The sequence below is a fragment of the Sander lucioperca genome, chromosome 4 (genome assembly GCF_008315115.2).
Source record: "Sander lucioperca isolate FBNREF2018 chromosome 4, SLUC_FBN_1.2, whole genome shotgun sequence".
NCBI classification, from domain to species: domain Eukaryota; kingdom Metazoa; phylum Chordata; class Actinopteri; order Perciformes; family Percidae; genus Sander; species Sander lucioperca.
This window is the reverse complement of record NC_050176.1, coordinates 38,467,942-38,540,030: the sequence shown is the minus strand read 5'-3', so window position 1 is coordinate 38,540,030 and position 72,089 is coordinate 38,467,942. Positions and strand designations below refer to the sequence as shown.

General features: G+C 40.8%; 1 long non-coding RNA gene across 1 annotated transcript; it reads right to left on the bottom strand.

The window, feature by feature from the left end:
- Positions 1–33,306: 33,306 nt before the first annotated feature.
- LOC118494921 lies at positions 33,307–44,776 on the bottom strand. Its single transcript, XR_004897129.1, has 3 exons — positions 44,723–44,776; positions 43,864–43,867; positions 33,307–33,317 (listed from the first exon to the last, which is right to left on the bottom strand). It is a non-coding gene; the product is annotated as an uncharacterized LOC118494921 (long non-coding RNA).
- Between the last annotated feature and the right edge of the window lie 27,313 nt (positions 44,777–72,089).

Here is a 72,089-nt window from a genome sequence, read left to right as displayed (position 1 = left end):
TTTCATGCTATTTACAGTATTTGTCAAAAATATTTTTTCATAGCCTTTACTTATAGACCTTGTGCACAGTTGTTGCTTTTACGGTGTGTGTGTGTGTGTGTGTGTGTGTGTGTGAGAGACACACTATGTGAGTGTGTGAACCAGTGTGTGTGTGTGTTTTCATGTCCAAGCATCCAGCAGTGTATACCATTGTTGTTTAGTAAGAGACAATGTCATGACTACTACCCTCTGAGATATGTTGATGTGTGTGTGTGTGTGTGTGTGTGTGTGTGTGTGTGTCATCCACAGAGGGCTGAGAGTACAGTTTGTGTGTGTGAGATGTGCGGTTCATTGGTTAGTAACAGATATGTAATCTGATTACAGTATCTGTATTATTGATCTGTGACTAAAACAATCTATCACAGTGGTTGTATATGCACATCAATCTGATTACAGTAACAGGAAGCCATTGTATTAACGTGAAAGATGTAAGTCATGGAATCTATTTCTTACAGAATGTGTCTGGCTGTGTTTACAGTCTCGTAAAAGGGACTCAATTGAAGCTGAATAAAGTTCAAGTATGAGTTTCGGTATAGAGATTAACAAAATCCTTTTTAGGTGCAGAAAACAAGTTGTATCAGGGACACCACACAACAAAACAGACAAATATCAAATAAGGAAGTCCCTCAGATGTGCAGTACACATCAGATGAGGAAAAAAAAGAAAAGACAATAAGACGTATAAATAAGTATAGTAGAGCGAGTAGAGTTGGGTCGATTTGCGGTTTTGTCGGTAGACAAGCTTAAACCGGTTTGATTTTATGCTAACCAGCTGAACTGGCATTTGTCATTATGATACATTCTGGCAACGTAAAAAGTAGCCCACATCAGCAACCTGTGCCGACGGCCCTTGGCACTTTGCCAGGGGGTCCGTGAAAAGATTTCAGATTCATTAATACAAATTATCGTGATATAAACATTTGCATTCTCAGAATCTGCAAATATTTCATTTTTTATTTTTGGGGTGACGAGACGATCAACACATTCTCACTCCCCTCGCATTAAAAGGCAACGCTTGGTCAGGTGCCTTTGGCACTTTTTGATACTCTCTGGACTCACGTCTAGCCCTTTGGCGTCACATTTAGACGAGCTTGGTTGGGTCACTTTTTGACACTGTGACATGAACTCCGATCTCCTGGGTGAAAGTCCTGTGTTGTTTGACCCATCCACCCCCCCAACTAACCTCCTTACGCAGATTTTCTTTACATCATCTTACAGCGCCGCGGAGGAGCTGCTGCTCTGCCCGGTGCGTTCCATACAGACGCTAAAGGGAGATTTTTGCGTCAGAATCTGACGCTGAGAGACACTGACCAAGGGTCAGTATTCTACGGTTTGAGACGATATGGTATATGGCTGATAAAGAAAATCCATGCTCATTCAGTTATTATGTTCCACTTAGTAGCGGCTGAGTGGACACCTAGTGGTAAAACTCAGTATACTGGTCCGGTCCAGAGTTTTGGCTTGATATCAAACCGGTTTGAAACCTTTTAAGCATAGATCAGACAGGTAGCAGATGGAACCATTTCAAATCTAGTTTGAACCACATCAATCAGAGACTGACCAGCGTCATGTCCATCCAAACATAACCTATTTATGTCTATTTATTTCTATTTCTCACCATCAATCACCGGCGTCTGTACAGCATCAACAGGGGTCGCCATTGTTGTTTATGTGTGTGACGTCAAAAAGTACAACGATCTGGTACGAGTTCACGGGTAGTAAGTTAGGGGTTTGACTGCCGTTCCAGGGCACTTTCACGGTTAGAAGGTTGTGAAAACACGAGTTCTGAAGGGGGGGTTGTATTTGTTTGGCAGTTGAGTAGTAGGTAAGCCTTATAAAACTAACTTTCTGTCATATATTGGGTTTCTAACTGCGTGCCAATCACTGCTCAGGCACACGCATTCATTCTCCCTTGTGGGAGGAGAGTTACTGCACACTATATAGACTGATTGGAATCTGATTTTTGGACTGTTTTGTTGTGTGTATAAGCAAAGTGCTTCTTCTAGTATTTACATCTCACTTCATTGCTGTGATATCAGGTTAGGAATTTTACTTGTTTTAGTTAGGTACTTGGAGCCAGCCATTGTGCAATAATGACCGATTCAGCTGTTTTAAACTGAACTAGTTAACTGAACTGAACATAGTTAATGGAGATATGGATTATTTTGTTATGCACTTTATTGAAATGTGCTGTATATCTTGCACATGCACTTGTGCATATTTCTCAATATGGCAAGTTAGTTTAAACTGAACTCAAAGATAATGAAGCTATGGAGTATTTTGTTTTACATATGCACTTTATAATGTGTGCACATCTTGTGCAAGCATTTTGCTGTATAATTTATTTTTACATTTTTAAAAAGCAAGCTTAAGGCAAGCTATATTTCTGAAGACATTGATTGTGTTACCTCAGCACATCTTTTGATTTGAAATAATCAAACAAATCTAATAAAGTTCATAAAGTAACTTTCTTTGCATTCATTTGATTCCCAATCAAGATACACTGGTAAGAATTGGTTTACATTGACAATACAGACTTAAAAACTAAGGCTGTCAAAGGATTAATTTTTTTTAATTGTGATTAATCACATATTTTATCACATGATTAAAATTCTATTATTTTGCATTTCAGAACAGTTTTTAAGTACAATTTTTACCAGTGTATCTTGATTGGGAATCAAATGAATGCAAAGAAAGTTACTTTATTAACTTGATTTTAAGATTTGTAATTATTTATTTACTGTAAACAAAATAAAAATGTGTGAATCTGTCATTATTGCACAATTCCTCCAAGTACCTAACTAAAAAACTAATTATAACTATCCCTATCCTTACTAGTCAATATAGTGTTTAGTAACTCCTAAATAATGTTGATTACTCACTGACGTCCAGTGATTACCGGTTAATGAGACAGCGTTTGCATCACTTTGCAGCTGTTCCAGTGTGGCTGCTTTCTCCGTGTCATACAGGCTGTGTATCCGTGAAAACTACTGTCCCCCTCGACGGCAACGAGACAGGTCAGAACATGGCAACCATAGTATGTCTTTAAGACCTGAGTCTATGATGCTGACAGGTCTACAGTTAGTTGCCACCCATTTCGCAAGAGCTGTAGTAATTTTTTGGGATTTGGTTTCATCCACAGGTCGGCAAGTAGCACTCTCCAAAATACTGCTTTTCCTGAGTGGGTAGCGTGCTAGCGGGTAGCATCATGTTAACTGTGCTACTATGCTTAGCTCCGTAGGTGGTAGCTCAAGCTTGACGTGCTTCGGTGATATTTTAATTCGGCTTTACACAATGTGCATATGGCTTTCGACTTGTCTACTGAGCCGTCTGGGAGTTTTGGAAAATAAAAAGCTCCATTCAGGATTTCATTGCTGCTGTCTTTCTCCATCATGCCTGCAGCCTGCAGCAGCGGGATGTGTTATGAGGAAGTGGCAGCTTGATGATAAGTAATGGTGCTGCAAAGGGCCAAAATAGTAGCCTGTTAGGCACAATGCAAAGCTGAGTGAAGTGTAAAATAAATTAATAAATGCCGGCATGCAGTTAATGTGATTAAAAAAAAATGTATCGCATCGGGTCGGCCCTTAATCGCATCACGATTAACGCGTTAACGCTGACAGCCCTATTAAAAACAGTTATGAAACTGAAAATGTAATAAAACATGAGATTAATCGCGATTAACTACTGAAATTCAGCGATTAATATATAATATATATAATATATATATATAATATATAATAATATAACCTTTTTTTGCCAAGTACATATTTACGCACATACAAGGGATGTATCCTCTGCATTTAACCCATCTGAACTAATCAGGAGCAGTGGGCACATTCCGACGCCCGCGGACCAACTCCAGTTTTAATAGCAGTATTTTCATCAAGTGCGATTGCAGCAGTTACCCAGCATGCATGTCTTTATGGTGGGAGGAAACACATGGGTGGGTGAGAGGAAACCCACACAGAAAGGCCCTGCCCGGACAGGACCGGGGATCCAACCCCCAGTAACCCAGGTCCAACGCAGAGTCTACTCGCTGTGAAGCAGCAGTGCTAACCACTGAGCCACTGGGAACGAAAACTTCTATTCGATTGTTGTTGTTGTTGTTTATGCCTCTGGTCCTATTTGCTTTTTTATCCAACCCATGGGTGCCCACAAAACATAACACTATTGTTGGATTATTCTACAAAATGTGGAAATTGTCAAGGGTGTGTGTGTGTGTGTGTGTGTGTGTGTGTGTGTGTGTGTGTGTGTGTGTAAGGAACAGTGGGGGATGCATATGGGTGGGGGGGAAGCAGTGTGTGTGTGTGTGTGTGTGTGTGTGTGTGTGTGTGTGTGTGTGTGTGCCAGTCACCCCAGGGTGAGGGGATTAAGTGTGAGCCAATGCAGTAAAGGTTAGCGCTTGGTCTCTCACTGAGGCCTCTATCACGCACACAAATCTCTGAAAAGACGGAGAGAGAGAGAGAGAGAGAGAGAGAGAGAGAGATGACATTATTATGGGCCTACAGCTCTGCTACCCGAGGGATGAGTTTTCACAAAGCTCATCAAGTCGCCAAGGAAAACTGATCAAAATCTCCCCAACAAATCCTCAAGACACAAAGTAATTGAACTAAACTGCAGAAACATATTTTAGGGACATTTTCCTCAACATGAGCCAGGCGTTGGATTTTGAACTTTTTTTTTCATTTTTTTCATCTTATTCATGGAGTATGGTTTTGGGTTTTTGCTTTGTTTCGAGTTGAGTTTTGCATGGCGGACATTTTAGGATATTTTTGTACCTCTGCTGAGATCTTACAAAATGGCGGATCGGAGGATTGCAACACAATGAACCACCAAGGAGGTATGAGCGAGAGAGAGAGAGAGAGAGTGTGTGTGTGTGTGTGTGTGTGTGTGTGTGTGTGTGTGTGTGTGTGTGTGTGTGTGTCAGATAATAATCTGAGCGGGGTTGGAAACTGCAGCGGCTGGCTGCAGCATTTTGAGAATAATTAACGTAACATCAGTCATTTGAATTAGAAATGTTATGGATAGCTGTCAGACTGAGGCCTTGTTTCTTGTCCACATATTTTTATTTAATTTATATTTCTTTTATTGATATGCTGTGCAATTCTTTTCTTATTGTCAAATCACTGCCGACTCCCTTTTTCAGATTAATACTGGTCTAAGCTCTTATAGTTGAGTTATATAACCGCTGTTCTGTTCTTCTGACCTCAAGTACCATATATGTCTTTAAGTGCTTCAACACACTTTCATTAAGAGATAAATCATACACCAAGCAGGCCTTCAGATGTGTGGTTTATGTTTTCTCAAACTCAATCTCTTCCCACGCTTTCTTTGTGTATTATTTTGTATCCTTCTAATTTTATGTGTAGTGTTCTAGGGTCTTATTTTAAAATAGAGACAGATTTATCACATCACTATTTCATAATGCTGTGATGTATTGGATGACTGTAACCCTCCCTATCTATGTCTTCAAGCTTTGACTTGCTACAGCATACAGTATGAATTACAATATACAAGCACAATATAGGCATGGTTTCCATTTTTCTGGCAGGTTGGTCACTACTCTGGAGAGGTATGATACTAAGGCATTAGAGCAGGAATCTTCAACCGAGGGGTCCTGGTCACTTAGGGGGTCCTCAGAGTTACTGCGTTAAATTATTGTTTAACTATTTCAAATTTTTTTTTTTTGTTTAAAGTTCAAATATGTCTGAAAATATACATAAAAATAAGGCCAACATATTAATAGCAATAATTAAGGTAGTCATCCACAGATACAGTTAAGGTTAAGGATTTGTGCTACATGTATGTTTACAATCAAAACATGATGCATAAATATATAAATATGTCTATTATTATTTGAATAGCTTTGTATTGTATTCAACATAATATGTATGTGTTATGTTGTAGGTCCAGTTAAATATGCAAGTCAATTTTATACAATGTATATAGCGGGGGGGTCCCTGCTCGTCTCTTTTTCAGCTAAGGGGTCCTTGGCCTAAAAATCGTTGAAGACCCCTGCATTAGAGCACTGGCATACCTATTTCTTTAGTCCGCGCTATACTGTTGTGGCGGCTGTGTCTCTGGTGGTAGACTGATCGTCTACCAATCAGAAGGTTGGCGGTGCGATCCCTGGCCCTGCGGTCCTATAACGAAGTGTCCTTGGGCAAGAAACTGAATCCCGAATTGCTCCCGATGCTGCACCATCGGAGTGTAAATGTGTGTGAATGTGTATCTGATGAGCAGGTAGCACCTTGTACGGCAGCCTCGGCAACCAGTGTATGAATGTGTGTGAATGGTGAATGGTTCCTGTACTATGTTAAAGCGCCTTGAGTAGTTAGTCGTTAAGACTAGAAAAGTGCTATATGAATAAATACAGTCCATCGACATTACTGTTGGAACAAACTGTAAAACCAACATGACCGACCCAAACACGCAGACGTGCAGCTGAAATGCTTATAGACATTCATCGACTCTCTTGCAAATTCTTGCATCATTTTTTACCGTGCTTGTGTTCCTGTTTTTGTTCAATATGTTTGGTCGAGAACTGGCTCCCATGTGACCCTCTGGTGCCTGAACAAAGCCAGGTGCACCTACCTACCATACATCAAGCTGCTACGTTCCTGTTGTGATTAACTTTAAGCTCAGCAGCAGTTATTGCTCAGGGGCTTCACTTGTTGGAATTTGGAACACACATTTAAAGGATTGAAAGATGAAACGTTTGGTATCACACAAAACCAGTCAGACATTCAGAGAATTACATTTTTCAGTGTTTATAATTGACTTGTGAAAAAAAAGCCTTGGTAAGAATTCCTCCAGAAATCTTGAGTTATAGACAACAAGTGACTCGATCTTGCATGCCCGGGTAGCTCACCTGGTAGTGCGTGCCCATATATAGAGGTTTACTCCTCTACACAGCGGCCGCAGGTTCGACTCCGCCCTGAGGCTCTTTGCTGCATGTCATTCCCCTCTCTCTCCCATTTCATGTCTTCTTCTGTCCTATGAAGAAAAAAAAAAATAAAGGCCGAAAATGCCCAAAAAATAATCGGAAAAAAACAAACAAAACAAGTGACTTGAGCTTGATTTTGACCTGCTAGCTCACATTTAATACATGGACCATCATCGCTCACTAATATACAGCAGTGTGTGTGCTATTTATAAGCTTGAAACAAGGCTTCATCTGTGTTTAGCGGGTCACTTGGAGCCTTTTGTTTGACTTAAGCTATAGAAAGCTGTTATTTACACTTTGTAAGTCCAGGTTTTCTTTCATTGTCTAAAAGCCTCTGACACAGCATTTAACCAGTCACTGGATTCTACAAGTCTCCCTGGGAAGTCGTTCACAGTGGGTCAGCAGCTCCAGACAGCAGGGTGAAACGGGTTACACCGCACATTTGACAGACAGGTGATGATGGAAATCCTCCATCACACCACGCGAATGATTCCTCTGCTCAGACAGAGTGACTAGCTGTGGTCAGGAAGGGCCTCCATCCAATCAGAGGTGGAGCGCAGGGAGTGGATCAGGGTGACCCACATGTCAGTATATCTTGCTGTCGGGCAGACACCTGGTAGCTCCATATTTCGTCATTTTAATTTTTTCTCATAATTCAATTCTGTGTGGGCGCCCGGCAAGCTCAGTTGGTAGAGCGTGCGCCCACATGTCCCCCTCTCTCTCCCATTTCATATCTAAGCTGTCCTAGCGATTAAAGGTGAAAATGCCCCAAAAAGGTGGCGGCCTCTTGCTCACCCAGCAAGAGCGTGCACCCCATATATTGTAGGCTGTAGGTCCGGGTTAGAATCTGAGCTGTGGCTCTTTGCTGCATGTCATCCCCCATCTCTCTCCCTCCTCCCAAAAAATAATCTTAAAAAAATAAATAAAAATGCCCCTAAAATGGTTTTTTTTATGAATCAATTCTATTGGTCAACCTTTACTTCTGTCCATCTGTGGGTTTTACAAATATTCAAGCAGTATAGAGGCGACTTCATCTGACTCCTTCGGAGGTAAAAATTCAGATTTCCTGAAAAACGGTTTTGGACGTACAAGGCTTTTTACCTAAAAGGGACGATACACAAATTCTACACTTTGAACTTCAATTCCTAATTCTCTAAAATCTGACTTCAGAGAGAAGAACATGCAGATGTGTAGCCTGCGGTGCCAAGCCTCCTTTGTTTAATCACTGAACCTTTACCTTGAGGACATGTGTCGACTAGATTCCTTCAGTAAGACCTGCAATTGGTCAATCCAATATGCACTCTTAATAAGTTGCTCTGGTTACAGAATTGCAGGCTGACTGTTTAGTGAGTAGAGCTTAGAGCGGGCCCAAAAAATCAAGCCCGACCCTACCCGAGCCCGTGCACGTTGCGTCCGAGCCCAGCCCGGCCCGACACATTAACTGTAATTATGAGCCCGAGCCCGATTTAAACCAGACAATTTTTTAATACGCGGGCCGTTATAACTGACGTTCTCAACTACAATTCCGAGTTGTTTGAACTACAGAAATCTGTTTAGAATTATCTTAATGAATACTGGTAATGCAACAAGGACGAAGCATGTAAACTGCGCTGTTTGTTTTTTCAGAATGGAATGGATCGCAAATGGATCCGAATGAGAAACGTAAAAAAAACCTCGACCCTAGCTGCTCCCTCAGCCGAATAGTGTGGGTAACAAAGCCCTTGAACCATATAGGAGACTTTCTTGTCTCAATCACCTAATTAATACTGTCCTTCGCCACGGTCTGCATGCTGACGCACTGGCTGACAACAGTGCTGCAGTTGGGGGAGACACGATGCAGCACAGTTTACCTCACACTCAAGTCAGTGCAGGACATCCACCCAGAGCTATGGGAGAAGCTGGAGAGGCATAGCTTTCTCCCCACCGAATAAGGCTAATAAAGTAATGATTAAAAAAACACAAATGCTTGATCAAGGGCCTGGCCCGACCCGGCCCGAGGATAGCGGCGGAAAATATCGGCCCGGCCCGGCCCAAGGGTCAGGTCGGGTCTGGTTCGGGCTCGGGCTTGGGCAGAGAATCTAAACTCTATTAGTGAGTGTGATTATTAGTGAAATAATAGCCTTCAAATCATTTCACTCTTTAGCCCTCCCTACCCCAAATCCCACCAGCATGCAGGTTTGAAAAAGCATGTTCTGGTTAAAAGATTGCCAAAGAAAAACCATTTACCCCGAAAAAGAAGCTGAAAAAATGTGTTGTTCGTCTGCGAATGCGTCTCGGTAGAACCCAGCGACATGTTTTTTTTCAGCATTTTTAGGCCTTTATTTTCACAGGTTGGAGAGAAGGGGAATGACATGCAGCAAAGGGCCCCAGGTCGGAGTCGAACCCTCGACCGCTGCGTCGAGGTGTAAACCCTGTATATGTGCAGCTGCGCTACCAACTGAGCTAAACCGGCCACACCCACTGACATTTTTGATAAAAAGCTCCAAAGTTAAGCCAAAAAAACCACACGCTCAGAAATGGCTTGGTTATCACAGGGTTAAATTATCTAAATATGATCCACTCATAACTTCAACTGTGATGTTTATTTATTCATTTATGTTTTCAAAATTCACAATGTACTAGTGCAGTTTCCGTTCAAAAAAACGTGCTTGTTGGGAACAGGCCGATAGCTTGGCCTGTGGTTTTACTGCTAGCAGCTTTCTGGAGAACCGCTCATTCAAACAACTTTCACACTGCGCTCCCTTGGATACTGAGTAGTCTGTATCGACGACGTTTCATTTCCGGGATAGCTCCGGTGCCGCCGGAAATTCCACCGGATGTCCGTCACCTTCCTCTTTCTTTGTGTTGTAATTTTAAACTCCGGTGGATTTCTGAGGACTATGGTTAACTGCTCCTCAGATCTCTGCAGGGTAAATCCAGACAGCTAGCTAGACTATCTGTCCAAGTTTTCTGTTGCACGACTAAAACTACTTTTGAACGTACACATGTTCCACCAAAACAAGTTCCTTCCCGGGACTATTTAGCAGAGACACCGTTGCTCCGTCTGGCACAAGATGATTGTGATTGGTTTAAAGAAATGCCAATAAACCAGAGCACGTTTTTCTCCCATCCCAGAATGCTGTGTGGACTAGCCAGACCCTCCTCTGCAGTGCTGTGGAGGAAGGTCTGGCAATACGAGACTAGATCCTGAGCAATACACACCTGCCATGACTCACTCGCGTCCCTAGCAGTGCTAGAGTATATGCACTGTTTGCTTACAGATAGCTATTTGGGACCAGGCTATTTCCAGGAAGAAAAGTGCTAATTCTGAAAATAACATCGCTGAAGTTGAAATGAGTTTTCAAAGTCAAATCTTCAGTCTTTCTTTCTTCATCTGTTCTTGAATGTAATGTAGCGAATGACGGAGAGCGAGCCGTACCCAGCATGCCGTTCGGCGGTGTAACAGTTAATTAAGGGGTCCCCTCTCAATACATTCAGGGCCGGCCCTAGGATTTTAATGGCCCTGAATTTATTTTCTACAAATAAATAGCATGAAACAATCAATATAGGAGTGCAAAATGAGTGCACTCCTTCAATGAGTGAAGAAAACAACAGCTTTGGGCTACTGTAGAGCCTATAGCTATCCATCCTTTCACCACCATCCAACATCAGAGAGAAAGTCCTCTAAATCTCGGAATCTTTCTGGAGCGAAATGGTCAATGGCATCATGGGAGAAAAACGTGCTCGGATTTATTGGCATTTCTTTTAACCAATCACAATCATCTTAGGCGGTTTTCTTAACTCAGGCAATTTTTATGAAATCCATTTTATTCTGCATATTTTTAAGATAACAGTTTTTTTGCAAGTAAGTCCTATTTCCTTTCAGCAGTTTGTGTGTGTGTGTGTGTGTGTGTGAATAGGAGGCATATTGTAAAGTGCTTTGTAAGGTAGAAATGTAAGTGTAAGTGCAGTCCATTTATCCTTTTTTATTTAAAAACTCAATTTTTCCAGTAGTTTGCTGAATAGTTTGCTTCTTCCAGGCCAGCTCTCTACAGTATTTAGAGCATATATAAAGTGTCTGTGATTTATGTGCAAGTAGTACATGTTTAAACACCACTGAAGCACTAGTGGTTTAGTTGTTACAAATGCATGCTGTGCAGCAAAACACTGTTCCAACCCACTGAACTTTATTTGAAATTGTAGTCGAGATCCCACATTTTCAAAAGATATCAAACCCTGTACGTCAATTTTAGGGCAATGTCATCCAGAATATTTCAACTTGATGGAATAGCGCAGCCATGTCAAATCTTGGCTTTTAGAGTATTTCACTCAGTACAAACATCATTTAGCGTCAATGAAGAGTTGGACCAAGCAGATACCCAACGCTGTCAAACAATGGAATAATACGATTTGTCCATATATAACTGGCTTGCATCTGGCTCTGAAGAAACATCAATAGTTCAAATTGAGACATGGAGGGCGGACTTAAAAAAGGACATTTCCGAAAATGACTGGGAAAAAAATAAAAATAACTCTAATTTAAAGCTACTCTAATATAATTGGCTAATGCAGACATAAATAGAATAAATACAACAGTGATATACCGGACCGTTGTTTGAAATGCAACGAGAGTAAAGGAACATGTATGCACTGTGTCTGGGAGTGTGACAAAATGAAAACCTTCTGGAGGGGGGTGATCAATAAAACTATGTTCATCTGGTCTGTGAACATTCCACGTGACCCTAAGATGATTTTGCTGCACCTGTATCCAACAAATCTCGACCCTAAACCCCAAGAATATAAAGTTACTACAGGCAAACAGGACTGTAGCTCTCATCTGGAAGAAAATGGAGGCACCAATTGGTGCTTGGATCAAGAATATGGTGCAATGTATGTCCATGGAGAGACTGATAAAATATTGAGAGGCAAATTGGTGGTTGTATGAGAAAATGTGGAGGCCATTTGACCGGTTTGTAATGGAAGAAGACAGGGGAGCTGCTACTGTGATACTGTCATATCATCTGCTTTTTATTTTTTGATTGTTGTAATACGGCAGAGGTTGAGAGAGACATTTTGTTGTCGGTTAACAGCATTGTTAAAAAAAAGAAAGATGTGTCCAACGTCAAAGCTACCTAAGGGGAAATAAAAGATAAAAGGGAAAAGTGATATATATATATATATATATATATATATATATATATTGTATGTAACATGCAAAAAAGCCTCATCAACACGCTTTACATGCTCAGAAAGGATGCTTTCAATAACTTGAACAATATACTGTACTGACTGAATATAATATACTGACGGGATATATATATATATCCCCCGTCCCAACCGACAACAAAATGTCTCTCTCAACCTCTGCCGTATTACAACAATCAAAAAACATACCATATACTGTATACTATATATACAGTATATTGTTCACGTTATTGAGAACATCCCTTCTGAGCATGTACAGCGTGTTGATGAGGCTTTTTTGCGTGTTACATGTTTGCGTTGTGATTCAGTTGAACAAAGCCAGGTGTTCCTGTATGCTGTGTTAATCATTCACACTCGGTCGCTATGACTACATGACACTATTAACACTTCTCACACATGGGTGTCCACCTGCCCATGTATCCTTGACCACTGGGTAAGTGAGCCAGCGGGGGAGGGTCTCGAAACCAAAAGGCCACTTGGCTCCGCACATTCAATTCCCTCTTCATTAGCAGTCACATTACTTTAGATTAGCAGAAAGTGGACATTTACAGGCAACGCTGACGCCTGTAATTAAAATGAATTTCAAAAGAAAGCCACAAAGAGAAGTAATTACTCCAAGTGTTAAAGGTTTTTCTCCCCGGCAACTTCTCTTATCGTTTCATTGCTCCATTCTCACTGAAGGAAATAAAAATCCAAAAGAGAGAGTGGACTTAGTGGGGAGCGAAATTAAGCGCTAGCGGTCGCTCATTAATGACTTCACCTGATTATTGGGAAAGGGAAGTTGCCAGTAAAGGTTGAGTAGTTTACAATGACATTTTTTAATTAGAGTGGATTTGCTCTGATTCTTAAATAGCTTATCACAACCTATGTGACTTGCCAGGCTCCCTCCGCTGGCTGAAAAGTCTTCTGTGACAAACGAGGAGGTGGATAATTGTTACAATTGTTACAATAATGGTTACTGGAAAAACTGATTTTCTTAGAATTTGCCAAAATGGTATCTAGGTTTGGTACAGTGTCTCGGTGGTAGGCCTGGGCCATATGGCACACTCTTTGGTAATTCAGTAAATAAATAGTCCATAATGAAATAACCAAATGGTAAAGCCTTTTTGTATACTCCTGTGTAAATGAAATACTTGAAAAATAAATAGTACTGAGTATTTTCTCATTTTATTAACCCTTTGGTCGTCTTAAGGTTAAATTTGACCTGTTTTCAAAGTTTTCTTTTATCAGAAATATGAGTTTCTTTTAACTAAATTGCCCAAAAGTAACATGGGTGTTTTTCGCAGGTAAAATTAATGATTACTTTCATAGAATTTTGGGTGTTTTATTAAATGTTATAGCATTTGAATTTTTTTTTTAAATGCTTTTAAAACAGCATCCTGGCTAAACTTTGACATATACCAGTCTGTGATTATCCACTCTACATCCTCTATCTTAACTACTAGTCAAAATAATTCATAATTTCAGCTTTTTTGAAATGTGACGTTTAAAACAGCATCTGGGTAGATCTGGGTCAGCCCTATGTTCCCACAGCCCAATGGTCCCACAGCCCAATGGTCCCACAGCCCAATGGTCCCACAGCCCTATGGTCCCTCAGCCCTATGTTCCCATAGCCCTATGTTCCCACAGCTCTATGTTCCCACAGCCCTATGTTCCCACAGCCCTATGGTCCCACATTTCTAATAGTTTTTTTTCGCTGAAAATTAGGCCCTATGTTCCCACAGCGCTATGTTCCCACATTTCTAGGACATTTTCAAAATTAGGTCTTGTGTTTCTACATTTCCCTTCAATTTAAGCCCTATCCTCCTAAGGGCCTAATTTTGGAAAATTCATGTCTTCAGCTGTCCTATATAAATAAAGGCCTAAAATGGCCAAAAAATAATCTTTAAAAAAAAGTCAAAGGCATTCAAAAAAAGGGACAAAAACGTCAGAAAAAAACGCCAATAAAAGTTGCTTTTCAATTTTGACCCGGAAGGACAACAAGTTAATGGTCGACGGGAAGATCTTGCTCCACACACTGCGGAGCTGCCGAGGGTCATCACGGGCAGTCATGGGCGGTGCTAGGCTCCGCACAGAGCCACTGCAAAATAGCCTCTGGAAAGAACTTGTTTTGGTGGAACGTCTATGTTCAAAAGTTGTTTTAGTCGTGCAACAGAAAACTATTTAAACTATTTCATACATTATAAACTTTCAACATAATACCCAGTAACAGATAGTCAGATAGTGCTGTGGGGGGGGACATTAAGTCAGACTCAGTGGGGAGTGAAACCGAAACAGAGGGACAGACAGAGAGCTGTAGCCAAGCCAAAATAGCACACTTTCTAATTCATTAACTTTATCTGTTATCAGGCAAATAAAACGCCGGTACAGATAATCTGCAGACTGCCAAAAAAACGGCCCGATAATCAGCCAGGGCCGGTCTATCCCTAATCAGGACTATCAAGAGAATGAAACAATGCTTTTGCTTTAAACAAATAAATGAAAGCAGAATAAAATTGTTTGTCTACAGCTACGTAGAACCTTGCAGACAAAGCATTGTCCCAGTAGCCACATGCTGTCCATCCCCACACATTGTTCACAGCTCCCTTCTTTTTGGCGGACTTTGCCTTTAAACTGTGGCACCCCGGCAGAAAAAGAATCCGACCTGATAAAGATCTGTTTAGCGTCAGTGCTTTTAAAGACAAGCCACTCAAAACTCACTGTGTGCCACATCTTACCCCCCCCCCCCCCAAAAAAAAGTCCCCCTCTCTGTGTGGTGTAAGTGCCACAACATACACTCTCTGCACCGTTTGTGTGTGAGTGTGTCTGTGAGTGTGTGTAAGATGGCAAAAAAGCCTTGTCAAAACCCTCACACACACACACACACACACACACACACACACAAACACAGCTACTGACTACGCTGTCTGCTCTGTGTAGATAAGCACTGGAGTTGTGTAGTCAGTGAAGTACACCTGCAACCAGAAAGAGAGCGAGAGAGATTGATACATACATATTTTATATATATATATATATATATATATATTTACCGGAGAGAAGAAAGAGAGGGACAAGTGTGTGTGTGTGTGTGTGTGTGTGTGTGTGTGTGTGAAAGAAAGAAAGAGGGAAGGATGCTTATGATGTTATCTCTAAGTGAATATTTACTTCTCAGTGTGTAATACTCACCCGCTGCTTCTCAGTGTGACAGCGTGCACAACGCACATGCACACACCGCTCGCTTACTGCCAGGAGCCACTCACTTCTGTGTATTAACAGTTGATTTTCAGTTGATTTCACAACCTTGTTTTATTAATCAAAGGCATATTTGATCATGGTGGAAGTCCTAATCTAATGTACTGGCCTGATGTGGTGTGAAAACATTAGTAAAAGATTAGTGTTTCATCAGGGAAGTGATCAAACATGGAGCCGCGTCTTTGTAGATGAAGCAGGTGGAGCTACAGGTAGAAATCTGCTTTTGGCAGGAGCAGTTTAAGCAGTGATCACTATTTCACATTAAGGGAGGTACCTGAACAAAGAGACTACTGCCACCCCCACATATCTGCCTTCAAAGAAAACATCTGATTTGCTTCCTGGAAATCACCTTTATGTCGAGCTGACATTCTCTGGCCACTTGCATCAAACCTTTTCTAGTAGAGTAATCTAAGATTCCCTCAGATTTCAAAAATGGGGTTAAAAAAATAAAAATATAAAAAATAAATAAAAAGGAAGTATTTTTTAAAGGAATAAGGTGTTATGTTAAGTGTGTTCCTGGCCTCTAAAGAATTCCTGAAAGTCTGTTTTCTGTTGGGTCCTTAGGGCTGAACGTAAAACCGGCAATTTTTTTCTAACTCCCATGCAAAGACCCAAACCTACATTGAATATATCCACTAACAAGTGCAGCACATTGACTGCTGCTGTATAAGAGCGAAGATCTACATAGAGAGGAGGTCGGGGGGCAGACTGATCTCATGAAATGGCGTATGTATTCAATTCAATTCAATTCAATTTTATTTATAGTATCAAATCATAACAAGAGTTATCTCGAGACACTTTACAGATAGAGTAGGTCTAGACCACACTCTATAAAGCCCCAACAATTCCAATAGTTCCCCCAAGAGCAAGCATTAGCAGTGGCTATTGCGACAGTGGCGAGGAAAAACTCCCTTTTAGGAAGAAACCTCGGCAGACCCAGACTCTTGGTGGGCGGTGTCTGACGGTTGGGGTTATGACGGTATGGGATGTAGCGTGGCACAGCAGAGCATGGGTGGACGCGGTGGACGCAGCAGGACGTAGTCGGGCATTGCAGGGAATCGCAGAGCGTAGCAGGGTGTAGCAGGTCCATAGCCACAGCTGCACCCAAGACCCAGGTCTTGGTGTCACCCTAATCCGAGGCGATGTTCTGGGCGAAGAAGAAACATAAGGACTCCGGGGAGTAAACTCCCCAGAGCTAGGTTAGTAACAAGCACTTCTGAGACAGGATGTGCATAAAAGGAAACAAAAGAAAAGAGCGTGTCATAAGAAGGACATGTATGACATTATTGCTGTGTTATCAAGACGCATACTTGCTTTTTAGCGTGTTTATCAACGCCGTTTGGCCTCCATTGACTTACATTACCTTGCGATTGCATGTGAATTGATGCCATAGGGAGTAGTATGAAAGGGCGAATCGCCGCGCAGGGAGTTTGGTCGGGGGGGGCGGGGGGGATGGATAAAACACAGGACTTTCACCCAGGAGACCGGGGTTTGTGTCCCGCGTGTGACACAAAAGCCAACCCTGTTCTTCTTTTCCTAAACCCAACCTGGTTTTCTTTTCATAATCCCAACCGTTTGTCCTTTTCTTGTTTTCCTAAAACCCGCGTGTGACATAGCCTCGCGATAACACATAGCCTCGCTATAACACGTAGCCTCGCAATAGGCGCTGTGACGGCAAACTGCAACGTCACAGCGCAAACATACACGCCACGTGGCACTTTCTAAAGCCACGTGGCGTGTATGTTTGCGCTGTGACGTTGCAGTTTGCCGTCCGCTGTATACAGCGTAGACATACACGCGGATAGCTCATAATGCGTACAGATAACACGCCAGTTGGCTTAAGAAAGTTGGCGTGTATGTTTACGCGAAGTCATGATGCCATGTTGTCGATGACGTTGCCCTGTACCCGGCTCACAGTAACATTTTCTCGGCTAAATGTTACACACACACACACACACACACACACACACACACACACACACACACACACACGGCTTGTGAGCTTAGGGGTCTGTGCTTGCTGCCTATGTGGTTTTATTTGCGTGTATATGTGCTGTGTTTTTGCTTATGTGTTTGTGCTTATTTATTTGTGTTATGTGCTTTTTTTGTGTTTGTGCATATGTATCAGTGCTTATGTGTTTATGTCTCCCATGCTGTCATCACCCTCTAGCCATACACAGTCCATACACCTGATATCGTTCACTTGATATCGTCCACTCACACTACATCTCTGCATTACTTTCTCTCTCTGTCTTCAGCATCGTCCAGAAGGACCTCAAACTGTCCCACCGACATAGTAGATGCTGGTGCGAATATTGAAATCTTTTATCAAACAAATGTCGCAAATTTGCATCGCTGCCGTTATGAATTTGATGTGAAATATTGGCAGGGAATTATTTCGCATTTGGTGTCGTTTGTTCGTCACCCCCCCGTATGTATAGGCCTTTAAACTGTAAGAGAGACATGTTGGTAAGTTTAATCGTTGTATACATTTTCACTAAAGCAGTCAGAATACATCTACCCTCATCACTTCTACATTTATTACATCATCAGTGCTGCGAGTATCTTTCCTGCCAGTTATTGTCGAAGCAGGGCCCTGTTCCCATAAAGCATCTTAAGGCAAGAATGACTGTAAAGCCCGTCTTACACATCTTCTTACATTTGCTTTGGAAAAGCATCTTAACGAGAAATGATCACAGATTATCAGGTTTTTTGTTGCTCATTTGCAGAGAGCATTTTAAGATTTTTCAACATATCTGATGAACTAACAGGAGCACATTTTATCAGTGGGCAGCAGAAGAAAACAGCATATAGGCTGAATATTATCACCTAATAAAGTTGTTACTGCTAAAGCTAACAATTGCCTACTGGCAGAGACAGAGAAACATTACCATTCATGTTAGCCTGTTTGTGTCCAGCTGATGAATCAAAGTGCAGTATTTACTCTCTTTCGGATCTGTTTTGGACTCCAGAGCTAAAATTTCTGTCTATGTAGATCCACTGTGTTCACCAGCTAGTGGCTAACCTGGTCTGTCTGCCGTTTGGTATTGGGCAGGTAGTGTACACCAGGCTTTTGCTGAAAACAGCTGCTGAGGCTGGAAGCCGGAGATGCCACCCAGAAAAGCTAAAATGCTCCGTAGAGCCGAGGGGAAGTGAAGGCTTCAATATATATCCAATTTCCATTACTTCTTCTATTGATTGAGCTCTAGTTAGGGGTGCAACAGATCACAAAAGTCACGGTTCGGATCGGATCACAGTTTTGAGTCACAGATTGGATACATTTTCGGATCAGCACAAAAAAGGGTGGAATTTAAATGATTTATTAAAATGTTATAACAATAACTGTTAACAATAATAACTTCTTTCACCAGTAAATTGCTGTTAAATGACAAGAAACAGATGAGAAAAGGGTATTTTACAATAACTTCAAATGCAAGATGAGGTTTACCAGTTTAAAGTAAACGCACCATTTAGTCCCTTCTGTGTTGTTTTTCCGACAACAACCGTAATCACCGTCCCGGTGTTGGAACCCTTTCCGGTAAAATACAGTCACACTTTATACCGTTTCTCTGTCAGCATTTTAACCGTATTTAATCCAGCTGCTAGCTAACGGTAGGCTAACGTTACCTGCTGCCAAGTGTAACATTGTAATGTAGTGTTAACTAGCGTGACATGCAACAATGTTTCTGTTGCCTCCAACGTCCGTTACGGAGCATCAGAGAGCAGCACAGGCATTTATGAGGCACCGAAATCTGTGTTGCTATTCCGTCCGGTAGATACCGGTCGTTTAGGCACTGTTGCCATATTACCACCGGATTTTAAAACGTAAAACTGTATCCTGTATCTTTTCACGGCAACCCTCCACAGAGATTTATCAGCCTACTTTAAGTAACAGCGACAATAAAAATGTATCTCACACTATTATTAGGGTTACACTTTACAATTGATCTGCAATTCACATGTATTCCGAACTGTGAGTGTTGATCCGTACGGATCACAGATCAACTATGGTCCCCTACACCACTAGCTCTAGTGTGTATACAGTGTTATTTTTTATTGAATTAATTGTAAACACCTCATTGATCAAAATATTCTACAGTAGATGTCTTCTTTTCACCTAATATTTGGTATCATATAAAATGCAATAAGCTAAAAGTGATAAACGACTGTAGGCTGTCAGTCATGATGTACTCAAAGTGACACTAAGCATTTAAAATAATTTTATTGTGGAATTTGTTTCTATGATGTTGCCTTCAGGCACCGAAGTGCACTGAAATAAACACTGTTTGCCTCTAAGATTGATTATTATTGACAAATGTGACATAAGTCGATTTGAGAATGATGGGTTATTATGAAGAAACTAATCAGGACAGCCGTGAACAGTTGGTTTGAAATACTTGTTTATAAATATGTTGTATCACTGGGGAAAAAACTACATTATTGATGTTTGCCAAGTCAATCTTTTCTTTTCCATTTTAAAGCGTCAAACTTGTATTTCCTCACTGTTCTGTTTATGAAGGTCAGAAAGAAAACAACTTCTGTTGTTGGTTTCATATTGATTTAGTTGGAAAGCTGCACATAAACTATAATAATGTTTCAAACAAAGACAAGAATTTCCAATTTTTGTTTCCTTTCTTAAAGCAAAACACTGTTAAGTAATGTTACAAACACACATCATGTGTACATTCTTCTTAGATTGGACCAATTTAAAAAATAACAGTTCAATTTTGTAAATTCTTACATTCTTTGAATGCGTTCATGCTGCCAGAAATTGTTTGAATGATAAATGACGCCACATGAGTAAGAGTGTACAGATGTTTTCTTTTGGCCTTCATAAATACTCTATAAATACTGTTTGGATGGCAATATCTGACGACGTTCATATAGGTCGGATGTGGAAAAAGAAGAGTTGGAAGGCATATGTCTTGAGAGAAACGTCATAAGATGAAGACAGAATTACACCTGACAGTTGTGGAAGTCAGCTTTAATATTCATGCGCTTGCAGCTTTTTGAAAGCTGTTGGATAAATCAAAGTTTGGTGATTTTTGCAGTTTTCCAGGGACAGCACACATTCTCAAGGTGGGGAAATCACAGACTGCTCACCACTGGAATATGATAAAGTGAATATAGCAATGCTGTCAATTAAACTGGGTTCAGCTTTGAAAGTTTGACATTTCTTGGGAATCTATTGTTTTTGCCTATTACACAGAAAGTAGTTTGATTTGATTATATATTTCAGCAAAATTAGCCTAACATATCCTATGTGCTCCACAAGAGAACTTCGGTGGTAGCAAATAACTTTTCAACTACACGAGGAGAATGACTTCCTTCATGACTTTGATTTGAAAAGAGAGGATATGCCACTGTGGTCGCTGTGTGAAACGTATTCTCATCAACAACACATTGTCATTTAGCCTGGCTCTGCCCTCCTACGTACTTCCGCTCAATTTTCATTTTCCTTCAGTACTCCGTCTGGGTTTGCGGTATATTCTTGGGTTTTCTTCGACCAAATATTTGGTGGTCCAATCAGCGAACAGAGGGAGTGGCTGAGAACGATGACGTTGAAGTTCCGTTCGGAGTTCTGTAAGGGCGGCGGAGAGAGATGCGAGCGAAGCCATTCGGTTTGTTGTGGCAACGCTGATGAATATCCAGAAGTTAAAGCCAGAGCAAGAACAATCTTTGCTGAGTTGTGTTGGTGGCCATGATGTTGTGGCCCTCCTCCCCACGGGGTTCGGGAAAAGTTTGATTTTCCAGCTCGCTCCGTTAGTGGTGAAGGAGTTAGCTAAGGCTAACGCTAGCAATGCTTAGCCAACGTCACGACCAAACGTTAGCGATTGGTTATGGCAGATCCAGAGTGGCTCTGGGCAGATCCAATAGTTTTAAACTTCAACAGAGTACCTGCCTTCAAGGAAGTTAACACTTGTCAATGGAGAGTGGCCAGACTCTCTGTACAAATGAAATGGACCAGAGTCTGGTAGGACCAGGCTAATGTACCAGAGTCTGGTAGGACCAGGCTAATGTACCAGAGTCTGGTAGGACCAGGCTAATGTACCAGAGTCTGGTAGGACCAGGCTAATGGACCAGAGTCTGGTAGGACCAGGCTAATGTACCAGAGTCTGGTAGGACCAGGCTAATGGACCAGAGTCTGGTAGGACCAGGCTAATTCTCACTCCCATCACATCAAAAAGTGACACTTGGTCAGGTGCCTTTAGCATTTGTTATTGATGCAAAAAGTCTCCTTTTCTAACAGGTTATCTAACCAACCATATTAAAATGTGTTGTACCAGAGTGAGCTTCCCATCATTCTAGACAGTGTAACACAAGCAGACATCACCATTACTCCCACCATCACCATTAGCCTATGTGTCAGGTGATACAGTAATGTGTGGCTGCACTGTTTGAGGAAAATTCTTTCTCAAGGTCTGCCGTGTTAAACATGAGGAAGAGGGAAAGTGCTGACACATCAGTGTGACGCACCGGGAACAGGCCAAATATAATGCAAGCCGTTGGCATTTTGTTTACAGATGTTTTGATTAAAATTCATGAAACAATAAGAAAGGCTTTGAACGGCGCCAGCAGCAAAGCCCAGTCTTCCACAACTCCAATATCCTAAGCTCCACCAAAGACAATAGGCCTGGTTCTAAATGCATTTCATGATGTTTTTGTGTCTTGGTTCTTGTGTGTGTGTGTGTGTGTGTGTGTGTGTGTGTGTGTGTGTGTGTGTGTGTGTGTGTGTGCGTGTGTGTGTAAGATAGAAAACGAGAGTGTAAGTGTCTACATCATGATATATGCGCTAAGTAGAAATGAATCATACCTCTGTGACTTTGTAAGCACGGCACACAGTGTACACACTGGTTTACAGAGCTAAACATTTACAGCTTTCCATCCTCACATCACACTCAGTAAAAAGTTTTCATTTATGGACGGTTTGACAACCATGTACTGTTGAAAGGATCTTCAGCTTTATAAAAGACTGGGATATTTTCTATTCATATTTATGACACACTCCTTGCCTGGTGATTAAATCTGATGTGGGTGTGTTTGACGTGTGTCTAAAGACAAGAGTATATAGAGGAACTGGACTAAAATAGCCCTTTATTGTAAGACCACAGTGTCCAGGGGAGAGCCAGGTAATCTTATATTTAATAAAGAAGCTTATTAATGTACCCAAGGTAGTTATAAAATAAAAATAAACGTCTTTAATATTCCTAAACCCAGGGTGTGATTTTCCCCTGTCTGTTCTACATATCCCTACCTCCTACCTCAAAGTGATCAATACTACTTCACTAATCAACTAAGTAAAGCACTGTAACGTGAACAGTCTATTGTGCGATAGAAGGATAAAATCCGAGCAGCAGTTGCTGGTTGTATTTAGCCGCTACAGACCCCCAGACGCAGGCTACCAACAGCAGTTGTTTAGCCGCCAATATGTGACTGTGAGCTGGCTACAGGCACCGCCAGATGACGGTCCTTTCAGGGGCCGTGATAGTGGAGTTTAGCCAGAAAAAGTAAGCGTCATGCGACGCTGATAGCATAGGCACCAAAACGACTACTTAAGTTTAGGAAAAAGATGGTGGTTTGGATAAAGACATTCCCGAGGAATGAACGAGCGTTTCCTGGGTGAAAGTATTTTGTTTGTGCAAAGTCAACTCTGCTCTCTGGCTTGAAAGCGCTGTGTTTCCATTGAATGTTGAAGTGCATATTTAAGTGTTTGGCATGGCTGGACGAGTGGCACTATATCCATGGTAATGCAAGGGGGATTTAATTCTTGCATGTTTTGTTTTGTTGTGCATGATCGAAAAACATCTCCCCCCCCACACACACACACACACACCCACCCCGTCTGCTTTTTTCACATATCGCATCCTGCCTAAACCATCAGCGGAATGAACTGAACTGAATGAACAGCATATTGGAAATCTTGCTCTTCATTATTGTTAACATTGTTGAGTGACAACATAACATAGAACATCCAACCCAATCGTCAATGTTTAAAACATCAGCACATTGTTTATATGAACATTCATCATCAGCATTCATCATGAGCAGTTAAGTGTTTAATGGCATGAGAGAGAAACTCATTCATCACCCTATTAGACCTTGCCAAAACTTGAATAAAAACCAAAATGTGATTAGTGGCCAAAACTTCAATAGTGCAACAAGTTCAATTCCAAATCCACATGTAATGCCAGATTTGTAGCAACCCCCTTGCAAGAAGGGTTCCAATGAAGAGCTAATGCAACAAAACATAGTAATAACTGACCCAGTTACAAAATTACTAGACAAATATGACTTAAGGAGACAAGTGAAAAGACAGGAGTTTGCTTTTGGCTAAAAACTCCGCTTAAAAACCAAAACATAGCAATGTAAATGTAGCCTAACACATTCACATTACGATTAATATAAAAAAATACAGATTATTGCAGCTTTAAAATGTAGCTTAACAGTCACACAAGTGTCATTCAGTCAGTGTACTTTAGACTCTGTACTTTATACCGGGGCGGGGGGGCTGTGCCACCCTATGCCCCCCCCCCCCTTCTAGCCCCACCCCTGCCCCTTTCCTTCCTTCCTTACCAGATTCTAAACAAGAGTCAGTGTCAGCTAAAGTTTTCATTCTCCTGATTCAGCCCTGATACTACACCAAACCTGGTACTCATGTTTAATTGGATATGCAGCCCTCCCATGTGTCTGAGTTTTCAGTGCACCCCTGTCAACATTCTTCTCCATTTTTTAAAGCAGCAGTCTTACTCTATCAACATTGGCTCTATGTTGGCAGGACAGCTGCGGCTTCAACGTGTCGACTTTTTTGCAACACTAATCTAATGCAAATGTAATGCTAATGTGACAGCAGTAGTGAGCCTGGAGGGAGTGAGAAGATTTGATGCTGTCATAGTTAAAAAAAAAACAGTGTCAGTATGGGTGATGTTGCTCATGTTTTCACTTGAATTAAATGAATGTACCTTACATGATCCATTAGAGTTACTTTGCTAAGATAAAAAAAAAAAAACCCCTACTACGTATATTGTATAAAATTGAGTTGCTTAATAAACTGAGCCAACAATAACATGTAGGGTAGCCTAAAGCCTATACACATTCATTTTAATGGTGCCCAACAATACTACGCTACTCTTTACATATTCATTCATCATCATGTTTTAATGTCTAACATACTTGTGGAAGGCACAGTGAATCCATAAGCCTACCTGTATCATACATACAGTAAGTGTATCTTTAATGTTGTAGAGGTTTTTTTGGGGTTTTTTTTTACAAATAGGCTGATTTATCTTTGCTAATAGTATGTTGAATTCGTGTTAATGTATATTTTTTAAGACATATTTTAAGTTTGGGGGGAAAAGTATTAAAACAATAATTCGGCGGCCCCCCCTGCAGTGACTCTGAGGACCCCCTTGGGGTCGCAGACCCCCTGTTGAAGATCTCTGGTTTAGACCACAAACTGAATCTTTAAGTGTCTGTTTCATAAATTTGAAAAGTAGAACATGTTGAGGATCCCTCAATGCAGATTAAAAACACACCTGTGTTTTCTGCATTGCCTTTGATAGTACCAGCCAGTGTATGCTATGATGTTTTAAGGGAGAGGGAAATTTGGCAAACACATTTGCTAATTATTCACATACAAAAATTCGGCATGCACATGTGCTAATTTTAAGTGCTTTTAGCAATAATACTATCAAAGAATTAGCATAACGTCTCCCTGGTGGCTATTTTTAAAATGGCTGCCAAAACTACTGCAAGGTTGGACCGGCCTAGTTTAAAATTAGTGTAATTAAACTTCACAGGAAGTAATCACCATGATGGATTTGAATGGATTTGTATAGTGAAAGAAAATATCCCTATACTTTCAAAATCTATTGTAATTATAAGTTAATGTCAGTTAATACCTGCTGTTTTTATTAAATGCTGTCATGTTACATGAAGTACATGACTCTATATACTGTGTGTTCACCTTTAGGTTGAGAAAAGCAGCACCAGGAATGGGATTACATGTATTTTCTTTATACAGAAAAACTGATTACATGTAATTTTTTACTTCATTTCAGTAAGCAATCAGAGTCTTGACCATTTCCAATTAAGTAATTTGAACATTTTGGGTAATTTAAATACATATTTAAAAGAAACAAGGTAATTAAGGGATTGTAGATTGTGTTTGATTTAAATTGTAACCACTTTGCTCTTTTATCCTGCTATGAAAGCAGGCATGTGTTCCTTATATTTGATGAAATAATCATCAAGGCCAGTGATGAAAAAGCTTTTCTCAGCCTTCAGAAAGAAGAAACAGTGAATGTAGATGTAGGAGGTAAGATCTGAACCCACTGTAAGGTCTGTGCTTTAGAATACGGAGAACAAACTGCTGTTGGACAAGCAATTATAACCTGATCCGTGAAATGTTCAGCTCCTATCTGTATTGTATAAACCAATGAGCATTTACATTTTGTGAAGACATAGTGACATAATGTAAATTTTCCACTGGGTGCATCTGTGTTCCATTCCAGCTGCGTTCCATTTTCTTTCCGTCCCCGACGTCTTGCTGCCCGACTTGCAGATTATATTGCCTCCGCTTTGTACTTTACAGAACAATCACATGTTTATTAAGCTAGTATCTACCTTCCACTCCAAGTACTCCTGCAATTAAACTCCATGCCTTCTCTTTTCTGGAAAGGATCGATGGTGTCTGTTTTGTTTTTCAAACTCCAAGATTAATGTCTCATCTGCCATGGTGTTGTAGAGGAGACATATCCAATATTATGGGGTGTCTTTTGGTAAACTGACTCGATGCTTTCCTGTTTTACTTCCTGTCTGGTTGTCCGAACACAAGTTTGTGCCCAGGCTCGCACTGAGCTGAAAGTCCAAGGGTGACAGAGGCCAGCTATAGAAGAGCTCTTTCAGTGCTAATTCAGACTGGAATGCCTTCCAACTGGCATCAAATCTTGCCACTCCTTCACTGGTGTAGTACTCCTGTATGAGAGTGTCAGTCAAGTACCCGATCACCTTGCGGAGAACTTGGAGCAGACCCTCGCCGTGAACTGTGTCCTCTAATGGCACAAGGATAGGACGCTCAACAATGAGAAGGTGTAGTGACTTGAGGTAAAAGTATGCTGAAGGGTCAATGAACATTGGAATTTCATCTTCAAACCTCACAACCTGCTCAATCCTGCATCCAAGTTGACAGACAAGTCTGTCCTGCAGGTCCCTCATGTGATTCAAGTAACTGACGGCCCAAGGAAGGCAGTTTGATATTGAGGGTGTGACAACCCACATGTAACAATTGCACCACTCACAGGATGCTTGAATGGCATCTGAACATATGCATGTGTGGAGTCCACATACAGCTGGAGAAATGTGACCTTGCCTTCTTTTCCAAAGACACCCATCAAGTCATCACTGACATCCAGCCCAGTGTGGGCTGGAAGTTTGTTTTCTCATGCATCCCCAATGTGGAAAACAATGTGCTTCTGAGACCCACAATGTCTTGCAATGCAAATTGGGAAAAAAGGACATGGGTGTCAGGGTTGCTGGCCACAACCTTGCAGGCAGTGTTGGGTGTAACGCGTTACAGTAACGTTAACTACTTTTTCCGGTAAAAAGTAGTGTAACGTGCTACTACTGAAAATTTGGTAACAATTTCGGCGCAACGTTACTTTTCCCAGGGACAGATTTGACAGCGATGCTGCCTTCTCAGCTGCGCGCTCACAAGCTCCACACGGGACGTGACAGAGGGTGGTAGCAGAGTAATCATGGCAAGCGAGAAGCAGCCAACGCTAACTTTTGAGAGCGTTTTAAGCTTTGTGGCTTTTTGCTGGACGGCGCTCTGAGCCAGGCAGACACAAAGCTGACAACCTCACAGATGGATGCGGTGATTTTCCAGAAAAGAGGCTGCATGTGTCTACGACAATGCACGGACCATCGTGGCTGCGCGACCGGTACAAGTTGATACAGACATTACGTAGTATACACTAACACCGTGTAACGCCGATGACCTGCTGATGTGCATTCAACCCGCGCTGGACTGGTTCATAATGAATCAGCCGTCACTCTGTGAGGAGAGAATCTAGTCTGCAGTGGAGTTCAGACACTTCACTTATACACCAGAGACTGGCTTTATGGTCAAAGATAGTTTTTGTATAATTAACTTCAGTCTCTGCCAGAGATGACTGCTTTTAAAAGTAACGTAAAAGTAACGAGTAAAGTAAAAAGTTACTTTCCATAGGGGGTAACTAAGGAAAGTAACGGATTACTTTTTTAAGAAGTAACGAGTAACGAGAAAAACACTACTTTTTAAAAGTAACTTCCCCAACACTGCTTGTAGATGATGGGTCAACCAGGTCTGAAATGTCCAGTGTGCATGCCAATCTTTTTGGCCAAACTGATTCAGAAAGACCTTCACCTTTATGAAGACCTTTATGAAGCTGTTGACCTTCTCAATTGCCTGGTCACGTAGTCTGGCGGTGCCTGTAGCCAGCTCACAGTAACTTAATGGTGGCTAAACAACTGCTGCTGGTAGCCGGCGTCCCGGAGCTCTGTAGCAGCTAAATACAACCAGCAACTGCTGCTCGGATTTTATCGTTCTATGGCACTATAGACTGTTCACGTTACAGCGTTTTAGTTTAAAATACTTCTATTTAGGTTGGCCTATATAACAGCCTAGTCTCATGGTCTTTAGGTAGGCCTATATAATGGTCTATTGGTGAAGTAGATCATCACTTTGAGGGGGAGATACATGTGTGTAACAAGAAGGGCTGCACAACATGAGGAAAATATGCGATATGCGATAGTATTGAATATCGCGATAACAATATCATTTGCGATAAATAAACGTATGTAAGTTCTCAGTTCTGCATTTCTGCTGCTTTCAGTATAAAATACGTGTTATTGCTTGTTGAATTTAAAACAAATGAAAGGAAATCATTTCCAACATTATTTTATTGACCAAATTGAAAACATTGAATTAAATATAAAAGGCACCACTAAAAAAGAATGACAGATACATTTTAAAGTGCAGTTTCTGCTGATATTTTCTTTTAACTAACACAAAAAATCTCTGAGTGTCTTTTGCGATAACTCCCAGCCTTTCGTGATGTGTTTATTGCGCTAGTTGATATCGCGATTATGATAAAAAAACAATATATCGTACAGCAGCCCTAATACATAATAAAAGTCTTATTGTATAAGTGTGCATGTTCATAGTTGGACATTGTTCTTGATGTACAAACACTGACCCACAGTCTAGACCGTAAGCGTGTCAGACGTGTGCTTTACACACACGTCTCGCGCAACAGATCGCTCTCATTGTAATCATTGCAGATGTCAGGTGGTACATCTCTCGCTCTGAAACTTTTTTACGCTTCAAGACAAAACATGCATTAAAGCCGGTTAATGCCCAATAAAACACTACTACTTTACTAGACATTAGGGGTGGGGGAAGCAATATTTTCCGTGGCAATACTGTATCGATACACAGACGCCAAGTATGGATCTTTTATTATATATGTGTTGGTCAGATTGTCTGTTTGACAATCCTATTTTGCAGCAACAAAATTTAAGTGAGATGAACAAACAGGAAATGTATTTTTTTAGATTAAAAGTTTACTTTTGGGGACATAATTTGAAATTGGGAAAAATATAAAGTTGGAAAAAAGGTAATATAAAATCGCAATAATATCATATTGTGACAGAAGTATCGTGAGACCTCTGGTGATTCCCACCCCTACTACATATGTTAGTGTTTTATCATGATTTTATCATTTCATTAATTAAACTTATCACAATATCTTCATTTTCTTATTATCTGACTCAGGGATGGAAATTAGCACCCGCTATTTGACCAATCTACCAGCCACGGTGGCGGGTAAATAAAAGCAGCATACTGTCTCACTCGGACACTTTTAAAAGAGACACACCGGGTGCCTGGTTAGCTCACATGGTAGAGCAGGTGCCCATATAAAGAGGTTGCTCCTCAACGCAGCGGCCGCGGGTTCGACTCGGGTCTGCGGCCCTTTGCTGCATGTCATTCCCCCTCTTTCTCCCCTTTCATGTCTAAGCTGTCCTATACAAATAAAGGCCTGAAATGCCAAAAAAGATCCTTTTAAAAGAGACACACCTTCATTGGTTAGCGTACGACGAGACAAGCCTGACAATTTCTGATCGTTGGAATGAGGATGGGCGGAGGAATGTTTTTTGTTTAAAGTGCTCATATTATGCTGTTTGTCTTTTTCCCTTTCCTTTATAGTGTTATATATCTATTTTGTGCATGTTATAGGTTTACAAAGTGAAAAAGGCCAAAGTCCACCCCAAAGGGACTTACCATCTCCAACAGAAAACACTGTTCACAAACTGCTCCAAACAGCTCTATTGTAGTCCAGCCTTTACTTCAGAGACAAACGTGGTCACTTTGTAACACGTTATAATGCTCGCCTAGCTGCTAGCGTGGCACGCCCTCATACTCTGCTTCTGACTGGCTAGTAGTCCTTACCTAGGTACTGTCAGGGCACGCCCTCATACTCTGCTTCTGACTGGCTAGTAGTCCTTACCTAGGTACTGTCAGGGCACGCCCTCATACTCTGCTCCTGACTGGCTGGTAGTCCTTACCTAGGTACTGTCAGGGCACGCCCTCATACTCTGCTCCTGACTGGCTAGTAGTCCTTACCTAGCTACTGAGCATGTGTGACTCCCAACAAAGATGGAACAGAAGTGAGAGGTCTCACTCTGTAGCTAAAACAGAGAGCTCAACACACAGGGTGAAAAGAGGAGCTGCAGCAATGTGCAGTACAAAAAAAAATAGTGTTTTTTGAAAATTAAACCATGTAAACATATTCTGGTACAACCTCTAAATACAATTATGAACCTGAAAATGAGCATAATATGAGCACTTTAATCTCATTAGGCTGAGTGTAACTTCATGGTGTGCGGGTGAGTGGCTGGTAAATGAAGGTTAAGAGGCTGGGAGATTTTGGAATCCACCAGCCACAGTGGCAGGTGAACCAAAAAGTTGATTTTTGATTTGTTTCTGAAGGCATGTTTTCTCCTTTATTGCTGTTCATTTATTCATTCTTTATTGTGTAATCCTTATCTTAAGTGTAAAGCGTTTTGAAAAGTAAGTTGTTTTTTTTTAAGTTTTCTTCTTCTTCTTTAATCTTTTTTCTTAAAGAAAGTTTGACTGGTCCTTTGCAGCTCAATGCTTTGAAGTGCTCGGCCCAGACCAAACTGGTCGCTCCATTGTCGCGTGGCAATGCTGACGTTTGCAGTCCAGACAGAGGGTTACAGACAAAGAATTTGGATTAACCGTAAAGCAGCAATTACTTTCCATTTTGTAAATGCATCCAAAATAGACTAATTTGGAAATTTAATCGAGGGAATTAATATGTGAATTCTGCTTTAGGATGGATGTCTTGTGATTAAGAGACATTGGAAGCAGGGCGCTTTACTACTCTTTCTGTCTCACAGACGTCGGCTCAGAGAGTAGAATCCATGTTGTTCGGCTGAACCTTCACCCTGGACGTCATTTCAAGTGGAAACTGTTGGGTTTCGACTCTGTCCTGCAAATGTCAGTGTAAGCTTAGTAAAACCTTATTCACTCACTAGTAGATTAAACAGTTGGCAGTTAAAATAACAACTTAGCAGCTGACAAATACTTCCAAAATTAACTGTGTCCCCAGTCACGTGACTTTGTTTATATTCTCACACGGAGCAGCGCAAGCCCTTCTGCCTTCACGTGAGTTTTTAGAGTTATGGGCATTATGACAAATACCCTGTGAATAGTAACAACAAATATCCACTTGAGCTTAGAATAAAGTGCAGCTTCAGCTTGTAACGTGAGCATCACGTCACGCAGCATTGCCTTAAATATTAACGTAAAATGTTACATTATCAACCAAAGCTAATGACATAACGTATTTAGCAGCAGCATGCTAACGTAGCTATGTTACGTTACGTCCGTTACATTAGTGTGCGTTCTGTAGAGAAGAAAGAGGCTCAGGGATGTGACGTTAGTGAAAGTGAAAGTCGCCTTACTTTGTTATGAGATGATAAATGAATGTCCCAATTGGTTGATGTAATAATAATAAACTTTGCATTTAATAAAAAATAAAGTACAGCCTAATGTTAGTGTTGTGTGCTTAAGTATGCCTTCACAACATAGACGACTGAAGAAGAGAGAGAAAGAGCTCAAAGAAGCAGCTCAAAGATCTGCAACTTTGCAGAGCTGGATTCAAACTGTCAGCAGGCCAGCTGTGAGAGAAGCATTTGATAATGTCAAACAACCATCCTCCATTATTGATTTAATGTGAAGTTGGCCTATTTTATCAGGGACATTTTCTTTAAGTTGGAGTAGGCTAATAACTCATTAAGACAAATGTTTTATTTAATAATAAATACACAGTACATTGTGTCTGTGCCGTATATGGCATTGTGAATTAGTTATTATTTTATGTATATCAAAAGTTCCAGTTCACAGAGCATTTGAGAACCTGTGGATCGAGTAAAATACTTTTACTAGCTGTAGTCATGTTGTAATAGTTCTTTATAATATATATATATGCTACAGTAAACATAAATATTATTTATGGTGCCAAATCATAACATTAGTTATCTCAAACAGAATCATTCAATTCAATTCAATTCAATTCAATTTTATTTATAGTATCAAATCATAACAAGAGATATCTCGAGACACTTTACAGATAGAGTAGGTCTAGACCACACTCTGTAGTTTACGAAGCCCCAACTATTACAGTGGTTGCCTCAAGAGCAAGCATTAGCAGTAGCTATTGCGACAGTGGCAAGGAAAAACTCCCTTTTTTTGTTAGGAAGAAAACTCGGACAGACCCAGACTCTTGGTAGGCGGTGTCTGACGGCACCAGTTGGGGGAGTGGTGAATGGTGGCAATAATAGTCATAATAAAGATAGTGAAGCAGTGATCACAATGGTAGTCATAGTAGTTCATGTCATAGTAGGCTACAGCAGGGCGTTACGGGGTGTAGTGTGGTACAGCAGCCTGGGTGGAAGTGGTTGGACGCGGCAGGACGCAGTCGGACAATGCGGGGAAATGCAGAGCGTAGCAGGATGTAGTAAGTCCATAGCGTCAGCTGGACCCAGGACCCCGGTGTAGGTGCCACCCAATTCCAAGGCGATGTTCTGGGTGAAGAAGAAGCAAAGGGACTCCGGGGAGAAAACTCCCCAGAGCTAGGTTAGTAACAGGCATTTCTGGGACTAAGATGCACACAAAAGGAGACAAGTGAAAAGAGAGAAGAGGGAGCGGCTCATTGTGTCCTTGGAAGGAGCTTCCCACAGCAGTCTAGAGTTATAATAGTATAACTAAGAGAGGCAGGCTAAAGAGAGGGGCCCTGGACCGGGCTCGTACTCTCCCCTTGAGTGCAGCCACAGTCTAAAGGTCAACTGGCAGCACTAGTTGAAGAACTGAACGCTGACACCAATTTGTTTTTATTTTAGTTTATTTTGAACATGTAAAAAAAAAAAATATATATATATATATATATATATATATTATTTTTTTTTTGTAATTGTTTTTTTTTTTTGTTGCTGTTGCCTTTTTTCCAGATTAGAGCAATAGCCCCTCCAAATGTCTGTGCACGTCCCTGTTACAGCCAAACTCCGAACAGATAACAATATGGTTTTTCTACTAAATCAATGGGCTCCCCAATTTGCATATAAATATTGGTTAAAAAAAACAAATGTACCAACCCAAATGTACGCTCCAATAAAAGTTATATATATACATAAATATTATAAAGAACAATTACAACATGACTACAGCTAGTAAAAGTATTGTACTCGATCCCCAGGTTCTCAAATGCTCTGTGAACTGGAGCTCTTGATATACATAAAATAATAACTAATTCACAATGCCATATACGGCACAGACACAATTTACTGTGTATTTATTACTAAATGAAAAACTGGCTTTTTAATGTAGATATTAAAAATGACCAAGATACTGTGAAGGAGATTATTAGCCAAATATAAGCCAGTTGCAGATAATGCTGATGTGAAATCAAAGAGCTGGCTAATGGAACGAAGGTGCAGGAGATGGGTATCATCACACCTACGAACGTGTCTGCACTCAGCCAAGTATTCAGGGCCAGAATAATTACCCTTAAACTCCAAAGTAAAAAAGTTTAACTTCCTCCCTTCAGGAGCTGCTATAATGACTACATGATATGGTAATTAAGAGATGATTAAAGATTAGGAGTTTCTGTAATTACACCTTAAACTGAGCTAATGGAGCAATCAGAGGAAATTTGAGATTGTGAGGTTGTTTTTTCCCCTTCTGCAATTTTTTACTTTTTTTTTTTAGCTCCCAGGCAGTATATTTCACATCAGTTTAGTATTTGTTTTTCCTTATTTTATTATTTCTACATCTTCTGAGGAAAAAGGTAACAGATGCAGCCGGTGCAGCATGTGCAGCTCAAATCAAAATTTGGATTATCAGACAGGTTCAAGCTGGTCTTTAAAAAGTAGACCCTCCGTGGTCTCACACACACATGCACACAAACACGTGCACAAAAGACCTCTACTGCTTGAAAGTCAAGATGAACAAAGATGTCAGCCAACCACAGTCTAGATCAGGCTTTTGTTGGATGTTAGTCTCCCTTTCTCTCTCTCTCTCTCTCTCTCTCTCTCTCTCTCTCTCTTTTATTGTCTCTTAAACACACACACACACACACACACACACACACTCACTTATACACTTACCTCATGCTCTCTGGGTGTGGATTAGGCCTTGTTCGGTTTAACCTTATAAAGCTCCATGACAGGCCACTAAAGGCTTTATGTCAGGGTCTGGCCTGTATAACTCTACCTGACAACACACACACACACACACACACACACACACACACACACACACACACACACACACACACACACACACACACGAGAGGCAAAGAGACATGCAAGACACACAAAAACACTAATTACCATACATAAGACTTTTACAAACACAGGGATTGTGAGGTTCATCAGGGGGCTGGCATTATGGGATGTGACACTGTGGAGTGCAAAGTCGAGACCAGTTTTTCAGCAGCAGGTAGGGTTTTTGAGAGTGTAGCTGATATGGATCTGATGCTCATACTGATATTGATATAGTGGACAAAACCCAAAGATAATGTGTCACATTTTCACCACATTTACATTTGCCCGTTTGCATTTCATAAAGAACATGTTAGGTGTGGTTTCAAGCAATCCGGATCCGGAAAATAAATTAGCTTTAGTTGACATAATTCAGCACGGTTGTAGCCAATCAGATAAGAGCAAGTGCACATTCGTGCTAATCTACTTTGTAATAGAGCCGGACCGATAAGGGATTTTTAAGATAACGAAACGGCAACGAAAGATACAATAATTGCAGCTGTGACAAGTTCAAACTCTTTATTTATTTATTTATTTATTTATTTATAGGGTAGGGCGATATTGTCATGGCATAACCAACCCTGGGGAAACAGATTTCTCTCGTTACATCTAGGGATTAAAACAGAGCTTGGTTTACCTCGCACATATGATACTAGGAACTAAAGGGTGTCAAACATACGACCGGTAGGCCAGAACCGGCCCGCCAAAGGGTCCAATCAGGCCCACTGGATGACTTTGCAAAGTGTGACAATTGCAGAGAAGTAATTAATTCCAAATCCAAATTTACCACTTTAATCTCAGAGAATATCCAAATTCTTTTTCTGTAAATGTATGACTTTAATCTTAGAAATTCTGAGTTTGTTTTTTGAATATTACCCCTCTCTCTCCTGGCTCCGTAACATAAATTTTTTTTCCCTACAATGGCCTCAGAATGCAGAAGCAACTTGCGTTTGCCAACATCGAGCTAGGCATGTAACAATTCCAAATGTATTAACAATACAATTAATAATATATAACGTCTCTTTTAGTGAAATAATACATATTTTATTTATTTATTACTTTTTCAAACTGATTAAAGTTGAAATGATTTCCAGGACACACTCACCCCAGCCTGGCCGCCAATAGAAACTAACATGCTGGGTTATGACGTGACAATATGGCCAATATCTTCTACCCCAAAATATAGGTGCTTTCATAGCACGTTTTCTGGTAATTCCATAAATAAATGATCTATATGAAATGCACACGTTGTAAAGCCTATCCTTGTGAACTCCAGTGTGAATGAAATACTTGACAGATGAAAAGTATTCTTTCATTTTATTATGAACTTCAGTGCAAAATGAACGTAACATGCAAGAATCAGCGTCTAAACGACCTAAAGCTTGCCAGAATGTTGAAAAACTAAACGGCCAAACTGCATCACGGCAATATTTAGGTTATTTAGACCAGTTTTTCTCAAATGGGGTACATGTACCCCAAGGGGTACTTTGGAGGACTGCAGGGGGTACGCGAGTGCTTTTTTCTAAATTTTTTTCGCTTTTTTAAAGTTTTTGTCGCTTTTTGTCACTATTGTCGATCTGTTCTTGCCTTCCTTCCTTCCTTTTTTCTGCTGTCTTTTTTCTCAAAGTTTGTCGAAGTTTTTGTCGCTTTTTTCAAAAAACAATTCCGCCTTTTTCAAGGTTTTTGTCACTTTTTTCGAAGTTTGTCTTCCTTCTTTCTACTGTGTTTTTTTTTTTTTACAAGTCTGTCGCTTTTTACGAAGTTTTTGTCGCTGTTTTCTAAGTTTTTTGATACTATTTTCCGCCTATTCTTGCCTTACTTCCTTATTTCTACTGACTTTTTCCAAGTTTTTACGTTTTTTTACAGTTTTTTTTTGCCTTTTTCATTAGCATTTAAATGTTTTTCAGTGACATTGCTGTTTTTTGGTAAATCTATCGTTGGTCAGGGGGTACTTGGGTTAAAAACACAATTTAAATCGGCTACAATATTGAAAAAAGTTTGAGAACCCCTGATTTAGGCCGGCTACACACTGGCTGCGTGGCGTGAGCGTGTCAGCTGCGTGGCGTGTCCGTTTTTATTTCGGCTCCCATGTTAACAGGTTAGAGCTTGCACACTGCCTGCATAACACGCACATCTCAGGCGCGGCTTGAGCCGCGTCGAAAACGCACGCATGCTAGAAATAGGCCAGGGATCAAACCACCGACCGTCCAACTGGTAGACGACCGCTCTACCACCTGAGCCACACCCGCCCCGATCCTATGTGCCACCAGTGTATTTCATGTAAATCTGTTTTTATTAGTATTGTTGGTGTTCTTGTTTCGTTTAATTTCTTTGAAAATCATGCAAATGATCTCTATCACAGTGTGTTAAAGTGTGAAGAATATTCCCTGGAACAAGGCCAGAAGTGAACAGTATTATGTTTGCAGCAGTCCACTCACACGGCCATTATCCTGAGACAGAACTGATCTCTGCCCTGTTCCTGTTCTCTTGAGTGCCTGATCAATAACTAACGATGGATCATCTCCAGAGCCGTGGAAGACACTTCGCTCATGTCCACAAATGAAACCAAGCTGTGTGTGATCACCGGAATATGGAATGTGAACTTTTTTTTGGCGAATGTCTGCTTCAAATATGGGAATTTAGCTTTAAAAGAATAGAATAAAGTCATCTCCAGGAGCTCAGATTAATTTCTCCCCATATGAATGTAAGCTCAAATAAGATAAAAAAAAGATAGTAGTTATAATAAGATGCTATGTAACCTATATGGCTTCTAGAAGCTCCCCTTTTCTCTCTTTCTCAGACACACACACACGCACGCACGCACGCACACACACACACACACACACACACACACACACACTACATGAAATAAAAAGCAGCTGCAAACTTTTACTTCTGATGAAATTACAAGAACTTTGCAGATTATGGTTATCAGAGGTCTCTTGATCATTTTCCTTTTTTATTGGATATGTGCAATTGTCGACATTAATTTCAGAATATCATCATCTTTTGTCACCTTAGCACACAGACATATATAGCAAAAATAATATAACAGTTTATTGTGAAAAGTATACTTAATTAAAACAATCAACTAGCCATCATCGTAGCAGCCATTTATCTGCAGATTCTTAAAAAAAAATCCTACCTCCCTGGAGCCACTGTGGTAGACTAAACATTTTACTCAAGGGAAGCTTCACAAGATGAAATACCCTTTTCTTCATCATCAAACACCTTCACATTAATAATGAGGCTTTCAGGTTCTGGAAAAAATGGAAATGGACACTGATTACTCTATATTGCGTATGAGCCAAAGACAAAACAGATACAAGGTTAAAACTTTAGAGGTGTTTTGCTTAGTTTGAGTCTTACCCCTATTTTCCACTGGGCTGGACTGTGTTCCGGGCGCGACCATTCAAATCAATGCTTGATATTCCACGGCGCGTCCCAGAAGCGTGCGTGAAGCGGCTCTCCTCTCTGTTATTTATATGGCGCCTTTCAAGAAACCCAAGGACACTTTACAGAATAATAGACATCACAGATCTTTTTTATAAGCCAGAAAAGAGAAGACATGGAGTTTAATTACAGGAGTACTTGGAGTGGAAGGTAGATACTAGCTTAATAAACATGTGATTGTTCTGTAAAGTACAAAGTAGAGACAATATAATCTGTGAGACGGGCAGCAAGACGCTCCCGGGGGCCCTATCTTGCACCTGGCGCAGCGCAAAGCCCGACGCAAGTGTCTTTGCTAGTTTAAGACCGACGCAGTTGTCAATTTCCCGTCCAGCACCCACGTCGTTTAAATAGCAAATGCACCTGCGCCCATCTGTGCGCTTACAGGGAGGTGTGTTCAGGTGCATTCTGGGCGTGCTGGTTTTACAGGGAGGTGTGTTCAGGTGCATTCTGGGCGTATTGCTATCTTGAGGCAGCGGAAAGTGATCGCACCATTGACCAACAAAAACCTGGTCTAAAGTCAATAACGCAGCATTTCATTGTTATTTTAACAGAGCATTAGTAAAATGCTCCTAGGCTCGCGCACAGCGCACGCACACTATGCTTGTTACACACACAGGGACACACAGCAGCACACACACATGCACAAGATTACAAATAAAAATACTACAATGTGAAATAGTATTATGGAGTTTTGGTGGCATAGTGCTCGTGCCATATATGATCTGCTCGCGCGCTTTCACTTCACGCACGAGCAGATCAGTTTCTTCTCCAGAAAAGCTCTCCTTCCAGCAAATCCTCCATCATATTAGTAATGCACCAAGGTCCAAATGCGCCTGGCTTTTAAAGGGAATGGGAGATGACACTCTCACTCACTGATTAATTAAGACACTAAGTACAACCCTTTTGAACCATGCGCCCGGATGGATTCGTACACGCCCCAAACGCACCTGCGCCAGGCGCTTCACGCCGTGCGCTGAGATCGTTAGAATACTGTAGTGTAGTATGGTGCGTGGCAGAGGACGGAACAACCGCAACCTTTTTTCTGATCTTAACTAGTCGTTTTGGTGCCTAAACTTGACTGTTGCCGCCGCATGATGCTCACTTTTTCATAGCTATACACAGGCTATACAGGACTGTCGTCTGGCGATGTCTGTACCTGGCTCACAGTCCCCTTTTGTCGGCTACCAACTGTAGACAACTAATGCTCGCGGATGTCTGTAGCCGGCGTCATTGAGCACCAACTGCCGCTAATGCGACAGAAATCATAAAAAGTAAAATTAGGATAAACCGGCAGCAAAAGGTTTGCGGCGTCTTCACTGAGAAAAGACCTTAGTGAAAGGAAAGTATTATAGGCTACTGCAGTTCAAGTTGCGGCAGGCAGCATTACTGTTAAGCCACTTTTACTCTTAAATACTGTCATTTTTATTTGTTTTATTATATCTGGCTTGCAAACTTGAATTATTTGAATTCAAGTCTGCGCTTTATAGTTTTATGAGCCAGTTTGTTTGCAAAAACTGTATTTTGTATTGTTTTATTTCCTCTGCCTAGCAAATGGAAAAAAAAGGCCTATTTTAATTCATACTTACACTTTAAAATGTTATGTGCATTGTTTTTATTGTTTTGACCTCTGTGTGTAGCAAGTAGCCTACATTTCAATAAAAATAGTTTAAATCTACATCCCTTGATGATATCATTTTTTATGAAGCCTGCCTATCACTTGTTTTGAAGCGCAATAAACATAACATGTTTGACCGGAAAAATGAAACCTTATCGTCCACATCTCCTCAGACTTTTTATTGGTGCTTGAAATACACCGTGGAAACTAGCTATGTACCATCTCCGCACAAAGACGAAGGTCAGCTTTCCTCAGCCTCCTGTGTGTTATACAGTTACCAGCTATGGCATAACCAGCTGATAACGTTCATATGCCATATTTAAACCTGATGAGCATTATAACATCCAGCTGTGGGAAGATCACATCAGATCCTCAGAGCTTTCTAGAGGGCCCCTGGTGTGTACAGATACTGTATGTGTTGTCTAACCTGAGTAGAGCCTCTCAGCTGGGAAACAAAAGAGCTAAACTCATTAAATCCCCTTGATCAATTCATACACTTAAGTGTAAAGTGGTAATACAAAGTTAATACGCTTTGCCAACAGGTTCCAAATGAAATCTGCAAACTCCCTTCAGTGAAACCAATTGGAATTCAATTGAGACTTTACTTTAAGCAGCCAGAACCCTTTTTACTTCCAAGACTTGAATCGCCGCAGTGCAGCGAGGAAACCTTTCCAACCACGTTACAAGATTGAATTTCATGTTTTAGCACACCGTGGCAGATGTTCCTTGTATAGCCTAAAGGTAGGAAAAGTGCAAATGAACTCTCGATGTCAGCGTTTTCTCTCTGGTTCACTTTCTGGCAGGTAAAAATAGAACAGGCGGAAGATAACTGAAAAACAATTGGGAATAAATGTGGTTTATGATTGCAACTCTCTGAGCTGCCATAATTCATCACAGGTGGAAAACATACGTGAGTGTGGCCCTAATCACCGAGGAATGTCATTAGATAAGTTTGGCCATTTTCAGGTGCAGCTCCTGAGGGCCCCTTTACTTTGACAATGTGTGTGTGTGTGTGTGTGTGTGTGTGTGTGTGTGTTTGTGGTTGCTGAGAGACAAAGATTTTGTTTTTTAATTTCTCCACTTCCACTCACCTCTTATCGGTGTGTGTGTGTGTGTGTGTGTGTGTGTGTGTGTGTGTGTGTGTGTGTGTGTGTGTGCTGACCACCAGGGGAAATGTGCGTTAACAGGTTCTAAAGATTGCCGATCCCCAGCTAAAGCATTAATGTGAGAACTTAATTAAGGCGACAGTAAGGAAAGCTATTATAGGTAAGCTGTTAGAAATTAACCAGTCAATCTAACGGCGACTAAATTGAATTTTTTGCTGAAGCGTCCGGCGTTCAACTCATCAAATCTCCTCTCCTCGTGCTACCTCTGACCCCCTGGGTTTAATTTAGCTGTGAGTTTGTGTGGGTGCACGCCCGTGTGTGTTTGCACAACCCAACATAAAGATGTACACTTTTTATATTAGCAAGAATACAGAACTCAATTAAGAAAGCGCTTTAGCGATCCAATTAAAAGTCTTTGGACAATTCCTGCTCTTCTCTCGGCTCCCTCCTACCCTACTAATAATGAAATAACACACACACATATCCTCTCTCGCTCTCTCCACCTCGTCTTAATAATGAAACAACTTAAAAACACACCAGGGCTTTAAATGAAGGCTTTAAAAGGTTGCAGCCTGCTTTCTTCCTCTCCCTCTCATTCTCCATAGCTATTTTCTATTACTTCTTTGTTCTCTTAGTGCCTAAAAGGCCAAACAATTGACTGTGTGTTGACACGTGGATTAAAATGAAGCGGCTGCTGTTTGAGTAGGTGTCAGAGACAGAGAGGAGTCTTGTCTCGTGGTAATCTGGCTATTTGATTAAGACTAAATTAGCCAAACTGTTCTTCAATAGTGTGTGTGTGTGTGTGTGTGTGTGTGTGTGTGCGCGCGCGCGCGCCCAGAGTTGTGTTGTTAGCGGACACCTTGTTAATGCGCTCGTTTGCCTGGCGTTTCCATGGCCATGGGAGACAAGGCACTTGGCAGTGGCCATCCGTCTCCCTTGGCAACAACTGGGCATGTTCAGATCAATTCTGTATCCCATAATAACATGTGCGTGCGGGCCAGGCCGTGGGTGTAATTACGTGGTGTGTCTCCGTGGTAACATAGAAAAGGCTCTTATTAAATTAGCCCAGTGGGTCAGCATTTATAGAGAAGAGTCTAGAGAGGCAGAGAGGCTGGTTATACAGTAGAGCGCAGGGACAACTTAGCCAACATCCATCATGCAACAGGGAGGGGAAGCTCGTTGAAGCTGAGAGTCGCCGCTTGTGGAGAAAAAGTACAGAGCAAAGTTTTCTTCATGAACTCCATTACCTGTGGACGACCAACCCATTCTCACTCCCCCATCGCGTAAAATACGGACGCTTGGTCATGTGCCTTTGGCATTTGTTATTCACACTAAAAGTCTTCTTTAGCGTTGTGACTCTTTGCGTCACTGTTGCCACTCTGGTTCGGGACGTACGTTTAACTGACATGCGGCACAACAACAGTTAGGTTTAAGAAAATATGGTGGGTGGGGTTACAAAATGTAGCCTATGTTTCTGTAACACACGGGACAAGATGGAACATACACTCCGGTATCCTGTGTGAAAGTTGTGTGTTGTTTGACCCATCCACCACCCCAACCAACCTCCTTCCGCAGCATTTCGGTCATATATAATAATAACTACCGTTGTCTTTCTTAATACTACGTCATCTTACAGCGTCACGGTGGAGCTGCTGCTCTGCCCGGTGCGTTCCTTACAGACGCTAAAGGGGGATTTTTGCATCAGTATTTGACGCTGAGAGACACTGACCAAGCCAGAGATGGTTTAGAACCGAGACGCCTCAACTCAGAGTAGTTTCCTGTATCTGTGTCACGTGGGCTCTGCCACGGCCACGCCTCTTTAGGAGACTAGCAGCAGGTCCTGAGTGTATCGATTCCAATGGGAGAAGTGATCATAAACACATTTTATGAGCGATTCTATCGCCCCGTAGTCACCAAAGTAGATATTGGACCCATTCTTTACAAGCCACATATCTCCAGAACATTCTGACACTAAAATGGCTCTCTCGAGATTTGGCAACACAGAGAAGCTAACGTCAGCTAACGTTTGTGAACGCCCTAACTAAACTAATCTCCGTGATGCTAAATATGTCTTTTCGCTGTATATATCTAACGTTAGCAAAAGAACATATTAATAAAGTATTTATATATAAATTTTCATCCATCAACACGACGTTCACTACACTTTCAAACGAGACCACGCCCCTTTAGGAAACAGGAAGTGTGTACCGTTTTATACCATTGGCAATGCTTGAAATGTCTCTCAAGCGTCCATATTTTACGAGTTAGAGTGAGAACGGGTTTTTTAGTTCAACCCATGTGTTATTGATGATGGAATTCATAGTCAATAAATCTCATTTATAGGAAATTATACCTAATTTTGAAATTATGAATTATTTTGACAAATATTAGAGGAGCCTGTGTTGATGGATGATCACAGACATGTGTATGCCAAAGTTTAGTCAAGGAGACTGTTTTGAATCCATTTCAGTTTTATCCAAATGCTATAATATTGAATACACAAAATTCAATGAAAGTAGTGATGAAGTACTGGCAATTGTACTTACTTTTTGGGTAATTTGGTTAAAAAGAAACCTATATTTTTTTTTGATTTGATTTATTTTGGATTTGACAAACAACATAATCCAAAGGATAGCATGTTAAAGTGTAAACACTTATTTCAACATGGTCCTTGGTGTTAAAACATGCAACACATAACGAAGACCTATTTCAGGTTGAAGACAATAACATATAATACAGATCATACAAGGTTTAAATTCTAATTACTCTAATACTCTAATTAAACAATATGGGCTACTCTATTCCATAAAAAAGCCTTAACCTTGTGTCTAAAAGCCCCTCTGGTATTTACACTTTTGAGGGAAAGCGGCAGATTGTTCCACAATGTTATACCTGTATAAAAAAAAGAACTTCTAGCTGCATTGTTGACTCTGGGCACTTTACAAGAACGGACACTGGCCCTAGTATTGATTGTGATTATGTGTGTATGAACCATTTTTATATGGGAATGTAGATATTTGGGAGCAGAGCCATTTATGACATTATACATATGATTCAACTTTAACTGCTCCACTCTAACATGTACTGGCAGCAACCCTACCCTTTTAAAAGCATCTCTACCAATATGAGTCCGGGGGGGTGCATTTAACAGGTAGCGGATAATATTATTTTGCATCACTTGCAGTCTGTTTTTAAGTTTAACTGATAATCCACAGTACCAAGCAGAACATGCATAATCGAAATGACATTGAATCAATGATACAACCAGTATTTTCTTGATAGAATAATCTAGATGCCTTGTCCTGCGATACAGAAATTTCAGTTTACCGGCACATTTGGATAATATTTTGTCAGCAATAGGTTTACAGGTTAATGACTGCTCTAATGTTAACCCCAGGTATGTAACACTTTTCTGAGAAACTATTTCAACTATATTTCTGATATAGAAGTCTTGAAAACGGGTCAAATTTCACACATGAGGGTTAAGGATGAATTGTACAGTGAATGTCTCGTTTGTGTGGTATGCCTGTGTGTGTGTTGTGTCTTTAACCCTTTGAACTCTGCAGTAGAGAAGGTCCGCCAGTGCCTACATTGATATGTTTGCCTATTGTGATGTCATTTCTTTGATTATCTTCAAATGCGTCACATCCCTAAAATCAGTACAACCTAAGCTAAAAGGTATGCAAGTCAATACGCCATAATCATTAATAAAAGTATAAAAATTGTGTGACGTTTACTGAATAAACATACAAAACATATTGATCCAAAATATTTCTAAAGGTAGTAACATGAACAAATATTCACACTCCAGAAGTTATTTAGATGTACATTTTTTTTAGTTTTTAGGTAAGCGTTCTGACAGTTTCATCTGCAATAGAAATGGTCCACCTGCTGTTTAGCACTGGACGTCACGTAACATGAAGAATTTTTGAATGCTCTAACTGTTATGGTTTTTATTTTAGATGGTTTTGTACAGGATCATGTAAACAATGATCACCAGCAGTCATTATGGGGAAATACACTGTCGCCATCGCTAGTTATCAGGCCATTTTCAACCAGACGTCACGAAACGTGGTGGCGTCACTGCAAGTGTACAACGTAGTGGCACAAAAGACAGAAGCCTTAGCTTTCTGTTGCAGCTATATATATATATATATATATATATATATATATATATATATATATGTGTATGTATGTGTATATATATGTATGTGTATATACAATACATTTATTTAATTACCTGCTTCGCATTTTACTGATGTTTTACACTGAAAGGACTGCATTCAATTTTGTTGTACATGTACAATGACTATAAAGACTATTCTATTCTAAAAAATCAATAAATAAAAGATTACAAAACAAATACAAATACATGTAGCTGCCGGTCAGGAGGAAATGATTCCAACATGATATTTAACAATGAAATATTGATATCATGTTAATAATACACATAGGCCTATGATTAATAAATAATCCAGCACTTCTTAAATAATTTCTGTCTCCTTCCGTCTTTGCTTTGTCTCCCTCCCTCAACGCAACACACATTAGACTTTTGGTTCAGTTCATCTGGTTGCCTTTTCACTATAGGAGATGCCATATGTGAAGTTAAAGGGAAATTATGCAGTTTTTTTTAGTTTAATTTACCTTAACTGAACAGCTTCGGAGTCATTTGAATGGTTATATGATTTTTTTTTAGGTTGAATGGTGGTCGGCTCTCTCCCCCCTAGCCTCTGTGAGCTGAAAAACCACGCTTGCAACTCAGCGTCAGGAAGTATCGCGAGTATCGCGTGATATCAGGTCTCGCCATGTAACAAATTGCTTCACGGCACTGCACACATACATGCCCCATCCTGTACGGGGAGCTCTATAGAGAAACCTGCGAGCAAATAGGCAAAAAAACAGTGAAGAAATGGCCACAACTGCATAGCGCCCCTTTAACCTGAGTACTGGTTAACCATTAACCCACCGTTAACCTACCCTAGAAATCCAGTTCTCGCGAGAGCACAATTTGAATTTGCTCAGCGAGTCACTGTGGCATTGAGTAATGATGCTTGATTAACTATTGATTAACTAACTATGCCCTTGTAGCCGAGCTGCACCAATCACATCGCAAAAATACAATTAAAAAGGCAAATATAATTTAAACAAACATTTAAAAGATTGAAATAGAAAATTAAAAGAAGGCAATATATCCATGAATTCGATGGAGAGTGGAGTTATGTGGGGTTGGCCTTTCGGAGTCGGTGAGTTTGGAGGGAGGTGGGGAGAGACTCTATGGTACGGATGGATAGAGGGAGGGAGTTCCAAAGGCGAGTGGCAGAATGGCTGAAGGCTCTGAACCCCATTGTGGACAGGCGGGCAGAAGGAGTGGAAAGAGGAGAATCAGAGAGTTCGGGATGGAGTGTAGGGATGAAGAAGTTCAGAGAGGTATGGAGGAGCGAGATTATGGAGGACTTTGAAGGTAAGAAGAAGAATCTTAAAGTCAAAATGGTATTGGACAGGGAGCCAGTGCAGTTGTTTGAGGAGTGGAGTAATGTGTTCGGTGGCTGGGGTTCTGGTGATAATAGGCTACACAATCTTTTTTTCTGCTTGTGGCTCTCTGCTGGATGGCGCTCACGGCAGAAAGCCAAGTGACACACGGCGCTGTATCGATAAGGACTGGCAGGTTAAATATGCCATCCTACACACAGACTATGCTAGGCAGACACAAAGCTGAAAACCTCAAGCCGCCTACACATGATAAGCGATTTGCTCTCTGCGCACTGCTAGGTAGGGCGCAGAGCAAAGCGCAGAGAGATGAAGTATTCGTCATCAAGGGTGGCAAAGAAGCTATTTCCCGTTGCTAAGCCACAACATGCTGTTATCTCATTGGTTGCACTTTCGAAAGGTCAGCGGCAACTAGGTCAAAGTTAATATAATTTGAACTTTGAGTGCAGCGCAAAGCGGCAAATCTGAGCTGTGCACGACGCCAGGGGTACAGCGCCTTGTTGGGCGGCACCTCTCTCCCCCATAGGAAATCAATGGAACGGTCGGCACAAAGCAGTTTTGCCGCCTATTATGTGTAGGTGGCTTCAGAGGCTCAGACAAACAGCCGCTGTGTTGGTTGCCCAGTGGTTCCAGGAAAGTGGCTGCATGTGTCCACGACAATGCACGGAACATCGTGGCTGTGCGACCGGTACAAGTCCACAGCTGTCCACGGAACGCAGAAAAAGTATCTCCGAGCCTCCGTGACGGCTGAACTGGGACTCTGTTGCCTGCTTGTCTGTTAACTGTAAGTCTATAACCGACGAAGTTCCACTTCCGGGATTGTTCAGATGCCGCCGGAAATTCTGCCGGATGTCCCTCATCTTCTGCATTCTAAACCACGGTGGATTTCTGAGGACTATAGTTAACTGTTCCTCAGATCTCTGCAGGGTAAATCCAGACAGCTAGCTAGACCATCTGTCCAATCTGAGTTTTCTGTTGCACGACTAAAACAACTTTTGAACGTACACATGTTCCACCAAAACAAGTTCCCCCATCTTGAAATGCAGTGTGGACTAGCCAGACCTTCCTCCGCAGCGCTGTGGAGGACGGTCTGGCAATGCGAGACTACCATTGTAGTTTTCCAACGAGCATGATCATAACCCTTTGAGAAGCTTTGTAATCCAGCATGGAACAGCAGTGTTTGTTTTTAATCCAACAAGGACTATCTCCTGTGATTATTTATCTATTTATCCGTATTGAAAAGAGTTGTTGTTGTTAGCCGGTGGCTGAAGCCTACGGAGGGCAAGATGTATCCCATGATGCATTGGGCCCGAGTCTGTCGACGAATTGGAGGCTGTGTTTTTGACTGGGCATGTGTGTAAAAGTGCTGATCTCAGATGCCATTCAGTACCTCTTAGTATCAGTAGATCAGCTGTTGGGCAGCATCTGAAATAAAAATAGGAAAAAAATGGCTTGTACCTCACAGGGTAAAGTGTTGTTGTTCTTTGTGGACTCTCTATCCACCTCCTTATTTTGAGTGTAATTAATTAGTTGAAAAAGTGCCGAAACAAGATAAACAAAGTTTATGATGAATTTGATTGCATTATTATTGATTTTATTTGTATTTTCTATAGATATTACATAAAATATCATAATTATTCATTGTTTTGGCCACAATGATCGTTTCGTGAAAATCTGATATTGTGACACCCCTAATCTGGATGAACATGTTTGACCTGTACCAAGGTACACACATGATGCCATGGGTTATTTTACATTATGACACGTGATATAGTGTTAGAGTATGAGTATAAGGGACAGAATTGGTAAAAGGGTTATTCTTCATTTTCCATACACTCTTTCCTTCAACAGTTACTATTTTAACAGATACAAACAGTATAATTGAAATACCAAATGTATTATTTTGAAGGAAAAATAGTTTTGGCCCCAAAAGAAGAAGAATGAAATTCAAACTTTCATTTGGTCGATGTCAAATACTCACTCTTCTTCTGGGGGAAAGATGTGACTCTTCAGCAGCTAAATGTTCACCCATCAAGTCACAACGTTGTCTATCTGCCGTTTAGTGCTGGGCAGGGTGCTAACTGTGTACACAGTCAGACTGAACCCATAACAATAGCTGAGAGAGGGCCACACAATTCACATTACACATTTGATTTAATAGTTGATTGAAAATAGTGATTGGTTCAGCCTAAAGTTGAACTTTAGTTAATTCTTGATGCTTCTTAATAATTGTTGGTCATCTTCATAAATGCTGATGGCTATGCAAGGGTGTAGGTTTTGTTTCCACATTGGTGGGGGGGGGGGTCACATAACTGGATGTAATATGGATGTCCTCCGCCAGAAAATTTTAGGCGTCAAACACTTAATTTCCTACATTCTGGTGAATTTTTTAGCAACAATTTGGGCCTTTTCTGCGCACATCACATCTTTATTTGTGTATGTTCTACGCTCCTGTTGTGTTCTGTAACCCCTCAATGTAGCACAAGTAGACATACTTCACAGTTCCTGTTTTCCGTCAGATCTCGACATTTGAGACCGCACTTGAAGGCAGCTTCATTTCATGGAGAAAGAGAAAAAGTCAAGAGATGTGCGCTGCTAGGTTAAGATGGTACGGTCCACTGTAGGGGTGTCTGAAATCGTTGGGAAACGTATTTACAGGTAAGAAGAACATATATATGTTCTTAGCCCCCTGAACGGTTACCTCTTTTGTGGAGTAGCTTGTCAAATATTTTGACGGGGACAAATCTACCTCTTCTAAATATTAGAAATCTTCGCTTATGATCGAAATCTTCGCCTATGTTGTAATGTAACAACTGGTCCTCTTGAGCAATGAGCCTAGAGGAAAGCATCTCTCATATTTGTTTGATTTTAAGTCATTCTGTTGCAATGGTAATGATAGGAATTTCATTTAACATGTGTTTTTTGTGCTAAGACGGTTCCTATGTTTTGGTCATTCATTGAGTAACATTGAGTCATGATTTATTTTTCTCTACCTTAGTATTTCTATCTACATTTGTATGTAAATGAGCAAATAAAACGTTCAAATTGGTGTAAAATACCCATCACTGTTCATATAGATGGAGCCAGTCCAGGTGTAATTGCAGGTAACTCAACGAGCCACATGCAGTAAGAAACTGCACTCGCCTTTCCTTTCGCATCCTTTATGCTAATTTGCATGTTGCAGCGTAGTTTATTGGCTGAATTATAGCCGAAAAATGAAGCTGAAGATTTGACATGAGACAATGGCACCTTAACACCAGCCAGGCAATTATGCTGCAGTTAAGTCAAGTAATGTGGAAATTAAACATGGGGATTCAGAGGTTGGTCAAATTAAACTGGAAAAGTGGGTCTCAAAACGTCTGCTAGTGCATGCCAGGGGATGGGGCCAACAAAGAAACATCATGACGGGAGAACTGGAGCACCAGGGCAATTTCTTCTCTTTTGAAGACTGTGTTGGTGGTATTTCTGCTTCATTGGACACAATATAAGTGGCTGGGGTTAAAGGAAAGATGAGAAGGAGGAAGAAAAAGGGAGAAAAAAGGTGGTGACAGCTGATATACTTTAGCTCGTACTTATTTCAATTTTGAATGGGGGGGTAGTGCGTTAAGACTGCGACTGTGGGTGCGAGCTGAAAAAAAAACGCAGCGGGCCTGCGGCAAAAAGTTGAGACGGATTCCACTTTTGGAAAAACGCAACCCGATGTCACGCTGTGGAGTCCAATCACGTAACACAGTCGCTCTGTCTCTTTCTCCATGAAATGAAGCTGCCTTTGAATGCGGTCGGAAATGTCGAGATATATAATCGATCTGACAGAAAACAATAATTGTAAAATGTAAAGTCTACATGTGCTACATGTTTAAGAACACAACATGACATCACACAAATGGGCCATTTCAGTGACACTCCCACCGTCACAACCTTGCGGCGAATCGTTGGTCCGCCTGATCTAGTGTGAATGAACACTAACAGCCTGGACAGACGGCCAATGCAAACAGATCAACATATGTACAAAGACAAACAAAGATAGGCTGATAGGCATATTTAGCCTCCTTTTCAGCTTCATGGGATTAGTTTGAGTCTCTAAACATACTATGCAAAAAAACACAAACAACAACCGGCTAACCTTTGGCAAATGCACGGGGCTCATTCTCGATATCTCCATGTGGAGGTAAAACACCTGGATTCTCAAATAGACTCATCAAACTCTGTAAACAGGCAGAATAACATCATCAACACATTTGTTGCTGCAGCTACTGTGAGACAAGTTTAACAATGAATCAACTTTGCACAAGTGCAAATGTAGGGTACGTTTGAAGCTTGTTAATCTGAGACTGCGGGAGGACACCTGCCACTATTGCTCAGTCAAATCAAGGGCATTTTAAGGAATTCAGAGGGCCAGTGTTTTCTACATGCTCGGCCCATTGACTACACATTGTGTATACTTGAAAATATTGCTGACTGGTGTCCTGTCATGGTTGTTGGATTTTGAATTTCCTACCTGCCAGGAAGCTATTCATTTCAGTTCAGCTCAATGCACTTTGATAATCAACTTCAAGAAACTTCAAACCCGTTCAAGATACGTAACCCATCACCCATTACTGTTGCGTTGTAAGAGACTCCTCATGCTGGTGTGTCAAGGACAAAACAGAAATTGAAAGTGTTCATATTATGCTCATTTTCAGGTTCATAATTGTATTTAGAGGTTATATCTGAATAGGTTTACATGGTTTAATTTTCAAAAAACATATTTTTGTTGTACTACACATTGCTGCAGCTCCTCTTTTCATCCTGTGTGTTGAGCTCTCTGTTTTAGCTACAGAGTGAGACATCTCACTTCTGTTCCATCTTTGTTGGGAGTCGCACATGAGCAGTAGCTAGGTAAGGACTACTAGCCAGTCAGAAGCAGAGTATGAGGGCGTGCCACGCTAGCAGCTAGGCGAGCATTATAACGTGTGTTCCAAAGTGACCACGTTTGTCTCTGAAGTAAAGGCTGGACTACATTAGAGCTGTTTGGAGCAGTTTGTGAACAGAGTTTTCTGTTGGAGATGGTAAGTCCCTTTGGGATGGACTTTGGGCTTTTTCACTTTGTAAACCTATAACATGGACAAAAAAGATATATAACACAATAAAGGAAAGGGAAAAAGCCCTAAAGCATAATATGAGAACTTTAAGTCAGCAAGTAACATGTTAATACAACAAATGATCAAATTCACAAAAATCCTCCTACTATTCCCATTTCTTAAAAACATAGTCCATCAGTGCAAAAAGTGGTGAAATAGTTTCCATTAACAGTATATCAGGCAAGTTTCAGGTTGGTTTGTTTCAGCTCAGCACAACAGTTCTTTGTAAAGTATAGAGTGTGGTCTAGACCTAACTTCTGTTATGATTTGACACTATAAAATAAAATGTAATTCAATTCAAAAATGACAACCATGACACACGTGTTGATTACATTGCTGTTGACAAATCAAGTACTTGTACGGACATTCCTGTGCTGGGACGGACTTGTCAGGAGAGTGCAGAGAGGCAGCGCAGGGAAAGAGAAAACCAGACAGGCAGAGAGCAGGCCACCGAGGCCACGGTGGCCGCGGGGCAAACGGTTTCAGATAGAGAGGCAACGACGTGACATTCCTCCCCTGCATGCAACACAATTATGTCAAGTGGCCTCCATCAGTGTGCTTTGTCTTTTCAAACGGTGGAAATAAAATGATTCTTGCCTGTTTAAGACTCACAAAGATATCTTTATTGCTCTGTGTTTAAACTATTAAATTCATGTTCAATTTGTGCAGTCCAACTGGAGCTGGACTTGATGGATTCCGGAAAAAAAGTGTGTGTGTGTGTGTGTGTGTGTGTGTGTGTGTGTGCGTGCGCGCGTGTGCGTGTGCATGTGTGTGTGCGCGTATGTGTGTGTGTGTGTGTGTGTGTTGTGAAACAATCCGATCAGGATAGTTTTGTGGTTCGAATCCTGTCATCTACTGGCTTGACCCCTGTGAGTTGATTCTGAAAGCCGTGGCACAATGTTCTAAAGGTTTAATGAGACACACAAGGATATACATATTCTCTAGCAATCGCTTCATTCATTTAGATGACTTGTAGGAAGATAAGAAAGTGAGGATGGGCGGAAGGATTGTCTCAAGGTCTGTTCACACAGATGGGAAAACACTCAGTGTTGCAATTTAGGATACAAATAAAACGGATGATGACGACTTTCTTCTTCTACTTCTCACAGAATAGAATGTGGTGTGTGTGTGTGTGTGTGTGTGTGTGTGTGTGTGTGTGTGTGTGTATGTGTGTGTGTGTGTGTGTGTGTGTCTGTTTAGGGGGGATGCAGGGGATGTGCCCCCCCCAATATTTAGAAAAGGTACATTTGTCCCCCCTTAAAATATAAAAAACAACCCAATCACCAAAAGATGTAAAAATAACCGTTCAGGGGACTCAAACATGTATACAGTATATCCTTTTTACCTGTAAATAAATGTTTCCCAACGATTTCAGACACCCCTATAGTGGACCATACCATCTTAAAGTTGCAGTGCACGTCTATTTCCTTTTAATATAATAATTAAAGACATTGTGCCATGAATTGATGCAGAAAAATTCACCAGAATGCTGGAAATGAAGAGTTTGACGCAAAAAAAATGTATGGAGGATCCAGAACCACACCCCCCCCCGACAATGTGTTGCCTCCAATGTTGAAACAAAACCTACGCCCTGTGTGTGTGTGTGTGTGTGTGTGTGTGTGCGCGTGTGTTTAAGAGTGAGCTTATCTGTCTGCCCACGCTGCACTACAACAACAGACCGAGTCAATTTGCTGTGCTCTCTTGGCCATCTATCTGCTCCATTTTGACACACAGGTAATTCACTCTGACAGCTCTGAGAGTCGTCGGAGCCACTCTCAGAGCGCCTGTGTGTGTGCACGTGTAACCTAGTGTGTTTCTGTCAGCGTGTGATGAGTGTAATGGGCCATGCAAGTTATTTATATGGATCACAGTCAGCAATTGAGACGTACAAATGGACTCGGTGTTGATTTTTCAGCCAGCGCGCAATCCTGCCATCCGATCATTGCCTTGATTAAGGCTGTCATGCCTACTGGTTGACTGATTAACACTGTCACCAGTCGTGGGCTCGCAGCAGCCGTCTACACGCTGACTAAAGCACGCCGCCTCACACTATCGCAGGTGATTAGCATCAGGGAACCACATCATGGTGCTATCAAGTGCCTTTTCTCATGCTAAGTAGGAATGATTTTGGAGAGATTTTGGTGCCATTTTAAACATTTGCTAATTAGGGTTTTTTGGTTTTTATGCAGCCTATTCTGCTAACTTTACTTTTTTTGACGCCATATATGACTTTGATTGGTTTTTGGTGATATATCGTGTACAACAGTCAGAGTTTATGTAGTACAACCAATATCACTTTGGTGCCACTGAATGGGTGAAACCCTGAAACAATGTTTCGATGGCCACTTAGTTCACAGCAAGACTTACCATACACTTGCAGTGCATGTTAGGGCTGCTCGATTATGGAAGAAAAATACAATTACTCATTAACTTTTGGAAAGATGTTGCAATTATTGTTAAAAACTGTGAAACAGTTAAACAAATCAACAGTGAAAACACCAAGAACTGTGACATTTCCCTTAATACTTTTCTCATTTGAAAAAAACAATTCCGTTCAGAAAACAAGACAAAATAAGAGTTTACTCGCAAAACAAAATGTGCAAATAATAATATCGTTTTTCTCGGACATTAGGAGCCAAAATCGTAATCATGATTAACATTTGGATTAATTGCACAGCCCTACTGTATGCGATGTCTGACCAAGTCAACATGAAACAGTTATATATAAAAATATAAATATATGGTATATTATATGACAACACTTGCAGCCATTGTGATCTCTGTAAGCCTACACAACAGCAGCATCTTGATTTGCGTCATCGCTGGTTTGGCGTGTCAGCTGTAATATTTCCCAGCCTCCCCGGCTGGCGGTCGGCTTGGGAAGGCTCTGGGTGATAAGATAAGAACTTATGATCCCACAGCGGGGAAATTGACTTGTTACAGGAGCTCAAGAGTCGAAAAAAGCAAAGGAAAAAAAATCATTGATCGAGAAATAAAAACGAAAGTAAGATCAGAATCAAGACAAAAATACTAATAAAATCAAATAGCTATATACACATTATACAACTTTCCCATATACTGATATGTCTATGATGGATAATTGCATTTGCACAGGACAATAACATGTAATAGAATGTGTTTATGATTAAATTGTTTCCCAGAGCACAGTTTTACACAGAGTTACTCAGATCTAGCACAGGGATGTCAAACTCCTTTTAGTTCATGGACCACATCCCCCCTAATTTGATCTCAAGTGGGCCAGACCAGTAAACCACTCCACAAGGATCAGAAACTTCATCTGCCACAGAGTTTCTCGTCAGCTTCATGTCAGCAAACGCAAGTTGCTTCTGCTACGACAGCGTTCTAAGGCCATGGTAGGGAAAAAAATAATGTTACGGACCCGGGAGAGAGGGGTAATTTTCTCAGAAAATACTCTGAACTGAATTTCTAAGATTAAAGTCGTAAATTTACGGAAAAAGAACTCAGATATTCTCAGAGATTAAAGTGGTAAATTTGGAATTGGAATGAATTACTTCTCTGAAATTTTCACACTTTACAAAGTCATCCAGTGGGCCTGATTGGAGCCTTTGGCAAGCCGTTTCTGGCCCACGGGCCGTATGTTTGACACCCCTGATCTAGCATTTTCATTTTGCTCTCAAAGTGCACTAGATGAAGCCATTTAACTTTAACTTTTTCTTTGAAGGAAGCATGCCCATTGAATCACCTAGAGGGTGAAAATTCATGACGTATTTCTTTTCTTCATATATCTATTGCAGAGTATTTTTTTTTTACGATGTCAGTTTTTTCAATATTGCCGCAGTACCTTGACTATGTTTTGTGTCTGTATGATGTGCAAATGACATCACCATCTGCAATACGAGTGCTGTGTTTCACCTCAGCATTGAGATCAGACAGTAAATCATCGCTGCCTTGTAAATCCAACACTGTTGCTTTTCAGGAAATCACATCACAAGGATCATTTGAAAACATTATATTGCTATTTTTCTCAGACAAATTCATTCAAGTCTTTCTATTTTAATTGGAGTATGCATTGAAGAGGGCCCAGATTAAGCCCCTCTGAGGATTTTTTGCACCTCTTTATTGATTATGTGTATATTAGTCTGTAGTATTTGTATGTGTACACCAATAAACTACACGAAAGCACCTTGTCACTGTTTAAATACTTGTAATACCCACAGACAGACGTAAAGGGGGACCAATATCATTGATTTATGGAAAAATATTAAAACGACAAAAATGTGGAGATACAGTACAAGGTTTCATGTCTTTCATCACCACCACAGTCCAATGAAATGCGTTTCGATTAGCGTGAAAATGGATGCTGAGGAGGTGAAACGGAGGCTGGCCTCTGAAGGACTTATTTAATTTCTTTGTTCCAACTTCCAAGTGGCCTATAACCTAATTAGTTAGTCATGAATAAATGATATTACATTTTTTTTTATACTGGTTTGATACACACTGGTATCAGTATTGGAACATCTCTAGTTTTAATGACCATACATTTTAAAAAAGCGTTGACAAAAGTAACAAAATCGCCAAAAGCATCAAAAAAAGGGACAAAAACGTCGGAAAAAGGTAAATTTTGACCTGGAAGGACAACAGGTTTGGGGTCGACAGGAAGACAACACGAGGGTTTAAGAGATCGACGCACACACCAACGCACAAGTATAAACTTCAGGCCACTTATGTAGGCTACGGAGAAAGCTCTGCGTGGAGCCTGGCCCGAAGGCAGCATCAGCCCGCTTGTGGTGTCATCATTGGATGATTTGAGGTGTCTGCTTTGCCTCAGTTTCGGTTTTAACCAACACATCCTCGTACCTAAACTACATTATAGGTCGATTTCAAAAGACACATACGGTAATTATCGGTCGGTGTGAGCTGCTTGCATAATCGTCAGCATCATCCTGTCGCAGCTTCACTAACGGTTCACAGAAAAAATCATTTTTCCTCACTGAAAATGTATTTCATGAAGTCTTGTTCCTGACAGTACAGATACTCTTAGTGTCAGTCACACAATAGCATCATGACACTCATGGGTTGTCACTGATTCCATTACTACAGACACCATAAGTGTGTCTAAGCTATGATCCAAATGAGACCTTTTTGTTTTTCTGCATGTACCAGAACAGAGAGACCTTTGTTGAACTAATGTACTAATGCAACATTGACTTAAAAAAAAATACGGAACAAAAAAAAACGCTCACGCTTTGTTTGTTTCCAGGGCCCAAAGGATGAAAGTGATTTTTATGAAAGAAACATACTCCCTCACTGAATTCTCCCATTAACTTCAATTCACTTATAAACAGGGAATTAAGGGAATGACAGATAAAAAGCCACTGGAAAACTCACACATGCACACAATATTTAACACATTCAATTATTGTTATTACAAGCAGACAACTTAAACCTGTGATACTATTGGAAAAAATGGCTTGACCTTTAAACGATAGTAGCAGCATCAGTATATGCTGTTCCTCTAATGTTGTATAATTGGCCCTGTTCACTGCACTGGGCTCAAAACAGAGTTTTGAAATTATGCAGTCCTTATTATGCACGCTTTATCTTCATTTCCTCTAAGAAGGAAAGAAAAAAAGGAGATGCAGCCAAGAGGTTCAAAGATTCAAAGAAGAGCCCCTGGTGATTTGATGGTGACCAGGTTACCACACATCCATATTTGGGTAGGGCAGTTCAATTGGTCAATTAGGAGAGCCAATGGGGTTGCTGTAGAATCTTTATCAAGTGCAGCGGTTGGTTGTTTTTTGGGAAGACTCTCTCCCTCACCTCTTAGATACACAGCAGCCAATCACACAAGGCTTTTATGAAGAGGAGTGTACGGCTTTTCTGTCTTTGTTCCCTCATCCTCTCTCTTTCTCACACACACACACACACACACACACACACACACATCTCTATTACACTGTGTATAAGAATCATCTACATGAATGTGCAGTTGGCTCCTCGTGTTCACTCACACGCATTTGTGTGACCGAGAGAGTATTGTGAATTATCCTTTATTGACCATAAATAATCGTACAGGTTGTTTTTTTTCCGATTGCTAACATGCATTGGTCCAAACTGAAGTCATATTGTCAAAACTCTTCACACAGTCAGAGAAACACAAGTCTATGTGGACCAAAATGTGAATAATTTTTCATGGCTTTCACACAAAATATATTCAATGCCAACATTCACCAAAATCCATGAACTCTTTTCTCATTGATACTCCACCACCTGCAGAACTCTATATCGTATCTGCATTATATGGTGCATTTCTGCAGAAACCATATTAAAATACATAGAACAGCAGAATATTTACAATAAAATGAAATAATAATCATTTAAAAGCTGATTTCAGCTGAAGGAGAAGACAGAAGATGTGACGTTGATGAGGCCAAATGCAGAAAGAGTATGAGTGATTATACTATATGTTGTTGATGGGTTTTTTTTGTTTGTTTTTTTACTATTATTGCAGCTCTGAAATTGCAGGAAAACATTTTTAGTTTCAACTTTTTATTTTTTATAAGTAAACTACTATATGCACAGATATTTAAATATATAAAGGGTCTTGAAGTAAATTTATGGTTAATTCGTGTTCCATAAACTTTAGTACAGCCAAAGTGAAAATGTGTTATTCTTATTCTATATTGAAATACTGATGTGAAAAATCATTCTGAAACGTAAACTGGGAGAAAAGTTTATCATTTATGTAATCCTGACGTATACTTTGTGAGTGAGCGGTGCTGCCAGTGTTTTTGTCCACCGATCTTATTTTGAGACATGTATGAAGTGTTCTGGTGGTTTGGGTGAGTTTTGGAGACCAGATGTTTGGCCAAGATGTATGTTGGTAATGCAGACTGTATGAAGAGTAGGATTGGGCATCGAGAACCGGCTCCAACTTGAAATGCTTTCAAAAATTCCATTATAATTTTTTTTTTTTTATTATTAGGGCCCGAGCACCGACAGCGGCGAAGGCCCTATTGAAACTGAAGGAATTATTATTTTCCCGGCAAATGAATTGGCTTTTTGAGGGGCTTAACATATTCAAAAACTCACCAAATTTGGCGGTCGCATTAAGTCTGGTGAAAAGTTACGTATTTTAAGGGTTTCGGGAATAGGCGCGCAAAAATGGCTCGCTAGCGCCCCCTACAATGTTAAAAAAATTGAGCCCCTGCAGTGTGTTTAACGTAGACTCACGACACTTGGTACACATGTGTATCATGTCAAGATGTACAAAAAACGTCATTGAAGCCATACCCTAAGCCCAACAGGAAGTCCGCCATTTTGATTTCAAAGTTCAAAATTAGTGTGATTTTGGCCATTTCCACATGTCGTACTTTAACGAACTCCTCCTAGAGATTTCATCCGATCAACTTCAAATTTGGTCTGTGCCATCTTAAGACATTAAAGATGAAAAGTTGTTAAAAGAAAAACTTTTCGTCATAGGGCGTGGCCGTGGCGGGGCGGCCATTTTGTGCGTTTCGCCGCCGAAACAGGAAGTGGGTGTAACTCGAGTGTACATTGTCCGATTGGCTCGAAACTTTTCAGGATTCATAAGAGTCCAACCCTGAGGACAAATAAAGGCCGATATTTACTTAAAGTCATAGCGCCCCCTAGTGGCAACAGGAAGTAGGCCTAAAAGTCAAGGTGCTATACTTTAACGAACTCCTCCTAGAGATTTCATCCGATGTACTTCAAACTTGGTCTCTATCATCCCAACACCTTAAAGATGAAAAGTTATTAAAAGAAAAACTTTTCGTCTGACGGTGTGGGGGTGGCGTGGCGGCCATTTTGAGTGTTGAGCGATGAACAAATAAATTGTTGTAACTTGAGTGTACGTTGTCGTATCTGCCCGAAAATTCTCACGATTGACAAGGGTCCAGGCCTGAGGACACCTACAGGCCATATTTGACTTTTGGTCATAGCGTCCCCAGCTGGCAATAGGAAATGCGCCTTATATGACAAACATCATCCGATTTACATGAAACTTATAATGTGTGGCCTACATGTGATAATGAGCCGGCCCCTATAATATAACCACGCCCACTTACTCAGGCCACGCCCCCTTTCACGTACCGTTTAAGGTAGAGTCTTGTGTGAGGTGTCATTGAACTCAGCAGAGTTGCTTCTTCATTGGTGATGGTTTGGCCCGCCCCCTATGCTTAAGCCACGCCCCCTTTCATGAATGCTGATCCATCTAAGGTAGAGTCTTGTGTGAGGTGTCATTGAACTCAGCAGAGAGTTCATTCTTCATTGGTGATCGTTTGGCCCGCCCCCTATGCTTAAGCCACGCCCCCTTTCATAACATTTGAACCGTTTAAGGTAGGGTCTTGTGTGAGGTGTCATTGAACTCAGCAGAGAGTTGCTTCTTCATTGGTGATGTTTGGCCCGTCCCCTATGCTTAAGCCACACCCCCTTTCATAACATTTGAACGATTTAAGGTTGACCATTGTGTGAGGTATCAATGAAATCAGCAGAGAGTTCCTTCTTCATTGGTGATGGTTTGGCCCGCCCTCTATGCTTAAGCCACGCCCCCTTTCATAACATTTGAACGATTTAAGGTTGACCATTGTGTGAGGTATCAGTGAACTCAGCAGAGAGTTGCTTCTTCATTGGTGATGGTTAGGCCCGCCCCCTATGGTTAAGCCACGCCCCCTTTCATAACATTTGAACCGATTAAGGTAGACCCTTGTGTGAGGTATCATTGAACTCAGCAGAGACTTCCTTTTTAATTGGTGATGGGTTGACCCGGCCCCTATAATTTAGCCACGCCCCTTTTTATAACTGGTGACCCATTTAAGGAAGAGTCTTGTGTGAGGTGTCATTGAACTCAGCAGAGAGTTGCTTCTTCATTGGTGATGGTTTGGCCCGCCCCCTATGCTTAAGCTACGCCCCCTTTCATAACATTTGAACCATCTAAGGTAGAGTCTTGTGTGAGGTATCATTGAACGCAGCAGGGAGTTCCCTTTTCATTGGTGACGATTTGCGGTGTCTGAGTGCCGCGCAAATGCATGGTTGCAAGGAGCGGCGACCACCGGTGACCCCGACGCGCGCAGAGGAGCGAGGGCCCGTCCATCGCTGCTTGCAGCTTTAATTATTAATTGGAACCGTTTGAAAAATTTGGTTTGGAATCCGATCATCAGTTACCAATTTAACTTGCGCAAGTTTTGGTTTCCGTAGCGACCACCGTACTTCCAGGCGCTTGTTGTGTTGCAGCCATGGAGCACAGTAAGCGGTGCTCTCAAGTCTGGCTTTATTTTATGTTGAAAAAGATCGGTAAAACTGTAAACCACCATTGAATCAAAATAAAAGTTTCCTCTTATCTGTAAAATAAGAATGTGACCCGTTTCAACTCTACACACAGAACCGGAATCAAAAGGAAGATTGAAAATTGGAATCAGAATTGTCAAAATCGAAATGATGCCCAACCCTAATTCAGTATTGATTGATGCTTGTTAGCAATTGAAAAGAAAACCATAAGTCATTCGATTTGAGGCACTATTAAAGATCTATTACAAGAAATATTTGCATTAACTTCTGTTTATACTACATTGGGCGTTTGCACAAACATACTTGTTCACACATGTTCCACGCTCACAGTCTGCATGCAGGCTGTGTGGATCCTCACAGACATGGGCAAATTAAACAATTTAAAGGACTAATCCAGCGCAAAATGAACCTAGGGGTTAATAACACATGGGTACCGAGTTGACTGTTCTCTGGGATATGTTTTCATGCTAATCGAAATAACAAGGCTCAAAATAGCACCACACTTCCACGGTAGCATAATGAGGGTCTCTACATGTAAATCGAAGCATTGAGAAGTTTGTAAGCGTACAGACAGTTTATTAAAAAGATAGTTTAGAAAGACTGTACCTTCATGTATACAGGCAGATGCCATCTTGGGAAAACAGTCACGACCAGTCGAACGACGAACGCCGTGTAACCAGTAACCATTAACATAGCTCAAGCAGGGCGTTCATGGTGGAACCATGTTCATCTTGTCTGAACATTCCACTTGACCCTCAGATGATTTTGCTGCAGGGTTGTTGAAAATTGTATTTGCAATGAAAATTAATAAAAACATTGTTGAAATTGAACCTGAAAGTATTTTGAACCTGGTGCTTGTTACATGGTGGAGCCATAAAAATGTAACTTCTTTAAAGGGGCATTCCACCGATTTTTCACATGTAGATCAGCTTATTTGTCCCACAGAGTACTACTGAGCCTGTCAAAACAAGTCTAAAACGTTTTCTTTGGCTTTAAAGGGAGCTTTCTAAAGTCTGACAAAATAACCCGGATTATGTCATGACACTGGGCCCACAGCGAAACTTCCCTAAATAAATGAAGTTAAAAAATAAAACTAAATACACTTTCCTGATAGAATAACACAGAACTACATCAACTAATTACCAAACTTTAAGTTTCACTTCACCTCTCTCGTTCTGTCCAGCCCCTTGTCTAGACGGCAAACGCCACCCCAGCATAGCGCCTAGCAACGGCAGCGTTAATGTTACACTGAAGAGACCGGCAAAAGAAGTAAAAATACATATACATGTACAGAACACTATGTTTGTATGCTACTTTTCAAAGAGCTTTACACATTAAGATACCGAATCAATAAATATACAGCAATATAATAGAAAACATGCCATCAGAAAAAATAAAGAACAAGGTCAGATAGTAAGGAAATATACATAATATGATACAAGTTTAATAATTAAAATGATAAAGTAATAAAACCCTATATTTAGTAAATTTTATTGGACGTTTATGCTCATATTGTCGAAAAAAATAGACTTGAAGCATAAATAAATGCTTCAGGTCACGCTTACATCTGTGAAACGCAGCTGAGATGTAACCGGAACAATACATCTGAGCAAAGCTAAGGCTTGCAGTGTGAATGTAGCCTGAATGCATGCACGCTGTCGCTCTCTATTTAGTTTTTTTTTTAAATGTTGGTACCATGAAATGAATTACCATCCGTAATAGAAACACTAGTTCACCAAAGCAGGGCAGATCTTGACCCATGTCCAAAAGACGACCCTGGGCAAAAGGAGGGGTTGGCTGGCGTGCTTTCATCCAATTATATAGAGCGCGGACATGGATATGACCCGCATTGCTGTGTCTGTCTGAATAGGGAATACCATATAAATAGATCAATTACACCTTGTTAAGCAAATTACATTATTTGATTTTGAGGTTTATGAGGCTGATAATAAACTTCTTAAACTCAGCTGGTATTGCTCAAAGATGTCTGTTTTTAAATGCTCCTTAGGTTTAGATATAAGATGTTTGTTTGTTGGCAGATGATGAAAACCAATTCATCCACATCATTCTGAAGTGTGTTGACACTTGGGATTGACAATCTATTTTCAGAGTTTCTGAAGAGAATATGTGGACCAACCCTCACTGAAACGAATTGTCAAGGAAGACAATAATTTCTTTTTGTGTGTTGCTCACCTGCAAGCCTTTGTTGCAGATTGCTTGGCCCAATTCACAAACCTGAACAGGAAAAATAAGATGTAACAATTGAAATTCTTATTACTAAACATGTAGCCATGTCCACTTCCGGGATTGCTCAGGTGCCGTTGGAAATTCGCCGGATACCTTTCATTTTGGCCGGCTGTACGTTACCTTCCGCTTTCTTTGTGTTTGTGCATTTTGAACTTCGGTGGATTTCTGAGGACTATGGTTAACTGCTCCTCAGATCTCTGCTAGCTACACTATCTGTCCAATCTGAGTTTTCTGTTGCATGACTAAAACAACTTTTGAACGTACACATTTTCCACCAAAACAAGTTCCTTCCTGAGACTATTTTGCAGAGGTGCCGTTGCTCCATGCGGTGCTTAGCACTGCCCAAGACGATTGTGATTGGTTTAAAGAAATGGCAATAAACCAGAGCATGTTTTTCTTGTATCCAAGAATGCTGTGTGGACTAGCCAGACCCTCCTTCATGGTGCTGTGGAGGAAGGTCTGGCAATGGGAGACTATCAGCACCAAAATACACTGAGTAAAGATTGTGGAGACAGGCTGTATCTTCTACAGATGTCAGCGAGTGGCTGCTGGAATACCCCCCTCCTGGAACCAAACTGTCCCTGCAGTTTGCCTCCAACTCTTTCTTGGCTTTTCATCTAATATCATTGAACCATCTAATATCATTAAGCCATCTCCTATTCTGTGCAACTGTTCTTATAGGACCCGAGCAAAACAAATTAACCAAATGTGTTATCTCCCCCTGAGCTAATTTAATGGAAGGTGCCGTATATTTGCTTATTCTGTGCACATGGGCATCCATTTCCTCAGGGGAGAAGCTTTTGTAGTGGAAGAGAACGCTCCTATTCTGCTACCAAATTATCAGAGCACCGTGGCAGAGAGTGCAGTGCTTTTAAAGACAAGGTGATGTGATTGGTTATGTCTAAAGCCTTAGTGACTGATAATTCATTCCCCCTAATCCAACTCCAACTGGGTTAAGGAAGGATGCAGTCAATAGAGGGCCCTTAGAAGTGCAGTTACATAAATGTGTTTGTGTATCCCGCTAATATATAGTAAAAAAAAAATCACCTTCATCATCTGCGCTCTTCCTATCACTTAATTCTCTGGTCTGATTCTTTGATCTGCCAATTCCTTCCCTGTGTCCAGGGCTGCCAACTTTTCAGTTTAGTTTGGAGTGAGATCCAGTGAAGCTGGTGCATTTGCTGCAGGGATTAGGTCATTACTTGTCAATTGCCAGGAATTTTGTTTAAAAGGTTCAGCAGCCTAATTCACAATTTTGAAGCATTTATATAAGTCAAATCATTAATCACGGTCAAACATTTATAAGTGTGGTTGATCAGCATACTTGCCAACCTCCTTAATGATGCTGATAATTCAGAGTTCACTTAAAGTTGAAACTGCTAACTCAATGAATTCTGTTTAGTGGTTTATGATGTGTTTCCATTATTAATATTTGACAATTTCTATTTGATGAAATTGATTCCTGTGATGGCAAATGCTGTTATAGATGCATGAACAGAAATTTGCAAACATGAAGTGTGGTGCTATGTTCAATTTAGTTAATTCTCGTGACAGCAACAATAGCTCTATTCTACAACCAGCAGAGTTTTTAAACCAGCGGTTATGGAATTAACGGGTAATTTCGGGGTTTTTCAACCTGTGTGTAAGTGACAGATAGGAACAACAATCTTTAAAATTGGTCCAGTATTAAGCAAGAACGCTGTAACTGGCAGCTGCAGACCGGGCTGCAATGTAACCCTACGAGGCAAATGTGCATTGTCAATTTGGTCCACTAAAAGTGCTGGTTTTGCCACTGACAGGCTCAGATTAATATTCTAAGTGTCTGATAACATTATGGAAATGATCCTACAGAGATAGACCGTTAAAACCTCTTTAACACCTTTCTGTTTAACCAGAAACAGCTCTGAAGTCACTAGCGCTAAACTCATCAGACTTTATTTAAAAAAACAATACTTTTAGCGTGTATAGAGCCTACATATTTTGTATGTAAAATCTGTAAACTATGTGTTTATTTCAACAAAAACTAGAGTTGTGATAGTTGGAAAAGTGGAAAGACGACCCAAAACGGCTTTTCATAGTTTTATTTTGTTTCTGTCGATTTTAAATGAAGTGTATTTTACTATGCTAAAATGATATGTTTATTTACATAGACAATTATTTCATAGACAATTTCACGTACCCTGGGTATGCGTGTGCCGGTAAGGCTGATTACGGCAATGGATATGGGAATTGTCCTAAATCGCTCAAATAACAGCTTGCCTCTGTGCATGTAGGCTGTAGCGGCATTATTAAACACAGAACTTAACTGCACAACAGCTGCTAGCATCGACAACAAGGCTTAGCAATGGCTGTAATTCATTATCCATTTTGAATTAACCACTCTTTGTCAATGTTGAGGTTGTTTGTTTTCTTCCAGAAAAGGGTCACGTGATAGGGGCGTGACGAATAAGGGAAGGTCACTTCATCACTGATGAGCACCAATCAGGAAGTGAACGTCTGTGTCATCGTTTCCAAAGGTCTCCGTTTTCTGCCCATCCAGACTACAACGCAACCCTGGAGTTTTCATACTAAAACAGGGTCAGCAGCGTTTCCAAATGTCACCATTTTAGGGGCTTGGAAACGCCAGAGTAGTGTGGACAGGAAGCATAAATATAGCAAAAAATATGTAACGTATTAGTGTGGATGTAGCTTTAATGTCAAGCACTGAGTACAGATGAAGAGATTGAAGTGAAGGTATACGGCAGGAGACAGAGAATGATGATAGCAGGAAGGAGGCAGACAGAGAGGATGAGGTGCAGGGAATTGGGGTGAAATTCAACACTCATGACAGAGAATCTGATGTTAAAAACAGATCCAGGGACAAGAAACCGGATATCAAGAGACTGATCAAGATATCCAGTATTCTTGGTGTGTCACAACCAGAGAGGAAGAGAGATCCAAGTTGGCAGTTACTTAGTTTCGCATTGCCAGACCTTCCTCCACAGCGCTGGCGAGTCCACTCATTCCGCATTCCGGGATGGGAGAAAAACGTGCTCTGGTTTATTGGCATTTCTTTGAACCTATCACAATCGTCTTGGGCGGTGCTAAGCGCCGAGCGGAGCAACTATGCCTCTGCAAAATATCCTCGGGAAGGAACTTGTTTTGGTGGAACATGTGTACGTTCAAAAGTAGTTTTAGTCGTGCAACAGAAAACTCAGATTGGACAGATAGTCTAGCTAGCTGTCTGGATTTACCCTGCAGAGATCTGAGGAGCAGATTCAACCATAGTCGTAATAAATCCACCAGAGTTTAAAATGCCAACACAAAGGAAGTCCAAGGCAACGGATATTCGGCCTAAATGACTGAAATCCGGCGGAATTTCCGTCAGCAATGGGGCAATCCCGGAAGTGGAACGTCGTGGATATAGACTAGCAGTTACTAAAACAGGCTGCGTCTTTTATCTTCAGTCCAAAGTCCTGTTCCATCGTGTTTGACTAGAGACATATTAAACTGTGGCTTGGTTTGCTTTCATTCCCTAATAAAATGCTGTATGCTGCATAAACTGTAAATCTATCTGGGACAAACTACATTTTCGGGCTACATGAATGACTAATGTGAGTTAGTGTTTAACAAGATATTAAAAATGTTCACTCACATGGGGACAATCACTTCATAACCCTACTGCCATGATCAAACCGATTTCCCTCTGCTGCGTTCCGCTCATTGAAATAACTGGAGGCATGTGAAAGCCCCTTTAGAGACCCGCGGGAACGCTGGCGATCTCGTCTGATATTACTATCTTTACGAGGCTGTAGCCGGTTCCATTAGTGCTAGAATGAAGATATTGGTATCATATGAAACCAGACGACCTAAGGCACCCATTGGTACCAACCCTGGCATGCTTGATTGTCGAAAAGGGGGCTTAATAATGCTCCAGAGTTCGGTAAAAGTTTGGTGAGGAGAAAAACTGGTATGGCCATTTTCAGAGATCAAGATATGTGAATAAAATGGATTCTATGGGTACCCACCAGTCACTCTTTACAGAAATGCCCACTTTATGCTAATCCAATGTAGTCTTTGGCAAAAACAATGCAGTTGTTTTCATGCAGTCCAAATGTGTTATTTTTGCCTATTCTAAAATGGTGTATTTGAATATTTCTGCATACTACCAGAGTTGGAGTTGCATACATTGAGTTTGACTGGACTGGAGTTTGAATTGTATTCATTTGTGATCATGTTAGTCCCCAAAGTAGCCATTTCATTGTAGTGAGACCATTTTTGGAAACTTGACCTAACTGTTCACAATGAGCTGTTGTGACCTTGAGGATAATCACGGCCTCATGAAACTTAAAAAACCACAATCTAGAGACCTGGGGCGTTCAGAGGATGTATGACTTTCCTAGTTATGTTGACAATAAAGGGGTTTCTAAGCAGTCTCCAGAATAGAAGTGCTCGCCATCCAATCGCCAAAAAATGCAATTCTTACAGAAATCACCAAATGTCAAGAGTTTGAAACAAATCACAGCGTGAATTTTTTTTGTGGTGTTCCTCAAAATCAAAGTGTCTTAAAGTGGTATTTTGGAGGGATTTCTGACCATTTATATCAATTCTTGAGTGGTCAGAAATGGTTAAATGTTGCACTAAATCTGTGTAACAAATAGTATCAACCCAGAAACTGCTGCGACAACTTATGAGACATATTTGAGCATGAAAGGGGCATGTCATGATTCAGGTATGGCTGAAAGGGAAGAGGACACTGGCAGAGGTTGCTAAATGAAAGGAGTTAAAAGAGGTTATTAAAAAATGTGCATTGTGCAAAATTAAGTCGGGAACATATAACATGTAGACATAAATGGAAACATGCACAGGCACACAGGAAAGGCTGCAAGTAATGGCAGTGACACAACATTGGTGATCTGACTGAGGAAAGAGGGAAAGTGGATGGTATTCATTTTTAATTTTTTTTATTTGTTCCTTTTTTAACTTTATTTCCACGTTTTCACAGATTTCATGTGATACAAACAATTTTAAACAATGCGGCATCATACTAAATAAGGCAGTCGTTTCCATTCAATGAGCATTACAACCTTACATAATGATGACATAACATAAATTCACTCAGGAACTTAAATACACAGTAAGAAAAGAGGAAAGTAAAAAATAAAAATATATAATAAATACCAAACAATGTAATTGAAAGGTAGCAATTACCTTGAAAAATATTGTAGTACATCAGCTGTATAAATACTTTTCTAATACTTACTTCTTATTATTAATAATTCGGATAGACTAAAAATAATTCCGAAATTTAAGTGGCTGGTATTGATGCTAGGGGAACTAATGAGTGCATGACGTCATGTGATGTGAAAATGCAAGACAGATGTGAAATGAAAGGTAGGAGGGAACAGCGGGACTAAGGGGAGGAAGGAAAGGTGACAGGGCCGGCGGTGTACAGGAGTTCTTTTGTGATCTAATGTGGGCTCAAGAACTCTGTTGGCATTATCATCAGCAGCAGGTGTCAGCAGCAGCATCTCTACTGTACATACTGAAATATGAGCAACAGAAGCTTTCCTTCACATCAGACAATCATATTCCAGGAAACCTAACAGACACATGCATGTTCATTAAACCAACGATATCTCTGTATGTAGAAACCATGGATCGTTCCATAGTATGTGACATTTACAGACGAGATGAACCAATAGAAATGAACACACAAAAACGGATCTGTGGCTCACCATTTGTGCTCTTTTTCTCGGTTTTGTTTTACCTCCAAGCGAACATTATCCTTGGCCAACCGAGAGAGTGTGTGTGTGTGTGTGTGTGTGTGTGTGTGTGTGTGTGCGCACTGTAGTTCAAAGGCAGCAGCAGTCAAAGGCCTCCTGCCGAGTGTGTCAAACTAAAAAAATCTTTCTGAACTCTGAATTAACGGCATCTCCCTATCGCTTCTCTTTCGTCTGCTGTGCACCTACGCGCCTGCTATTCTTCCTTCCCACAATTCTCTTCTTTTCTTCTATCCTGTCCACCTCCCCTCTCCTCCTCTCTCCTCCTTTCCTTCTTTCATTTTGGCTTGTATCGTTGCTGCTCACATTTCCTGTCCTCCTCTTTGTCTGTCTCTTCTCTTTTTTTAATTACCCCATTTTAACCTTCTTTTCTCCCGCCTTATTTTGTGTTTCTGGTTTAGCTCCCTTTCATTTCTCTTGAAAACTGTTTCCTTTTTCTTCATCGTCCTCTGTTATTTTGTCTTTCCAAAGGCTCCTATAATGTGTGGTGTCTGGCTGGCTCAGGCGAAAAGTGAGCGAAACATGGTGAACTCTTTGGTGGACATGCATCACACTGGGAGACATGGCTACTGAGAGCTGATTTTAAGCTTTGGCGATCAAAGACTGTCAATCTTCAGACAATGTCAGAAATGTAGGACTAAATTCTCACAAAGTAACTGCTGCTATACTAATCAATGGGAATATGGCATGAGATGAAGGTTTTTGCCTAAAAGTGACTCCTCAGCTCGGTGTCCATGGAAAGACAAAGAGTGGATTTTGTAATAAGGATTTTAACTTTGGAAAATACTAACTTAATTCCCAACTCAGACTGCTGAAGCCTAATATTAACTTCAGCTGAACTTTTTAGAATGTGTTGTTGCACTGCATTACATCTCCTTCACTTTGTGCAGTGTAGACACACTAGGATCGCTTTCTTTCAACGTACAACTTGAGAACCTTAAATCCTTAAAGGTTAGGTCCTAATAAGACTTCAATTATTCATTATTTTGTCATTGTCAACAAATCCCATGAAAAGACCAAAATCAACAATATGTAAGTCCATCTTTAAGTACAATCTGACTCCCCTACCCGATCTGTGCCACAGCCCCATGTCCATTGGTCCTACTAAAAACATACATGGCATTCAATCAGGAGGGACTATTTTCAGCGGCGGATTAATCCACATTTGGTGGTCTAGTGATTATTTGTGGCAGCAGGACGTGTGTGGGATTGATTGAAATAAAGTACAATGTGTGTGTTCATGGTAATGAAGGAACATATCAACCAGTGCAACAGTGTGGTAGGAGCGATTCCAGGATTTTTTAAGTGGGCTGGCACAGGGGGAACCAATAATCTGAATTTAATTAGAATTAATGCTGCAAGCAGTGTTGGACGGGCGCTCGCACCTCCTTGCACGTCGGTGTTACTGGCGGACGGCGTTCAACGCGGCCGTACATTTGCGCAACCGTCGTACACAGTGTGCACGGTGGAGTGTGCGCCGTTTGAGATGGTGTATTGCAAATGTTGTACCAATTGTAGGGGGCGGGTCAAACCATCATCAATGAAAAAGGAACTCTCTGCTGAGTTCAATGAATGTTCAATGTTTAATGTACCTCACACAAGAGTCTACGATAAACGGGTCACTTATTATGAAAGGGGGCGTGGCTTTAAGCATAGGGGGTGGGCCAAACCATGACCAATGACAAAGGAACTCTCTGCTGAGTTCAATGATACCTCACACAATAGTCTACATCAAACGGGTCATTAGTTTTGAAAAGGGGTGTGGCTAAAGCATAGGGGCAGGCCAAACCATGACCAATCAAAAAGTCTACCTTAAAAGGTGCAAAAGTCATAAAAGGGGGCATGATTTGATTACATGGGCGTGGTTAAAGTATAGGGGGCAGCTCAGTATCACATGTAGACAACACATTATAAGTTTCATGTAAATTGGATGATGTTTGTCATATAAGGCGGATTTCCTGTTAAAGTCAATTTTGGCCTACAGTTGTCCTCAAGTCTGCACCCGTGTCGATCCTGAGAAATTTTGGGCAGATATGACAATGTACACTCAAGTTACAATAACTTCTTCATTCATCGATAAATGCTCAAAATGGCCACCACGCCACGCCCACACTGTTGGACGAAAACTCAAGCTTTTAATAACTTTTCATCGTTAAGGTCTTGAGATGGCCAAAAACAAATTTGAAGTTAATTGGATGAAATCTCTAGGAGGAGTTTGTTATAGTATAGCACCATGACTTTTAGGCCTACTTCCTGTTGCCACTAGGGGGCCCTATAACTTTGAGTCAATATCGGCCTGTAGATGTCGTCAGGGTTGGACTTTTATGAATTCTAAAAAGTTTCGAGCCAATTGGTCAAAACCAAATTTGAAGTCGATCGGGTTCGTTAAAGTACGACATGTGGAAATGGCCTAAATCGCACTAGTTTCGAACATTCAATTCAAAATGCCGGACTTCCTGTTGGGTTTAGCGTATGGCTCCAATGAGCTTTTTTGTATGTTTTGACATGCTACATATGTGTACCACGTTTCGTTAGTCTACGTTAAACCTCAATTTCTTTAATTTTGTAGGGGGCGCTAGCGAGCCATTTTTGTGCGCCTATTCCCGAAACCCTTAAAATACGTAAATTTTCACCAGGCTTGATGTGGCCGCCAATGTTGGTGAGTTTTTGAGTATGATAAGACCCTCAAAAAGGCAATTCATTTATAATAAAATAAAATAATAATAATTCCTTCAGTTTAAATAGAGCCTTCGCCGCTGTCAGCGCTCGGGTCCTAAATATTGGAAATATTGGATAGGATAGAACAACATAATGTATATAACGTATATACAAGCTGGGAATAAAAATGTGCAACTACTCAAATAGCATTTATAAAGATGTAAGTAAAACCTATGTTTGTGCAAGTTGCACTTAATGCAGTATTTCGATGTATATGAATATTATCTAACACCCAGTGATGAAGTGTTAAAAGTTTTACTGTTGCTCGTAGTGAAGATCCCACAGAGGATTATCACTCTGTGGTTTGCCTCAACATTATGGAGCCTTTCAGCATCCTTAAACGTGTTGTTTTTTTTTCTCTCCAGAACTGTAATATGACAGATACGTGATAATATGACAGATGTGTTTTAGGCTCGCTCCACAGCCCCCAGTGGCCAAAACAATGATGATGAATTTGACATGTAAAAAATGTAGTTTGATACAAATAAGCATATATGTGGGTCTGTATATTGCTCTTGAATTAAAATGTGATATCTGCCCATGTCACCTCACAGTGATGGGCTGATAAAGCAAGACTGGATGCATATTTTTAGTACTCTAATGGTCATCAATATGAGCCTGTTTCAGAGGCGTTTTCACCCTGACGACAATAAAACGCTCTATTGATCACAACCACATCAGCTTAATAAATCCACATCAGAATCCTGTTTAGATCAACAGTCACTCAACAACTCAACTGCAACAACATTGCAGTTGAGTTCACTGAATGATTTGAGCTTACATGTGTTTTCAGCAGAACCAACCGTTCAGCCTTACTGCTTCACATTCACACACTTCATATGCACATGCTCTTGTAAATATGCAACATGCAGTCACAACAACAATTGAAACTTTTTCGTTGATGGATAGCACACACACATACACACACACACACACACACACAATCACACATACACACACACACACACACACACACACATACGTAGAAATGCACCACAGATACATAACAGAC